This window comes from Channa argus, chromosome 3, assembly GCF_033026475.1.
Source record: "Channa argus isolate prfri chromosome 3, Channa argus male v1.0, whole genome shotgun sequence".
NCBI classification, from domain to species: domain Eukaryota; kingdom Metazoa; phylum Chordata; class Actinopteri; order Anabantiformes; family Channidae; genus Channa; species Channa argus.
The window spans coordinates 25,669,531-25,741,619 of NC_090199.1; the positions used below are offsets into that span (position 1 = coordinate 25,669,531).

Consider the following 72,089-nt stretch of genomic DNA (forward strand, 5'->3'; position numbering starts at 1 on the left):
GTTTTAGGATATTAAAAATATTAGCTACAATTTGTCAGTTTCATGCAATATAAAATAATTTAACAAAGATTTAACATCTGTTTGAACTTTAAATATACCAATTACGTATACCAACAAATCTAAGCAATTAAAAAAAAGAAAATGATGCATCTGCTCATCATTATCATATCTGTCCATCAGATCTTTATTCTGACCCATGTGTACTCTCTCATCCTGGTATTCTAAGAGGAGCAGCAGCTTACTCTGGAGCTCTGAGAGGATGGATCTGCTTCACCTGCCTTCAAAGCTCCCTGCAGTCCTTCAATATATGGGCGTATTGCTGCTGGTGGATGCTCCCTAACAGAAACAGGCCAGGACATGCACTGAATTAACAACTGCTCCTTCACCACCTCAGATAAGCCTCCTACTCAGTAATAGAAAATGGCAAACAAAGCTGGTGAATATTTGCATCAGAAGAGGCAGTGGGGCTGTCCAGAAAAAGATTCTTGGAGAGTCTGACATCAGGAAAATCTCACCAAATAACCAAGTATAACACTCATACATAATGTACATAATACACATTTCTACATCATCCAGAACAATTCCAAACAAAGTACATGTCAGTCTTGTTGGTAGTCTAGTTTCCGCAGGGGCCTTAAAAGGCAACCGGACTAGCTGAAGATTCCTAAAGTTGCCTGTGGATAGTATCTTCAGACTTGGAAGCCTTGCATTTGATTGGTGTATAAGGAAATCTTAACAAAGGATCATCTGACATTTTTAACTTCTACCTCTAAATAGTGTGTGCAATAGTGTGGCTTACTGTAATTGCTCGTTTTGCATTTTACCCTCTGGTGGCCAAATCATTAAGTGCATCCTAAAACAGATGAAGATGGTCGTTGGTTGGCAGTGTTCTCGAATATAGAAGGTTCCTTTATTATTTTATTTATGGTTAAAATAATGTCAAAAAAATCAGTTTTTACTCTCAAAAATCTCTGATGTTGTCACTGAATTCAAGGATCTTTACAGAACTGCAGTACTATTAATACAGACTTTATGAAGCTGTGCGACTCCAAAATTGAAATCTTTGAAATTGGCACCGCAATCAAACAAATTTTTGTTTTTTAAGGAAAGCTCTGAGCCTCCTTTCAAACTTTAACAAATTTTTTGGCGAAGACATTAAAAACTGTTGTTCTATACTATTCGAGAATGTTGTGCAAATAAATCTCTGACAACCACTAGGAAATCAGGGTTAATAACCCTAATCAAACCAGGTAAGGATAAAAAATATTTTAGAGAATTATGCAAACAGTGCAGTTTTACCAAAGCTGAAAAAATGTGACCGACGTTTCAGTGATTTACCATGACCTACGCTTGCACCATCTTCAGGCTCAAACTCAATATTGCATGTTGTTAACTGTATTTAATAATTACATTATTTTCTTATTAGTAAATCCTGGCCTCCCTATTGAAATTTCAGTGTCTTGCCCTTGGGCACTTCAACATGTAGGAATTGATTGATAAAATATTATATGCATAAAGGATAACAATGAATATGACTTTGCTCATGTAGGACCAACTAGAGAACACCGATCGTGTCAGTTCACTGAAAATACAGTAAAAGTACAGAGCTGGTGTTGTGTACTATGTCACTGCTACTTATTTATGTATTTCTTTTCAAGTCACATTACCGTAGAAGAAAAAGTTAAACAGTTTATTAAGTGAACAGAAATGGTGCTGGCAATTTGTTTCCCCTAGTTCATTTTTTAAATTGAAATACCTTTTTTTAAATGCAGCTTTTTTCCAGTTCCAGTTTGCACGAGACTTCCTGGCTGAGAGACAAACAGGATTTGAAACAGGCCCTGATGTCTTGGTGTTTCTTTGGCTGAATGAGCAAAGGATGTGTGCGTGGAGAGTGGATGAGCAGTAAAACAATCCTAAAACACTGACGTTGCTTTTAATGATGGGAGTTGAGTATAACAAAGCAACAGCAGGTATCATCATTCAGTCATTCCCACATAAAATCCCTGATGAAACAACAATGCATTTTAGAGCTTATTATTACAAGGCATGCTTCAAGAGCACAGAGGATGACCAAGAAGGATTTGATAATTCAATAATCAATTTTTGTCTTTCGCAAATTGTTTTAAAAATAAAGAAAATTATATTGTTGCAACCAAAAGGAAACAATTACTTAGAAGTTAAAAACACCAGTTTTTAACCTGTCATAGAAAAACAAACAAACAAAACAAACAAAAACAATATATTGTGTTCCCAGTACTGCAGTGGTGAAATTACAGTACTTCTGCCAAATTTTCTGAACATGCAGGTCCAGCGGAGGTCAATGTTATTCTAAAAAGCATTCAAAGTAAAAATGTTTCCACAATAATAAGCTTTAGGTAAATCAGTGTCGCACATACACCGATCAGCCATAACATTGATTCCACCTGATGGTTTTAATATAAAAATATTGTTTTTAGAAAAATATTATGAACTAATAAATGCTGATGTATTATTATGGGTTAACCACCCACCGGCTTTACCAACACTGATCTTTGACCCTAACGTACACGTTTTACAATAATTACCATAATCAGTATGGTTTAAAATAATTTTTTTCTTTTTTGTGTACTTGAACACTGGGTATTCTGTTACTGATTTTTTTTTTATTACTGTATATTTTATAATTACTGTATATATTCCTAGCGCTCAACTTTTTCAACATTTTATGTTAAAGCCATATTTCAAAATGGATCAAATTCATTATTTTCCTCAAAATTCTACAAACAATACCCCATAACGACAACGTAAAAGAAGTATTGACGGCCTTTGCCATGACAGTCAAAATTGTCCATCCTGTTTCAAATGATCATTCTTGTGATGTTTCTACAACTTGACTCCACCTGTGGGAAATTCAGTTGATTGGACATGATTTGGAAAAGCACACACCTGTCTATATAAGGTCCCACAGTTTACAGTGCATGTCAGAGCACAAACAAAGCCTGGAATTCTAAGGAATTGTCTGTAGACCTCAGAGAAACAATTGTATGAAGGCACAGATCTGGGGTAGTGTACAGAACAATTTTTGCGGGATTGAATGTCCCAATGAGCACAGTGGCCTCCATTATCCATAAAAGTCAGAAGTTTGGAACCACCGGGACTCTTCCTAGAGTGGGCCTGTGGGCCAAACTGAGTAATCGAGAGAGAAAGGCTTTAGTCAGGGAGGTTACCAAGAAAATGATGATCACTCTGAAAGAGCTCCAGCCTTTCTCTGTGGAGGGAGGAAGAACAACCGCAGCACTCCACCAATCAGGTCTGTATGGTAGAGTGGCCAGACAGAAACCACTCCTCAGTTAAGGGCACACAACCTGCCTGAAGGACTCTCAGACCATGAGAAACAAAATTCTCTGCTTTGATGAAACGAATATTAATAATTTTTGGCCTAAATGCCAAGTGTCATGTCTGGAGGAAACCAGGCACGACCCACCACCTGGCCAATACCATCCCTACAGTAAAGCATGGTGGTGGCAGCATCATGCTGTGGGGAAGTTTTTCAGCGGCAGGAACTGGGAGAATAGTCAGGATTAAGGGAAAGATGAATGCTTCAATGTACAGACTTGAACCTGATCGAACATCTCTGAGATCTGAAAATGGCTGTGCACCGATGCTCCCCATCCGTCCTGATGGAGAAGTACTGCAAAGAACGGGAGACACTGCCAAAAAATAGGTGCCAAGCATGTAGCTCAAAAAGACTTAAGGCTGTAATTGGTAATTGGCTAAAGGTGCGTCAACAAAGTGTTAAGCAAATACTTGTACATGATATTTCTTTGGTTTTCTATTTTTAATACATTTGCAAAGGTTTCAAACAAACTTCTTTCACATTGTCATTATGGGGTATGGTTTGAGGAAAATAATGAATTAATCCATTTTGAAATAAACCTGTAATGTAACAAAATGTGGAGAAAGTAAAGCACTGGGAATACTTTCTGGATTCACTGTATTTCTACCACTTCTGAGCAAAGTGCATCACATTTTGCTGTGTAGCTGCAGACTGCTTAGTGTGGCCATGCTGGCCCTTGTCCTCCATGAGATTTTTAAGACCACCAGTGGTAATGTTGTGGCTGATCGAAGTTTGTGATCATGGTGATTTATTTTAGGTTAGTTGACCTCCTGAACTCATAAAAGAGGCTGTCAACCAATGACTGGATCAGTTTGAATGATGATGTAATATACCATTAAATATACCAATCAAACGCTTAAAAACACATGCACATAGCCAACAGTTCAACAGACTGTATTCCTGCACTTACTGGACTATCTGTGCCTATATTCAGTCACTACCATTATTTGTTTTCTATACTTGGAAATTTGTAGTAATAATGCACTTAGTGTGAGGGACTGTTCAATCTAAGCATAAAAGGCCTTTCTGCTGACTGTTCCTAAAGCTCAGACAGAACTGTACAGCTTTGGATAATCTGAGAAGCTTGCAGTAGAACTAATTCTCAAAATCCTCAAACAACTGTATACTGTAACCTACCCACCTTTTGAGAACTGTTACCCCCTCACCAAATACTGGGATTCTTGATCTCAGTGGACATAATACTAAATAGGAAAAAGCTAACCAGTAATAGACCAGTGATTGACAGCCAGAGCACTATGCACAGGAGACTGTGCATAGTTCTTCAACAGTGTTTCGACAGTAGATGGAGAAAGCAAGTGCTGACTAACCAGTAGGAGAAAAGTTAGCAAATTACACTATTACACTTCCATACAATCATACCAAATGTCTGTGCAAAATGAAAACAAATTGAATTTGTAAAGTCTCTACCTCATCCAAACTATTGTTTATTATAGCTGTATAATGCACACACATCAGCATTCTGCTACTAGATATATAAAATGGCAAAAACCACTCCAGGCTAGATTTGTGACATTTCTTTAAATTACTTTTCCCTCTAAATTTTGGTTTTGTAAACAGAAACATCCAAATAACTTCTAACAACCTATAGAATAAAAAGCATTAGTGAACTGCAGTGTTTCTTACCACAAGGCCAAAGCAAACAAAAACTTAACATGGCCACTTAGTTGAAACAAATGACTATGAATGGATAAATTCAAGTGAGTGTGCGTGTGTATGTGGACAAGACCCACTACGCTCACAAATCACTACTGCTTTATCTTTACAGTTGTTCATGTAAATGTTTCATTATTTTTACTTCCTTGTCTTTACATTCCTTCCTCGTTCAGTTAGTGTAGTAATTCATCAGTTAAATAAATAAATAAATACATGAATGAACATAATAAACTAAATGAAATACATTCAAGTACATCAGTTGCTCAAGAAAAGAATGCAAGCAGGTTTTGGTTTTAAAGCTTGCACCGCTCTACTTTCTGGTTGTTGGCTGACTGGTTTGTGGGCTTCAGTACGTGCACAGCATATAGTCAGTCATCACATGCACCTCAACCATCTCTGCCACGTTACCTGCACAAAAGCACAAACTGGCTCGAATTTCTTTTGCTATCAAGTGAGCCATCATGGAGCTCCCAGGTAATCTCGCCTCTTTAACTGTTCATTCTGAACCCAGTGACATCTGTGGGCTCAGTGGTAACCATATTTTTCTGATCTTAAAACACACAGGCAGCTTTTAACACTTCAGAGCGTATGGTCCACTCATAGTGCTGTGAGGGTGCGGAATAGCTGAGTGAGGCAAAAGACAGAAGCTGTGAGTGCGGTGCACTGCTTGGCCAGGAGCTTGGTGCTCAGATCCTGGCAGCTGCGCTTGCTGCTGGCTCGCTCTGCTGCCAGAGAGAAATCCCTGAATGAACGGGCCACATCTGCCAGACCTGCAACTGCCTCTGCGTTTCTTCGGTCACACCTGTCGCAACCAGAGAACCAAAGGCATATGCCAGCCAACTCCACCAGGGTACGGAAACTATCTGCCAGGGAGTGAAGCATTTCCTCAGGGCTCTGTCCAGTCCCCACCACCTTCTGGCAGCCTGTCATCAGGCGCCGTGCCTCTATCTGGAGCACTCGCTTGTTCTCTGTAAAGTGAGCAGGACAGGTGTCCCTTGGGTGACGTCCGCCGTGATATGCAGCAGAACGGTCAGGTCCGTTAATTTCCAGAATCGAAAGGAGCTGGTCCACATCTACACGAAGTACTTGGAAACCTGTTGGCGGTTCTGGGTACTGCTGCTGACCTAGTCGACTGATGGTGTCCTTGTGTGTTTGAGACAGTAAACAGTCTGAGGCATCGGACAGTGGCGAGAGAAGAGGGCTGAGCTCAGAGGTAGAAGATGAAAAAAGTATAGAGTGTGGGAAGGAAGGAGAGTGGGTAGTGGAGGTGCAGAGAAAGGAAGGAACAGGCGGCGAGGTCATGTGAGGGAGACCTGTTCCAGAAGTCTGAGTTACACCGCCACTCTGTGTACGACAAGAAAACTCATAGATTGTCAGCTCATCGTCAAAGCTAACCCCTCTGCTAAAGCAGTTAGTATAGACTGCTGGGCAACCACAAGCATCAAGTGGTACTTGAACACCCTCTATAACAGACTCACATCCAGATGCCAATACAGAACTGCAGCCAAACTCAGACTTTAAGGGTGGGGTAGTCCTAACATCGGCAGCAGTATTTGTCTGGGATGGATCACAAATGGTAAACACCCTGCAGCCTGAAGAAAGGGTTTTTGGCGAGTCTGAAATGTGCTCTGAGGATCTACAAAGACCCAACAAAGGCCTGTCGCTGCTGATCTGTCCTACTCTCTGTGACTGAAGTTGGGGTCCATTTAGATTCTGAGTGGTCACCACTATCGGTGTGGGAGTGGAAGGTGACTGGCTGCTCATATTATAGCCTGGAATATCTTCACCTGGGGTTGCGACCCTCTTTGATTCTGGAGCATCTTTTATGGGCCCAGGAGAGTCCATCTTCAGGCCCAAAGTATCTCTTTGGAGATTGTTTAGTATAGAGGTTGGAGGCTCGGTTATTGGTCCTGGTGTGTTGTTGACAGGTCCACTCAAGTATTGAAATTGATTTTGCTGTTTAGGTTTAGGTACGGTCAGTATCGGCAATGAAGAGTGAAACTCCTCAATTTCTGACACTAATAGAAAACTCTTTGCTGAGGTCGTCTCCACAGAAATCTCCCCATCCACCTCAGACCCTGTAACTGTTGTATCAGAGTCATCTGACTCCACTGATTCGGCAGCTGTGCCCATTTCAAAATCTACAGTTTGTGTGACATCGTGAACATCTGTAACTTTGATGGTGATATCAACATCCCTGCTACTGTGCTCAGAGGTACCCTGGGCTACATTAAGCACAACAGCTTGGTTGGGGGTTTCCTGGCAGCGTGACAAATACAGGGGCAAGTTTTGAATCTTCTCCCTAATTGTTGAGGCGGATAATCGACCCATGATGCTAGGGGAACAAGGCTGGAAGAGGAAATGAGTTGGAGAGGGGGGATATGTGGAGAGGTCTCGTAAAGCTTTTGCTGAGCTAGGACCAGTGCAGCTGTCCTTCGCTTCAACGCGTGACATCGAAGAATCATCTTTGGGTTTTTCTCCATTTTGATTTGATCTAGAAACATTTTCAAGTGTAACCTCACTTTGCAATCTAGCACCTGAATTAAATGCTGGGGATGTGACACTCGCTGCAGTTCCCAGCTTTGCTGTGATTGAGTTTATAGCATGGGTATAATTACAATTAACAGAATGAATTCTTGGATAAACTTCAGTATTGGTTGCAGACTTAATAATCATTTGTGAGTCATCTTTGCCTTCTGTTTCTGGCTTTGAAGCCAAAATCCAATCATCTTTCTTGTCACTTGAACTAGAATTTAAAGAATTACTCCCCTCATCATCCTCAAAAACATTGTCTGAATTAGTGCTGTCAGTAACTTCATCACTAACAGTCATAGTAGAACTACCAACACAGATTGCTTCTTCATCATCAACACTGGCTGGGACTTCTAAATGGAATTGTGCTTTGTTGGTGTGATTTTGTTTATCAGAATTAGATAGAGACCTTCTAGTTGAGATTCCGGTGTTCACGCTGCTTTCTTCCTTCCTCTCCAAACAGTCACTTTGTGATTTTAGAGGAACTGCCATTGGAGGCAGAGGGGATGGAGGTGGAGCGAGCGGTGGTGAGAATGAGTTTGACATGTCCCGCAAACCTTCAAGCATTTGTTCTTCTGCATACAAGTTTTTTGCTTGGTCAACTGGATACAATTCCAAAAGGCTGCTGCTACATTTTTTAATTAAATTAATCATCAAACAGGCAGTAGGCAGTGTGCCTGCTTCTGGCTTCTGTTCAGCACCAATGAGTGATTTCTTTGTACTGCCCTCTCTCATCTCTTCTGTCGTCTCCTCTTGTGTGTCTCCTCCTTTACCTTCTTCATTAGCACCATCTGGGATAAACATGTGACTAGTAAAGGGCCCAGACAAATCTGTTATAACCTCTTTCTCTTTCTGTTCATTCTGCTTACCCATCTCCTCCTCTTGTCTGTCAGCACTCTCTTTCCCATCTGGCCCTACCCGGCAGCGAATAATGGTGATAGCAGGAGGGGGAGCTTTCACCAAATCTGTGACCGATTTAGATTCCATTGTGTCAGGTTCCATCTCCATTTCTTGCTTCTTGGTTCGGGAGGAAGCTTGTAGGTCTCGCATTTGCTCATGAGACCCCAAACATGAAGGGGAGCCCAGTCCATGAGAGAGGGATTTTGACAGGATGGGTTTAGACTCAAGCTGAGCTGGTTCCCCTTCAGAGTGCGTAAGAGAGGAGACAGTAGGGCTGAGATTCTGGGTTTGTGCTGAGGGCTCTGGATCTAGAATTAGCATATGGGCATCAATGGTTTGTGCCAAAAAGTTTTTATGAAGGTTATTGTAAAGCAGGTCCTGCTTTGATTCTACATCTGGTTCTGGATATGACACCATAGATGTGTAATCTGTTTCCATGAAGGAACGTCGCTTACGAGATCTTTTTCTAAGCTGGAACAATGTTTCTCTGCCTCCTCCTTCTGCTTCTCTTTGTCTTTGGTCATCTGCTTTTCCGTCTTTGTCTCCACCTGTGATAGAAACTCTGATGTCACTTAGGCTGAGTGCGCTGAGGAAATCCAGTTTCATTTCAGTACAAACATCTACAAGAAAATAATAACTTTTATCAGAGTTGACATGTTTAAATATGTTCAAATTTCTCTGTTAATGAAAAGTAATATATGTTTCATTCCCAACCTCTTCCTTCTATTGTTTGTCGTTAATCATTAATAGTTCTTTTAGAATATCTCTATTATGCTATTATACAGATTGTTCAAGAAGTAACATATAAAACCCAATGATAAAATATTGCCCCAAACTTCGTTGAACAAAAATAATTATGTGCTCTGTCCTAATTAATAATCTGTTTACTGCTTTTTCCTCTGGCAGCTGTAGTAGGTTATGGAAATACAATATCAGTTATAAGGAATCAGATCTCAAACAAGGAACCTTAACAAAATTAGGGCGGGTCTGGTGCATTGATAATTTAATGAAAATTTGATCAAAGGTGAAAATTGTAATATTTTGTTTTGTGGCTGTCACATAGTTTATATATCGATCAAATTTGTGCAGATTTTCAGATTTAAAGTCTAACACCATGTTTGTATTGTTTTATATTTCTCCTTTTTTTGTTAATATTAATAGATTTACTTTTATAGTGTAGGAAAGTCTACGAAAATAGTTATATTAATATATAGAGATGGGGACTGTTTAGGAAACTTTTATTGTACCCATGTTGTGAATACAGAAATACTAATAATACTGTGGTGATTGAAAGTACAAGCACAAAAAACAAAGTAAAGTTCTTATACAAAATTCTTATACTTTTCCCCACTGGACTAATGAAAAGGTTGTAATATTTACAGTGTAATGAAGGGGACATGGTTACACTGAACTTTATAAGCTGAATTCTCATTGTAAATAAACCACATCTGACATCACTGTTAGCTGTAGTCAGAAGTGTGGTTACTTCTTTAATGGCACATATTTAGAACTGCTTTGTAATGCAATGATTTTTCTCCTCAGCCACTAGATGGCAGCAAAAGCAGAATTCACAGCCTGTGTTTTTATCTGAAGGCCTAAAAATGGCAAATGATCAGCCAAACAATGAAAACAAATCACCTCTTGGAATGGCTCCTGAGGCTGGGTCTTCAGGTGAGGTGAAGCGATCTCTGGCATCAAAGAACTCTTCATCAGAGCTGCTATCTCCAAAGCCAGGTGGTGGCTGGAGGATGGGGTTTGGGTCCAGATCTTCTAGTTTATCATCTTCTTCCACTTCCTTCCCATCTTTACCCTCATCAGGATGCAGTGGTCGGGGAAGGCTGCGAGTGCTGTCAGGGGTGATGTTGGAGCACAGGTTGTAGTAGCAGCGTGCATCACTTTGGTCGAAGTTAAACACAAATTCTTTGTAGGAGGAGGGGGAGGAAGGGGATAATGGATGTTCTTTAAAACCACCATCACCACTTACAATTCTACCATCACGTGCTTTTCTCCCAGACCCATCCATTTGTTTCAACATCTTTCTCCTCCTCCTCCGCAGCTGTTCTTCCTCATCCTCCTCTTCCTCACTGGCCTCAGGTGGGCTAGGCAGGAAATCTACAAGGCGGGAGAGGTCAGCAAAACAGAGGGAGCTGTCATCAGGACAGGCTTTATCTGAACATTTCTGGACACAATAGATGCTCCGAGATTTGGGGACAGTTGCTAGGAGTTGAGGATCTGTTCCATTGTCTGATCTTTTGTAGCCCCCTCCTCCACTGTCGGGATGTGTTAAGTGGATGACGGGATGGGAATGAGCTGGTGGAGGTCCAAGGAGGTGAGGCTGAATGTCCCTTTGAGGATATGGGTGAAGCTGAATGGGAGAGTGGGTTTGCAGGTGGGTTTGAGAGAGAGATATGGGTTGGATAGAGGAAGAACATGACAGTAAATCATCCTCCTCCATAGCATCAAGAGAGTCACTGGAGGGGCTGGAGAGGACACGAGAGTCAGTATGACATGAATCCGATGCTTCTGATACAGTCGGCTTTTCCTCTGCTGCTTGCCTGTCTTGTCTAATACTAGTCCTTTCTTGACGAACAGAACCCCCTTGTTCCCTGGAGTCCATTATCTTGATCTGTATTTGTCCACCATCTTGCATTCTCGCTGTCTCCTCCTTGTTCTCTGCATCTTTATTCTTACCCTCTTTATTTATACCAGTGTCAGTGTCCTTTTCTTCTCTTTTATCCTCACAAGGAATTTTTTCCTTTTCTTTGCCATCTTTGCTTCTCTTTCGTTCTCTGTCCTTTCTTTTTCTTCCCTCTGAATCAGATGAGGATCTGACTGGAAGGCAGTGCCTCTCATGGTGAGACACCATGGTGACCAGTGGTTCCATGTCCAGATCTGAGGAGCTGTCTGAGTCGCTGCCACACCGGGACACATAACCTGTCGACATAAAAAAAAAATAAAAAAGTAAAAATGACTAGAATTTTAAACCCACTGCTGTACAGTGTACAGTGGGTTACTGTACAAGTGCGTTTTCTTTGTACCTTCCTCAGCAGAAATTCTGTGCTTTTTGGAGTCATCTGTCCAGGGAAAAACGTTGAGGCTGGGATCAACAAAAACTCGACAGTATCCCGCTATCAGACAGGACATATCTTTGGCGGCCACTGATTCCAATAGTAATGTGATTGGCTTGATAGGAAAAGAAGAGATCAGATGGAACAAGGAAAGAGAGGGGTCTTGTTTCAGCAGTGAAAGCATACGTTGTATACAGTATAATAGGGTCCCAATACTGATAAAAAAGCAACCCTTAACATGTTGAAGTCTGCACTCTATATACATATTTAATAAACATAAAAAACACAATCATGGGTCATGTTATGTTGACTGCAAATTATCAGAACTTTTTAATATTTTTAGACAGCTGTTGATTTTGTTTGGTTCCAGACAACCAAAGAGGGAAAATGTCAAACTTTAAAGTTTGACATTTTAACACATTTTAAAGTTTTTGACAATCATAATACCACAGTGTTAAAGTGTTTGTAATGCTGATTCAGTTACTTTCAAGAGCTTTATAACTAGGTGTTCTGTATTTTGGTTACTTCCTTTATGTTAGATGTGTGTGTGTGTGTAGTCCTGGTCTTACCTTAATGTCCTGCAGGTATATTTTGACCAGGCTGACTTTCTCGGATTCTGGCAGCAGCTCGATGCGTGTGATGCTGGTGAACTCCGTGAGGGTGGACAGGATGCTCAGTTTGTAGTTGACTACCTGGCTCACTCCATAGCCTGCCCCGACCAACAGGGTCACTGATGACTCCCTGTCCTGCAGCTGAGGATGGGTGAGCAGAGGAAGGGTTGGAGCAGAGAGGAGATGAAGAGAGGCGTACAGAAGGGAGGCCAAAATGTTCAACCAAATGTCAAGAGAAAGACCGATTCAGGCACAACATAGGTAAAAAACCCTACCATCATGGTGGCACTGAAGGACTTCCCACCAAATGATTTGAGGTCGCTCAGCTCCTCCAGGTAGTTAATCCGTGCCTGATCGACTGACAGGCCCTTCTGCCTGGGATCATGCTGTGATTGGCTCTTCTTCATGTGGTAACTGATGGCCTTCCTCAGATCCTTCTCTCGCATATTCCTTAACAAGGTGGATGACACAAAATTCTCTATTCCCCACATCTTCCTGAAGCAGACAAAGACACAAATTTAGTAGGTCTGCTTGTTATGCATCAGTACAGAGAATGTCCTGAGTGTGTCAGAGATGTAAATGTGATTTCATGACAGTGCATGCATGTGTGTGTGTACATAAAGAACAAAAAGAACAGAAACTTCCAAAACAAAAATTATTTCTCATTAGAGACAGTAAAATAAATTCAAAATTTTGCAGTTTATTACTGTTGCCCAACTTGTGTGACAGTGAGAATGGAACCTCTCACTGGCTTCTGTGTACAATCTATTGCATGCATGTGTATTTACAAGAAAAAGCAGTTGCCTATTGCTTCTACTATATATTGGGAAAGTGTTTTATGGTTGCAGTAAGATTACCTAATAGACCTTATTCCTTTAACTCCCTAGTAAATTGTTAGATCTGGAATATGTAATTGTTGGTAAGCCTCAGTTTGGTTGGACCTTCATAGATTGTCAATACTTTGATACCACCAGAGCTAAAAAGGTCTTTTTTGGAATATAAATATGGATGATGACATTGCTAAAACTGTTTTCTTTCTGTTTCTTTTCTACATTTCAGGCAGAGTCACCTTCATGTTACCAGTGACCTGTATACAAAATAACAAAAATACACAGTAAAGTTATTGGCGAATTACAGTTTCTTTATGTTCTCCCAGCATAAAAACCCACTTTACACTAAGGTATTGCTAGTGCTAGATTAAGGTATTACAATATTATTTACAATGACTATGTATGTCTTACGTGATTGTCTTCAGGTTGGTCTTTGGTGACTGTCCACAACTTGCCAACCTCTCCTGGATGTGCAGGGCAGCAAGTCGCAGGGCAGTGTTACACCTCATCTCTACAGCAAAGCGCTCCTGCAGCACATCATTTACTCCCTAACATGAATATAAGTTTGGTTAAGAACTTGGTAATGGATTACTTGGATTACTAATTTATAAGTAGAATAAGTACTAAGTAAAATAAGTAAAAAAAAATAATAATGTAATACACCTGTCAGTAAGCAGTGGAGGATTCATTTAAGTCAGTGACTCACTAGTGACATGTCAGCTGAGCAGTGGTGGAGGAAGTACTCAAAAACTGTACTTAAGTAAAAGTAGAAATAAACAATAATGTACTCTAGTTAAAGTAGCCGCTGAAATATCAACTTAAGAAAAATAAGTACACAATTTATATTTTACTTAAGTATTAAAGTATTAAAGCTGCTTCATGTTTTGGTGGACATTACCTAATTAATGGTAACAAACGTAAACGACAGCTTATAGCTGATTAACTATATGATCCGATACTTTTCTCAGTTTTATTTCTAAACTACTCATGTCGAGTGAGAGGAAGAAGGAGGCAACACCAAGTTCAAGTTCCGGAAGCCAAAAAGTAAAATTACTGCATATCAGCTCACTTTGAGTATTGCTGATATGTCAAATAAGTCTTTTAAATAAGACCATGGGAGGAGAAACAGACACTATGTTTGTCTCTCTAGTGATTTGTTTTCACAAAGAAAATGGAAAAAGTGTTTTATTATGAAATGTGTAAAGTGACGTGATTGTAATGTGTAACTATTTGCTTTTATATGTAGTGTAGTAAAAGTGAAATTAACCATAATTACATATACTTAAGTACAGATACGTGAAAAATTTACTTAAGTAAGTGGGGTTTGTTTTTGCACAATTAGTCTGATAATTCACATAGAGAAGATATGCTTTATCTGTAGCGATAAACAAACAAGTTTTAGTGAAGATGAAGTTTTGGAAATGAGGAAAAATAAGTTTCCCTTCTACTGTCACTCACTCTACAGAATCTGAGCAGGTAAAACGTATTTAGAAATTTATAATAATGTAATGAAAGGTGATAGGTGAAATGAAAATTGGTAAAATCTTAAACTAAAGACTAGTAGAGTAGTAGTATCTACTGTACCTGCAGGTAAAGATACTCAAAGGCTGTAGGATCCTCAAGGAGCAGAGTTTGGAGGCTTTTGGGCATGAAACAAACACGGAAGAGACACCTGTAGTCATGGGCCTCTTTCTTCTGTACCACCTGGAGATTCGCACATGCATATAACTGAATACTGGTAAAATCCCTCAAGTAATCTCAGATATAACCCATTTTTCAAATGCAGCTGTGGTTTGAAGTCTATTTGTGAGGAGAATGTGAAATTTCTATATGGTGTGCGTGTGTGTGTTTGCACTGAAAATACCTGTTGTATCCTTTCTTCATCATGTAACAGCAATAGTTTGCTGATGCTGTGCTGCTGCTCCAGGATCAGGGAGAAGTGTTCAATACGGCTCAAAGAAAGCTTTTCTTTCACAGTCATCACAATGTCCTGATATGCAAAAAAAAAAACATTTTATAACATCAGAAAGTGCAAGTTTGACGCTACATCACATGAATTCCCCTTCAACTTCTGGCTCCCGACTCTTACTGTCAAAATGTTTAGATCAACAAACAGGGGGACATGAAAAGTAGCTTCAGTTTTTTATTAGTTTTGAAAAGTAGAAATTGTTTCCATTTCAGAAGCATCGAAACTGTCTGTTGGTAAAGATTCTCAGTCATCCAGGTTTGGTTATCCAAAGTTTGAATCATGTCAACTGGACTTCTTTCGTCTTGGTTAGAAACATTTTCCTACTTATCCAAGCAGCTGAAGACTGACTGGAGGCTGAAGAAGAAGTTCTTCTGTGTTTTTGTTTAACTAATATTAAAATCATTTTATCAATGCTTTTATCATTATATGACACTAGCTGCAATAGCGTATTTAGCATAACAGTTATGACCACTTTGGTTAGGAAAAGCTATCCATCACCCCTATGGTATTGATAATCTATAAATGAAAAGACAACACCAATACAAAATAGCTGGAAGAACCCTTTAGTTTTTGGCCTGTACTGTTTTACAAATTACTTGATATTTGTCTTTCTTGATACCAGTCACGGTGTAGTAAAAAATGAATATTTGAATGAGGACATATGAAACAGATCATCCTAACTTATACTGAGCACATATTCTGTATTACATGTAACAGACTTAAAAATATATATAATATATATATATATATAAAAGGGCAAAAATAAAAACATTCTAATAATCAGTCAGATTGCCTTGCACACTTTTTGCCCTGCATTGGTTTTGAGAGCTAATAAAACTGCTGGTTCGTCCTCTGTGAATCAAATGTCTCCCATGTAATGTCCGACTCCCGTCAGGAGATGGAGCTTGATGTAATTTTTTAGACAACACAGGCTGGTAAAATAGGATGGCTGTCCCTCCAAAGAGTCCTCTTAGCAGAATCCAATGTTTGAATTGGTGACATGATGTAGTGCCTAAAAATATAAATAATATGTTAGCAGTGAGTTGCGTTAACGTTAGAAATGTTAGTAAACTTGTCACTTTAACTTTAGTTACTCAAAGCAACACAAATAACACCACAGGCCTGATTTGGTAACTTTAATAAATATTAGCAAAAAGCTAAAACAGAAAAGCCATAATAGTAGTAAATTGTACTTACATGATGCTTGTTTGCAGGGTTTAGTTGCTTAATTTTGCTTGGTATCCTGAAGTTCGTTTTTAGCATTCCCTTCAATATGAGGCTCAAAACCTTTATACTCCCCCCCCCCCACAGCAAAAGAAGCAGCTGGAAAAGGTAACGGTTAATTCGTTGCAGCAGAGTGATTACTGTTTTGTTTCCATCGGTGCACAGATACACAGAGACACTGTTCCCCAAGTGCGGCGGTTCATCTCCAGGAAAAACTTGTTGTAGTCTGTGAGCCCACGGCAATTTGCCAGGACAGCGGAAAATGACGTAAAACATCATTTTGCGCTGTCCTGGCGGACAGGTGCAGGGGAATGAATGGAGAGTTCTCTGTATAGAAATCATGGAGGGATCTGAATGTCTCTTCATTCATAAATACTATCTGACTTATTTTTGGTCAACCCCCATTGAAAATTGGTGCAGTTTCCCTTTAAGCTACAGTAGGAATGTATGTTAGTATGGTGGACTGCATTTCATTTTACCTTTACTGTGGTGCTGGGTTCAAATTTGAAGGCCTTGGTCTGCCCATTCTCCAAATAAACCTTTAGAACATTCGGCAGGAAGAGCAGTGAGTTGCCCTGCAAACCACAGGTTTCAGGTGAAAATGTGAGAATTACACACAAGCAGAGAATAGGTAACAAAATGATAAGGCATATGATAGATACGGCATATGGTAAAATATTTGAAGCCTGACATGCAGCATTCTTTACATCATATCCTCCTTATAGCCTGTTTCTTTCTGGCAGGCAGTTGGTGACTCATCTTTCCCTGCCTTTCTCTTTTCATATGATTGTTTAAAGTGGGTTTTTTTGTATTGACATTGTACTGTAATGCAACATTGATGTTTGTGTGCTCTAAAGTTCAAATGAAGTGCTTTCAAATTTTAGACAACCCCTCCCTTGTCATGCTCTCATCTTCCATTTCTCTGTTTTTTTTAACGATGGCTAATACAACCTACCCATCCACACATCTTGTGCTCTCACTCTCTCTCTTTATGTCTACTGTATATCCTTTGCTCTCTCTCTCTGTAATCTGGTGCTTATTGTCCTGTAATCACAGGCATTAGGACTGGAGTATGAGGCAGATATCGATCTGTGTTTTCTCTGTGATTAGCAATGGCCACTCCAGCCTCTGTGGTTTTCATTATCCAGCTAATTTCACATCCGCTGGCAGGATAGTGGATAGAGCCATGATCGTTACGAAACAGGCTTATACAAGATAAACTGCATACACTACGGAATAACACTGACCAATTATAAACCACCTCTCTGATTCACATTAAAAGTAAACTTAGGGATAGAAATTCCCATTTCCGTTTTTTTGTGGTATGACAAAATGTAAAAGTAACTAACAACAACAACAACAATTTAAATGTAAAATGCAAATATTTATTTGGTTGACCTCCTGTCCACACAATAATTTACTCATCCTCTTAATTTTCAAGGTTTTGATTTATGAATCAAACCTCTGCCTTTTTGATCAGATCTTGATTAATTCAAATCCTAATAAAATGGCAGAGAAAAAGTAAACAAAGGTGTTTGTGGAGTTATTTACCATCTGAATGTATTGTTAGCTTTAATAAGCAAATATATACTTTAAACAAATGATATACTTTTGACACTACACAGTAGACTGGTGTTCATTCATTGTTACTGAGCTGAATTACTGGACAACTTAAATGTGTTGACACCTATTTACAGTAATAAATGTTTCATGATTTTGAATGACTTTTCAAAACCTGACCTTCCCTTTACATAAAAACCCTCGTCTCGATGGACTCTAACACAATAAATATTCTTTCATCTGAGGCGCACATCATGGCGATAAATTACAATTAAGCACTTTCTGAGCATAACCTCTTTTGTGGCTCTTCATAATGAACATAAGTTCATTGCAATAGTTGAGCATTACAAAGGATTTTTAGCATTAAGAAAATACAGAAGAACAGTACGTCGTCACACTCACCTGAGAGTGTCCATTGACTTCCACCTCCTCAGCAAAGTGAACTTTCACAGGGTTGGACCTGAGCTTGGCCCTTTTCTCTGGTGTGATGAATGATGACTTTGGGCCCTGGAACGTGTACAAGTCAGTAAAAATAATAACATAAAAATGTCATATTTGTATTTTCTTTTTTTTTTTATCAGCACTTATAGTAATGCAAATATATATTCAGTAGGTGAGGTGGTACATATGAAGAGACAGTCATTGTTTCTAAAAACTAAGTTGAAAACATGAAAGTTGTTTTAGAATGAAAATTTACCATAACATAGATTTTAGTTTTAGCTATTCCTTATCTTATGGTACAAATATATCTACATTATCTTAATGCACTATATTTGCGTTAAGGTTTATTGTTTAATTAAAGGAAGTTTAGGTTAGCCAATATGAAAATAACCTGTGTGCTTACTGGAGTGTGGATAGCTGCCATTAATTGGTTCCACTTCCTGTTCATTTATTTTGTAGGGATTCCCCCACTTCCTGTTCCCAGTTGATTCTACCAGCTTTACCACATATCATATTACATGTCATTCTTATTGACCCCTTATCCCCTGCCCATTTAGACTCAGCTCTCCCCTCAGTTCCCTGTCAGATGTTCGTGTTTTCTCCTTGATGGAACACTCCGCCTTCAGGTTTGACTGTTGTGTTATCTGGACTACTGACTCTTGTATCAGGACTCTGTTGCCTCTTTACCTTTTGATCTGAGGTTTATTAGTCGTGTTCCTCATCTAGTTCTGTTTTAGGCACAGTTAATTTGTTAATATTAGCCATTCTAGATCTGTCTTGGATATCCACACTCATGGTTATTTTTCATATCTGTTCCTTACCTGTTCTGTTTAGCACCAACGTTTAACTTACTGATTTAAAGTTCTCTTATTTTTACCACATTCCCTCTCACGGTGCTAACTCTGAGGTCCATTCTCATACACAATCCCTGACAATAGCATCAAATATTGCAGGGGGGCAGAAAGTCAACTGATTATGATATGTGCATCAATACTATCTCATTGTTTGTACAACACAATCTAAATCCATATGGACAATTTGCAGTACTATTAATGGATTTATTTTTAGGAGATGTCCATTATCCATTTATGTTTACCTTAAATAAAGGCCACTTGGGAAAAAATATAGGCACATTATTGCCCTTATACCTCACTTCCAGCTGAAGCTAACAAACTGAAGCACCTGAACAGACTGTGAAACGGTCTTCCTGCTCATATGTCTCTCTGATTATATATATATATATATATATATATATATATATATATATATATATATATATATATATATATATATATATATATATATATATATATATATATATATATATATATATATATATAAAATAATCACTTAATCTCTTAACCATATCTACACCTGACAGATTAATTTTTTTGTGGGAACTGCTACTAATCCCTAAAGCTGTATAATGATTTTTTACCGAAGCTGTGATGTACGAATCAGATGCTAAAGGCGCCTTCATCAGCACAACTGCTGAGAAGCAGCCATTTATTTACTAATCTACTTCCCTTAGTGCCAACACATCTCAACTTCATGGATAAAGATTGAGGTGAATGAGACACACACACACACACACAGTATAGATTAAACAGTGCAAGAAGTATCAGGGGTGTGACATATTGTCACTGTTAACAGTGATGTAGTGGTGGGGCCTTGGTGACAGGATTGTTGTTAGTGATGCCCTCTCCCTAGGCCTCATTGCCATGCTGATTAATGGGTTTGTATTTTAAAATCAGCATTTTAAAATCCTGTGTGTATGCAGGCACAATGCACGTGTATTATGTGGTCATTTTATATGTTCATATACTACAGAGGCTTCTGTGTGTTTTTGTATGTGTGTCTAAAGTGCTGCTGGAAGAGATCCAACCATTATACAGCTAAGTGTCCATCAGTGTAACTTTGTAAGTGTGTGTGTGTGTGTGTGTGCGCATTACATACAATAGACTCACCAGCATTAATCTAAGAACCGTCATTGTCAACGTATCCTTACACTCCCTGAAAAAATAAAAAAATGAAAATGATGTGCATAACTTCATTTTAGACACTATCCGGTCGTGCATCTACCAATGATGATGTATGTGTGTGCATGTGGGCAGCTCTTTGTGCAGACCTGATTATTTCAGCAGCTTGCTCTGGGGTCAGGTCATCGACAGAGACATTATTGATCTTCACAAGCTGGTCGCCAGGGACGAGCAGACCATCTGCAGGACCACCTGCAAACACAAAATGCCCTTGTGTTGTCATGCCTGAGAGTGTTCAATGGGCCTGTATTCATACTCCAACCAGGGCTGATGACAGGCAGTAGCTTGTATACTAGTCATCACCCTTTCATCTCAGACTGATGAATAATTTTTTGCACTGCTCTCCAAAGCAAGGCCTGAAATGTGATCATTGAAGAGTCAATGTATACAGTATAGCTTACATCTCTGTACCTTATCAAGAATGTCTACAGTCTCCCTGAATCCATGCCATTCATTGTGTTATATAAGAACTGACCTGAGTGGTGTCTTGGGCAATGGTTTTGTGTGTGTTTATTTTAGGAAACCAACTGCAAAATACCAATGTTTTAATTTGTTTTGAACTATTTCACTAAACACTGCATTTCCCATCTGTGCTCGAAATGACATAACTTTTATTTTGGAATACAACAGTATTTTCATTATTAGACAGATTAGATTTCTTGTCTTAATATGCCTCGGTGATTAGTTTCTTTCTCTGCTTGGAGTAATATCCCTTTAATGAAGCATAACTAAAACACATGCTGTGATAATCAACTTGAAACACACCAAAAATAAAATAATTTGACAACTTGGTGAAAATAAAAATGTACAGATGTAATGGGGCTGAAATTGCCCTAATGATAATTTTCCTGTAGCTTACATGTTTGTTGTGCATAAAAAAACATTTAGCTTAAAAAGTCTTCCATAGACACAGAACAGTAACTTTAATAATTAATAAAATATGTTAACACTGTTGTACCATATGTAATTGTGCATTGCCCTCCCTCACAAATATTGCAGAATTATGAATTTGTATAAGGGAAAGGAATTGCATGTTTGTCAGAGAAGAAGAGTATCTGAAAGCCATGATGTTAGGCAAAAAAGACCCACCACAGACTGGCTGCACTAAGGTTACATGTGGATATCAGGAGCCAAAGCCTAGCTCCAGTTTAAAGCTGTCATGAACAGCAGTGCACTACATCAATGATGTCCACTGAATTCAATTACTATGTCCGAATCACATCTACATAAAACCAAACCGTTACTTAGCTGAATTACTGCACAAAACAAATTAAATTAAATAAAAAACATTTTGTGCAGCACCTCACCTGGAATTTTGCACCTAGGGGAGTGCCTGTGTTGAAAGATCCTTACAAGTACATCACCATGTTAAATCCTACTAAAATAATTCTGGATCTTTAAACATATAAATATAGTTAATTTTTGAAGCTGAACTACTCAAACATTGACTAATACAACCTTACCACAGTGGTCCTCAAAGTGTGGGGCACGCCCCACTAGTGGCGAATAAACACATGATAGGTGGGGTGCTGAACAGAAGGAACTGTGTCTTGTTTTCAGCCAATCTTCATTAATGCTATGCTTTATTAACAATAAAGTTCATGTACTCAAAACAAAATGACCTCACACAAACAAAGGGGTCATACATGTAAATTAAAACAACATCAGTTAGGGGACCAGAAGGGAAAAATGGAACCAGTCCCAAAGTAGCAATTAATTGTCGGCGTGTTAATTGCAACAGAACAATATAAACATTTTCACACAGAGAGGCAGCAGTGTAGGTAGCGGGCATAACATCAATGGATAGATTTGTGACATGGACCACAAAAAAATCCAAAACAAAAAACTGACATTTCAGTTCCAGCAGACAAACAAAAGACAGGCAGTCACTAATCAACCAAAAAACGAGCTGAAAAGAAAATATGATGAGACCTATCTTGCTCTTGGATTCACCGTGGGGATGGTGGGGGCAGAGTAGAGACCCATGTGTATTTTGTGTCTTGCATGGTAAAATCTGCATAAGTGAACAGTAAAGCACAAATGGCCTCATTTAAAGTTGCATACAAAATTGTCCAGTGCAAAAAACCGCCCCCCAAAAAACACACAATTGCTAGCAGCTCATTCTACCCGCTGCTATAGACATGATGTCAGTTATGCTGCATGAGGAAAGTGAAAAATTGAAAGCTATCCCCCTGTAAAATGACAGTTGCAAAATGTATTTACAACTCATCGAAAGGCTCAAAGATACACGTTTTGCATTACAAGTGGACGAGGCTACTGACAGCAATAATGTCTGTTCATTTCATACTTCTCTTTTGTAAATTCTAAATCACTGAGCTCTGATTTGCTGTTTTGCAAGTACGCTCAAACCAGAGCCACAGGTGATGTGGCAACCCCTCAAGTCAACCCCTCAAAGCACGACTGTTCTCTGCACTTTGTGAGGAGATGGGAGCTGACCATTCAGCTGTGCTTCACAGCGAGTCAAGGTGGCTCTCTCAAGGCAAGTGTTGTCACAAGTCTTTGAGCCCAGAGCGGAAATTTGCATCTTTGTGGAGGAGGAGCGCAAGGATGAGGCTGCAATGATGAACAATTTCTGGCTTAAAACTGGCTTATCTCAGCGATGTATTTGGAAACATCATTTAATTAAATATTCAGCTTCAAGGCAAAGACAAGCACCTAACTCACCTGGCAGACAAGATCACTGCTTTCACAAGAAAACTCAAAATGTGGGGCAGGCACCTCGATCAAGAAAAATACCGATGTCTTGAGAATTTGAGTGAACTTGTTGAAACCAGTGTTTCTGGATCCACCATGTATGAACATGATTGCATGTATGAAGCGGCACATTTCTTCCACGAGAGGATTATTTCAAAACTGCTTCCCAAACAACATGAATGGGTTTTGGATCCATTCACTGCAGCAGCACCTGTCAATTTCAGTTTTGCTGAAGAGGACCAATCCATCGAGATGCCCTCTGACTCCCCCCCGAGGCTGAGGTTTACAGCTCAGACACTGAGTGAATTCTGGCTCGGAGTGGAGAAAGAGCATCCACTCATTGGGCAGAGGGCTGTGAGCATTCTTCTTCCCTTCGCCACATCTTATCTCTGTGAGATGGGCCTTTCAGCGGTTGCTTCACTGAAAAACTACAAATCTCAGCTCAACATTGAGCATGACTTGAGAGTGGCAGTATCAATCATGCATCCCCATTTTGAAAAGATGTGCAATGCAAAACAGGCTCATTGCAGCCACTAATGCAGTGATGAGACTCACATATTGTCTACTTCTTCTTGTTCTTGACTTGTTAATTGTTCTTGCCAAATGCATTTGCTCTTTTTTTGCCTGTTCGTAACCATATTGATGGAGGAGAGGTGGGGCTTTAACCCGCCACCCTCCAAAAATGACGGGAATGACACAAAAGGTTTGAGAACCACTGCCTTACCATGGCCATATGTACATACGTAGCCTTAATAAAACATAAGCCAACGCTCCAAGTAAAATCATTCTGATACAAGTTATATCATAATGTTTCAAACTAAACAAATAAGACATATTGTTGACACTGATAAGTCTGAAAATGCTTTTTAATAAAAGATTCGTATTGCACTTTCAAGATGTTGCAGCACATGCCAGAGACAGGGAGAGGAAAATTTGAGCCAAGGAAAAGTGGGCCCACTGGAGACATGAGTAACAGTGTGTGTGCATTTGTGTGTGTGTGTTTGTGTAGGGCAAGCTGAAGCAGATGGTGACAGAACAGACTGAGCCAGACGAGACAGAAGAAAGTGAGGTAATCTGCCTTCAGGCCTCCGGGGAATTCAGGTCGACAAACTGCACTTCAGAGTCCAGATATAAATCGTTAATAATAAATATTGCTTAATTACTTCTAAGTGATTTTTAAATGTAATTCTTTGCCAGATTTCATCAATACATCGAGAATTTAAACATATTTGTTTTTGCATGTGGTTTTCTTTATCTCTGGTTTTCCATTAGTTTTATGGTTTAAAAGTACAGTTATGGAAACTTTCGTTAGCCATTACACATTTATTGTGATAGTAATATTATCTTGCTACACAACATTATGACTATGTTCAATCAGCCAAATTTGACAAACATGAACCAACCATGTTTAGATTTTCTTGTAGTTAATAATTAAATTTCTACATTTATGAATCAAGAGAAATGCAAGTTTTTTGTTCTAAATAAAAACACCAGGCCTTTTTATCTATGATTTGTTACCATTTTGTTTTGTGCCACATTCCCAGCTTTAAGATTCAAAGACAGATTTGTGCTTTAAATCTCTAAACAGTAGAAGATACTGTATGGCTATCTTGATTCAACAGACCAGAAAATTCAGCACCTTTAGGTGCTCTTTTTGCAAAACCGCTCTTTGCTAGCCCCTCTATCATAATGCCCAGAACGGTGGAGGGCTGCAGTGATTGCTGTCCTTCTGTAAGGTACACAGGTGTGTGCATTTCCAAATCATGTCCAAACAATTTAATATACGACAGGTGTACTCCAGTCCAGGTCTAGAAATTTTATTTTCTTGTCAATACATTTACAGACATTTGGTAATTTACCTGCTGCAGTATACTAAAATAGAAACAAGCAGAGGAGGTCTGAAAACTTTCTGTATGCACTATATACAGCAATAACAGAGGAGGCCCTTTAAAGATCTGCAATACGTTATCAGTGTAATTGCAACATTGAGAAAAACAGACACGACAGAACCTTATATACCAGTAAATTAAATTAGCCCAGATGAGTTTTTCCCACTGAGTCAAGCCTCCTAACTTAAATCGCTAACAGTAGGCATATTAGGCACTTGACGAGGTTCTAGCAGACATATTAAACAGCCTTGGAGGAAGTGCTCTCTGAGAGCCTCAATTACAGGGAAAATGTCTTTTGCTTTGCTTCCTCATTATAGTGAAGCTGCTTTACACACTCATACACACACTGAAGGAGAGGGAGAGAAAGCATTCACACAGTTTCAGTGCCACAGTATGTTTCCTCAGCAATATTGTGCAAACAGCACTTGGTTTTATACACTGGCCTGAGGCCTGCAGTGGTCTGGCACAGTTATACTGTTTGCTGAGGAGACCTAATCTATGCAAAATAGGAGCTCTGTTCTTGCGACAATAGGGAAAATGAAACATTGTTCTATTCTGAAAACATACATATTTAATTTGATTTCATACAGTAAACCTGTTTCTCTGAGTTTATAGGTTAATCAAAATAATAATATATTTAGGTGGTTTAAAAATAAACTGAAATTAATTAGTAAAAATAAATTCCCAATTTTCATCTATTGTCCAGGAATACGTCTATTCATTTGATTAGAAGAAATTAGAAATATCCTGCATTGGGCATATTTTCATATTATTAATCAGTATTGTTGGTCAAAATAATGCTGATTCAATTTGGATCTACATTAAGTTCTTTGCTGTATTTGAGCAGTTTAAAGATCTGAGGATTTCTGAAACGTGGCTGACCTGTGCTCTACATAGGGTCCATAACCATAACCACCTCTCCACACATGCTTATGACAAGATAAGAAATATCTGACTTCTGGCATCTTATATATGATTTGTAGGCATTAGGGAAACACTACAACCGCACAGTTCTGCGGTTGTTTGCTGGCTTCTTATGGGGTATTCAGACCAACTGTATGTTGCAACTTGTTGCAACTCTACCAACTTGTGAATATGCCCCCAGTGTTTTTTTAATTATTGTATATCACACATAACACCAGGAGGGAGCAAGATATGCAGAAACAGCAGCTACCATATGATGATTTATCAAAGGTCAGTGCAAAACAATGAGCAGCAGCTTCTCAAGTATAGCTAGGGCTGACATTGCATTTTCTGGCAAAAGAACAAATTTTGTTTCAACTTCACTAATGATCAATAATTCTGTAAGGAATGTGTTGGTTAAAGTGTTTCTGAAACCGGTATCTGTTACTACTCAAACATTGTTTGTTCGGGAAGATGCTCTAATCTGTAACATGGTTGTACAACTATGGGCTCAGCAATACTGAAAATCTAGAAAATTCAACAGGGTGATACATCTTCACTCTAGAAGATTCTGTAAAGTTTATTCAAAATGTGTTATTCTCCCACTTAGTCTTTCATTTATATATCAATAATTTAAAATCAAAAACAAAATATTTTTTAACCTCCAGTATTTGGGGTGGTAGAGGCTGAGTAAGTAGAGTGGGTGCCGGTCAACCACAGTGTTGACATATATTGTAAGTGTCCTTGGAAAAAAAACACTGAACACCCAAAAAGGCCCAACCCCAACTGCTGAGGTTGTGCAAGCGCTCAACTGAGTTAGTCCCAAGCCTGGCAACATTGGGGATGTTTGCATCAGGACGGGGATAGAGCGTAAAAACAGGAAAATGCCAAATAAATATGCAAACCACATAATCTGCTGTGGTAACACACAGTAAACACGGAAAGTAAAAATAGTGGAAAAAAGATCCTAAAAAATGCAATGCCTCAAATAGTGTTAGACACACTTAAAGTGCTGATCGGAACAGATACCTCATACTAAAGATATCGGATCCAAAACTACTGAGTCTGCATTTCAATGGTAGAAATTACGCTACTATACGTCCTGTGTGTCTGTTAGTACAAATCCTAAAAGAGACTCCTTCTGGGTTGTTGCCTAAATGATGTCAATGATCTTGTATATAGTAAACTGATGGGGCATGAGGGTTTTACAGGTTTCCTTAGCTCCTTGTATGTTACATAATTGTTTACTGTTAGGCGGTAATGGAGTAACTGCTGCTACTCTCTATAGGCGCTCATGTGAACAGTTGCAGCTGTGTCTGTTGGGGAGGAAGCACTGACAATGCAGGTAAAAACACTGCAGAGACTAGCAATGGGAACTGGCTCTTGGCAAGGAGGATGCAATCTTTGTAAGGGGAAAGGAGCCTGCGCTGGTGTAGGGAAAATGAGATGTAGCAATATAGCAGTTGGTCTCACCTAAGCTTGCATTGTCAGCATTGAAACCAAACTCCCTGATACTCAGTAATACTTTAATCCTTCTGTTCACGAGTTGGCCAGGGTGAAGAGTGCTGCATTAGTGTTATGGCTCACAGCATTACATTTCTGTATATAGAAGAACTATTAATAAACACAATGATGCAGATATTATAATGTAGATATATAGTACCTTGATTTAAATTAATAATCAATAATATCACATCATGCAATCAAGCAGGACTATAACTGCAGATCCTACTTTGTTACGTAATTTCTATAGGTGCACTATACTGTAGATCTTTTCATACCTGGGGTGACATCTTGCACCAGGATGGGAGTCTGGCAGGACAGAGTAAGGCCATGAGAGTTGAGGTTTGGTTCCCTTTGGATCTGAACGTTCAAACGAAAGGGGTAATTCCGCTGATCAGAGCCACTTGACTCTGCCGTATTCCCAGTTTCTGCAACCCGATCTCTGGGTAAAGGCAGGTGGACAGTAATAAAAAACTGAAAATCTATTTTGACATCGTACAACATTTTAGAAAAAAACTACTGGAAATTATCTCCATATTTTTACAGAGGTCCCAAGTTCAAAATGGGGAATCTGACTGAGGAACTTAAAAAAAGATATAACAGAAGTTTACCTGCTTACAGAGTGAGATCGGCTGCCCAAGTCCCGGGAACGTCTTAGCCATCGTCCCACCACCTGTTCTACCCGGCTGGTCTTACGGGATGGGGAGCGACTTCTGTCCTGCACCTCCATTTACCTAGCAAGGAAGCAGGCGGGGTCATAAAGACTAATACATATAATGTAATTAGTTTATTGACTCCACATTAACAACAAAGTGCAATGTAACGCAATGTTCTGTGCAAAGAAAAAAAAAGTATTAATATATATATATATATATATATATATATATATATATATATATATATATATATATATATTTTTTTTTTTGGGGGGGGGGGGGCGGGGAAGGGGCTGCCAGAGACACTTTGACATGTAACCGGAACTGGGGATTGAACCACTGACCCTGTGGCCCATGGACACTGCCTTTACCAACTGAGCTACAGCCGCCCCATTTGTTTTATGCAAAATCTAACGACAGAATATAAGCTAATCTAAAAGGCTAACATGATTGCATTCAGAATGTTACATTCAATTTAAAGAACTTGAAAACTTAACAACAGACGCACACGCGTGCAAGCACATACACCCACCCACCCGGCCTGAAAATCTGGCTTCTGGGTATTAGACGTGGGCTGAGAACAACAATGATGTCACTTCAGGCTTCATGTAGCCTAAAAGGTTCTTTGTCTGAGTTATGAGCCAATCGGTTGCATTTTGTACTCAAGCCTCAATAAACATCAACATTAGTAGCTAATTTCCAATAATGATGGTGTAGCCTTTAAATGGGTCCCTGTTGTGTTTGTCGTGGGCAGGTGGTCATCATAAGTGACTGTTGACAGACCGTGGTGGTTGGTGAGATGAATGTAATGGACTTGGGTTACTTCTGGTGTCTGTGAGGTTTAGTAAGGCTAATGTATGAGTGAGTAAATGAGTCCTTGTGGAACCCTGCAATCTTTTAGGCAATGCAAAATCAGTTTACATACACATGCACACTCATATAGGTCCACAAACTTTAGCACATTTTGGCACTTAACTCTGTGGTTTTTAAATCACCTGCCTTCACTGGTCATGACTTGATTACACCAAAGTATAATTACACGGTGGGACAAAATCCATAGTATCATGCCAAAATATGTTTAAAACTATAGCAAATGATAATAAAAAGTTACAGCCAAAAAACACAACAATGAAGAAATTTGAACCCAAAAGACAGAACTCTGGAAGAATTTGAACAATTGTTGGATTTGGTTAATTCTTGCAATACATTTTTTCACAAAACAAGAAACGTGTATCTTCACTATTTTATTTTACAATATAGTTGCGCTACACAGGTATGGACTCATGGATAATATGGACAGACGGCAACAAATAACTCCTTCAGTGGGCATTTAGGCACACACACACACACACACACACACACACACACACACACACACACACACACACACACACACACACACACACACACACACACACACTCCTCCTGCAGTCCACCAGAGACAGAGGTCATTAGTTTAGGACCTACTGTAATACCCTCTTTCACATCAAAGACTGACAGATATGGCAGATATGGAGTACTGAAAGTGATAGTAAGCATTCATAGAAAAACATCTAATGATAAATGATAATGACAAAAAGTGAATGAATAAATGAAGGAAAGAAGTAATGACATGTATTTTAGCAAAACATTAATAGCTCAGTTGGTAAAGGCAGTTGTCCACGGACCACAGGGTCAGTGGTTTGATCCCCAGTCCTGGCTATATATCAAAGTGTCTCTGGGCGACACTGAACCCCTAACAGCCCATTCCCCTCCCCAGCTGTGCAGTTCCAGTCCAAGCCCGGTATAAAGTGGAGAGGGTTGCATCAAGAAGGGCAAAAAAAAAAAAAGTTAACAAAATTTTTATATATATATATGAAACTATTAATAGACAAATGTAAATAATAATAATAATAATAATAATAATGCAAAAAAATAAATGAAAGGATGCATTCAAATGGGAAAATGGTAAGTGTGTAGTCAAAGGTTGATAAGCAAAGGCACAAAGGAAGCCATGAACACATATATAGATTGCTGGGCGGAATATATAAGTAAATGATCTCAGGAGCTGGGTGGGGGTGTAGTATCTCCCTCGGACGGATGTTACTGATGATGAGCATTAGCACCATCCATTAGAAGAAACAAGAGGGTGGGGAGTGAGGGAGAGAGAAAAGAAATGGAGAGAAGAGAGTAGCGGTCCGTTAAAGGCCAGAACAAAGAAAACTAAGGTCTCCAGTGCATCATCTGGTAGGTACAATGTGACTTGACAGTGAACACAAGTGCCAAATAATAGGAGGAAAACTAAAAAGAAAACTGAAAAGTGTGATAGAGAGGAAGAGGACTTAGTGATGAAAGTGGTGAGTGACACAGCTGAGACAACAGTGTCTCCTGGGGGATCTTGAGTCATAAGCACATTATCCACCCATCTGTCTGACAATACTCCTCTCTGCCTCCCTTTCTTTTCATCCTTTCTGCCCCTTACTTCTTGCTCCTATATATCTCACTCTTCCTGTTCCCTTTACTTACAGTAGCTCAAATCTCAGGTTGCAGAGACACAACGCAGAAGTGTACTTAGGTATATTGGGGTCAGAATAATCCAACTATTTCACCAGAAGGACAATCTCATAATAGAAATGGATACAAACACAAATATAAAGCTCTAAAATTGTGGATTTCCTTTGGAGTTTCTTCCTTCAAAAAAAGTAGATAATCTTGGATGGATTACAGCCAAATGTCTCTGCATTTCAAATGTCAAACATGGGCACAAAACCCTTCATACAAATCCAATCCCTTCTAATCTCATAAAAAATTTTCTGGTAAGTGGCTTTGATTTACTATCCTGATGAAGTGGAAGCCTGGCAGTCTGATCAGTCTTGAGCATATCAATTCTTGTTTTTTGTCTCATGTGTTCTATCACACAATTCTTTGACACTAGATCATCATATGCATATGCACAGGCACCAATTCTGCGTCTGTGCACGTAATGGGTCATTTCAACACAAATGTTCCATTCCCATAATCTTCTACCTGGTTCTCCAATCCACAGCTGGAAAGTGGAAGTCAGGTGACCTGATAAAACTCTGAGTCAACCAGCAGGGCAACTGTGTATCTTGCAGTGAGCAGTCTGCTATTATGTCTCTTTATATGATGCTACCTGGATTTTGTTGTTTAGTTGACAGTAATGCAGTCTAGTGAAAGTCGGTTTGTAATATTTAACTGTTACTTGTGAAGCTCTCGTTATGCACCTCTAGCCATGGCCAGGGTTTTTTCTTACTTTTTGTTTATTATTTTATTTATGAAATCCCCAGAGCAATCTTGTTTGGCCTGATGAAGGCTTATTGGTTTTTGCGTCTATGTATGTTAGTTTGGTTAATTAGATGTTGAGTAGGGGGTTTTGTTTGAGCTTTGTAACCCATTTAATACGGTTATGGTTAAGTCTAGGAGAGGTCAATCTTGTTTGTCGATTTCGGTTCCAAATCTCGCCTCATTTATCTTATATTTTGTGTATTGTACTATTCCCCTTGTTCGCTGCCTAAACAATTACAGTAATTTCCAAATTTTTGGGATTTCACCGGTGTTACCTTGCTTTCCTTACCCTCATCTCTAGGGTTGTAACAATCATTTTATGGGGGGTATAGTATGGTACATGGGTGTCACATGTGACTGTGTGGGAATGGCCTACAGGTAAGGCTTGGAGGGCCCCTTTGCTGAATTATCCTTACGACCCAGTTTACCAAGAAATGAAGAAAATTACTTATTTCTTTTCAAATTTAAATTATCCATAATGTGAATGCACATACTGTAGAAGTAAATGGGTTTCTGCTTCTAGAATGAGTAGTACTGTCCAAAAAGGACATTAATATTATTTTCTATCTTACATGAAAGTAAACAATGTGTTTCCCAATATTATACTATTTGTGTTACTGAGAACTAAGGTGTCTGCTGTAATGTGTAAATTCTACATGCTGATCATATATATCTGTGTTACAACAGAAGTATTTAAAAAAATTCTTACTTTTAAATGTGATTTTGACTTTTTTTTAAATACCTTATTACTGCCATAGTACAATTCCCAGTGCATTCCCTTTCTTGTGTGTCCCTCTCCATCGGTTGCAACTCAGTTACATTTTAACGATGGGAGTAATCAGTTTCCCCACATTTTTGTTTCTCCATTTTTGACAGGGATGACCTAAAGAACTTCTACAGATGAAGAATTTTTATCTCTCACGGTGGCCTGCTTAAAATGTAGATTGTGTCACACACAAAGCTGAGACAGCTTGATAGTGATGCCAAGGACAGTCAGTGAATTGACATTAAACTAGTAGTATTTCAGCAAAACAGAAAAAATGAAACTAACTATAACTGTAATGTGCTGCAGAAATGCCAATAACACTTATTTTTCTGCTTATACTTTGGTGTATTGTTAGTTACCAAAAGACAAAAACAAACTTCTGCACACTGTCTTACCTATGGTGGCAGTATCTATCAATTTCTTTCGATTTTTTTCTTTCGATTATGGCTAGCTAGTGTCACTTACGCTGCAGACACACACACACACACACACACACACACACACACACACACACACACACACACACACACAGACTAATGGGGCTAATGGGCACTACTTACAGCTTATCCTCTACTGCCAATTCTTGTGTTCTGCATGTCCTACAGTCATTATTTCACATCGTCATCCATTCTCCTGCTGTTCATATTCTTGTACATGCATTTGCATTTCACACATATTTATACAGGCAGCATGGTGAGATTTAGAACTGCTGCCTCTCAACTAAAAGGCCCCTCTTTCAAATCCCTGGCTGGCTGCAGCTTTTCTATGTTTCTATAACATTTCTATAACGTTTCTATAACATGTAACATTTCTATGCATGTTAAGTTAATTAGTAACTCTAAATTGCTACTGGGGTCAGTGTGAATGGTTGTCCGTCTGTGAATGTCTCTATGTTTTGTCCCAATGACAGCTAAAATAAGCATATAAGCAGTAACAGATAATTAATCAATATTGGTAATTTGTATGTACTATTTACATAGTTAGTAATCTGTGGTGGGTGTACTTATCGAATTGTTTATCTTTACTTTTTTTGTAGTGCCATCTTGAGTTCACCATTCTGAAATAACAATATATTAATTGGTCCAATACTTTGCTTAAGGACCAAATATTTGCAAAAATAAAGACGTCCCATTACCCTTAACTTATTGTTGTGTAGGGCTGCTTGATATATTGTTTCCGCATCATTATTATGATGTACGCATGCGCAACGGCCACACCATGGGTTAGGTGATTTATAATGAAGTAAACGTAGGGTTAGGGTCAAGTGGTAGGGCCAAGATGGAAGCATCTAATGTTTGCATCCATGTTAGCCCTGTCATAGTAAACATGTCTGAATGACACCATTTCACTTAAAGCTATACTGTGTATAAATACAAACTCAGCAAAACATTCATACTTAATGCATTTCCATTCCTACAATAGCCACGTAAAAAGCAACAACAACCATGGTGCGCTGGCTACAGACAAAAACGATTGACTACCAACTTTAACAGGAAGTAATTGATATTAGACAGAAGTTGGTAATCTCGGCAGAGAATGAACCTTGAGACAAAGATTGTTTGGATTATGCAATAAAGCTGAGTGCTTAGACTTAGGGAAAGTCATTGGTCAAGGTGATAAGCTGCAAAACCAATCCAAACAGACATCTAGCCAAGGTTAAATGTCCATCTCAACAGCAGTCTGATCTTTGTTCGCAGACATATACCTTTCATTTAAAAATTATTACTTGAGGGATTTAATATTTACATTTAGGCTAATTAAAAACCAAATAAGACTGGATAAAGCTTGTAGTGTTGGCAAAATGCAACTTGCAGGTATCATATACTGAAGCTCTAAAATATTTTTTTTATTTCTATTGCTTTGTATACATCAACCCATGCATCCCCTCTATGACTGTAGTGCAGGAATGTCATCTTTGCCAGATACAAAAAAACCCGTTGCCAGTGAACATAATCCAAGCACTTAAAATACACTTATCCACTTATGTTACTGTATGTGTATTTGACAATGCAAATTTGTCTGATATACACATTTTCATTAGAAAACAGGGTCACCATAAGTATAGCATATGCTGAAGCATAACTAGCAAAGAAACACAACTTTTACATAATGGTATGAATGCACAGACACTCACACCATTGCAAAGTGCAGACAAATGGGATTACTGAGTGTGTCTGCAGGCTGTGACGGGGAGTTTATGCATCACTTCTTCTGAGCCAGATTAGACTGAGCTTCACCTCAACCTTACAGGTCTGTTTGACAGACTGACTAGAACTGTAACACAGATACCACTTCACTAGACATTTCTCTTTCGTTGCATTTATCTCACAATTTTGATCTTGGATTTGTATTTAGTGAATTAGAAAGACGGCCACACACACACACACACACACACACACACACACACACCTGCTCTCTGCCCTGTATATTAGGGCACCATGCAGGCGCCAGTTACAGTCCCGCTCTACTTTTGGTCCATCCATCGTTGTGCTGAAGACGACCGGGGTGATGCGTCTTCATGTCCTGAGGACAAGCAGAATGTCAAAATTAAGAGTTTGGGTATGCCACTTTGTACCTGAGAATGCTTTAGTGTCAATTACAGTTTCAGAATTGTTTGGCTCAATTGTTTTAGCTGAAAATAGTCAGATTGATGCAGTGTCAAGTACATACGCAGGCACAGAAAGACAGGGGCAGGATTATCAGTATTACACTCTCCTGATTAGATGCTTGAGACAATGATTTGGCTCTGAAAGGAAGCAAAAGCTATCAACGCAGTGAACAATGGAGAGGAGCTTCATTCTCCATGCACTAGTCAAACAAAAACTGAAATAAGAAAAAATTAAAACCAAGTCCCCCAGAGGAAGAAGACAAAAACAACAGGCCAAAGATGGTCTTTCCCAACCGAGCATTTGAAAGACTCTCTGATGACTGAAAAATAAGTAGAAAAAAAAAAAAACGACAGGAAACAATTGATAAATTAAAAAAAGGGAAGACACTGAGTCAAGGGAGGAAAATGGTGACAGAGATACAGACGAGGGGAATAAGAAAGCTGGACTTTATCACAGTCTGCTTGGGCCTGAAATGCTGACTGGCCTGGTCTTGCTGTTTGTGAAGTCCCACTTGCCCCTTGCTCCAAACACCATCCATATTTAATGAAGCCCTTGCAAAAGCCCTGGGAAAAGCAATGCTGGAAACACTTCTTTTCCCCCCTTCTATCCATCTCCGCCACTCAAATTCTCACCCCTCAGTACTTTTTCTCCTCCTCTAACTCCTTCCTGTTGTCTTTCTTGGGTTTTTTTGAATTGTCCTTTTTCATCAGTTGTTATTTGTAAAAAAAATTGTTTCCTAGCTTTATATTAACTCTAAACCCACTGTGAGTTCTACAGGATGTAAAGCAACCACACTATGCTAAGCTATTAGTTTAGCATTGGGCTGTCGTAGTGTTTGCTTAATTTTAGGCAGTGCAACAAGATGACTGCTTCATATTTTCTTGATATAAGAATGTTGGACAGAGTCAGCTGTGTTTTCTCAGCCATGTAGAAACAGCATGTATGTGCTCTCATTTTCTTTCCTGTACCAACTCACATTCAAAAACCACTTGACATACATTATCTTTGTGATTGCACCTATACTGTATGCAACAATGTACAGTATTTTACAATAGACCGTTTTACAGTTTCCTGGGAACTTCCTGACTCCCCTAATGCCTTGATTGATATGTGTACAGGCATAGACCAGAGAATGCGAAAGAGAGGCCCCAAACACTGCTCCACCAGCTCCCAGTCACACCTTCCTACTTACTCTTGTTCTCCAGTATCAGACTCTAAGCTGTTCTCTTCCCCTAAGACCTCAGAACCCCTACATATGGGGAGATCCTCACACCGAAACAACAGGACTGGAGGTTCCAATGTAATTTGTGTCTTTATTGCGGTTGTTCAGGTCTCAAGGTGTAGTCCTGTCCTGTAAAAGGAGGTGCTCAGTAGAAACAGAGAGGCAACTACTGACCCACACTCATTCGACTTTGTCCCAGTCTCCCGACCTAATTTGAAAGTAACGTTCCCCTAACTGCATTCATAGACTCTGGTACAGATACAGACTTTATGGATGACAACCTGGCTCGCAAGCTGGTTCTTTCTTTAGTTCCCACCACTAGACCCATTCTCAGCCGAGGCTTGGATGGACACCTGTTAAATTCTAGTGCCCTGCACACTGCCTCTGTATTCGTGACCATTGAAACCACCGTGAAAAATGGTCTTTTCAGATCTTTCAGTCCCCTCAGCAGCCACTTATTCTTGGTTCCAAATGGTTAACACGTAACAACCCACACAATGATTGACTTGAAGGGAGAATCATTAATTCGGGAGCTTCCTGTTTCAGTCTCTGTCTCAGACCAGTGGTTCCTTCATCCAGTTCCACACCTCCGGAGCCCCCTTCTGACAATATAGATCTCAGCGATATCAGAGGTTTGCCGCAACCTAAAACAAGGCAAAGATGACGGGGGACTCCAACCATGCATCATACTGTGGGCTTATCCAGAACACTGTTCGTAACTGTTATCCCCTTCCACTCATATCCTTATTTGAGCTCCTGCAAAGCACCACAGTATTTTCTGTTAGATCTTAGAAATGCCTACCATCTTGTGCCATTTAAGAGGGGTACGAGTGGAAGACAGTGTTCAACACCCGTGTCAGTCACTTTGAGTATTTGGTTATGCTCTTTGCCCATGCTGTTTTCCATGACTTCGTCAATGATGTTTTGGGAGACATGATGAACAAGCTTGTTTTGGTCTACTTAGATGACATCCTTATCTTCTACCCCTCTGAAACAGGCTGTATCAAAATCACCTGTTTGGCAAAGCTGAAAAGTGTGTCTTTTCGCCCTCGGTCTCCTTCCTGGGGTTCATCATCTTCCCAGGAAATATGGAGATGGATCCTAGTAAAGTGAGTACAGGGAGTCTCTTAAAGATCTGATAAAGAGCAAAAGATTCATCCGAACCCCATTTTCTCCCACCGTCTCACCGAGGCGGAAATAAATTACGACATAGGCAACTGCAAACTCCTAGCTGTGATACTGGCCTTAGAGGAATGAAGACACTGGTTGGAGGGAGCTGAGCATCCCTTCGTGGCCCTCACTGATTATAAAAACCTAGAATACCTCAAAACTGCCAAGAGACTCAATTCTCATCAAACTCGTTGGGCCCTCTTCTTCAACCGCTTCCAGTTCACCCTCGCCTACTGTTCAGGTCACAAGAACACCAAGGCCAACGCACTGTCCCCTGAGTTTGATCCTGTCCCCGGTTCTGAAGAACCCAATTTTATTTTCCCAAAAGGGATTTAAAAGTGACGAAGCAGAATACCTTAAAGTGATTGCTGTCCAATATGTGCCTTATACCAACTACTGTATTGTATTCCAACTATGTTTCTATGCACAAAATTAGTATTAATATTACATTAATATCATTGGGTAACACAGTATTTGAAAATTAATTATGTACTTTACTACACATTTATCATCACTTTATAATGACTGATTTTGTCATCATGTCTTCACATCTAACTTTTGACGTTCATCATAATCATTATGATCGTCATTCTATCTTCATTGTCCATTATAGTACCACAAATGTCACCACACATCTTCAGCATCTTCACGCTTACAGGGGAGGAGAGGGAAATGTAGGTTAAGTAAGTTACAGTAACTTTCTCAAAGTTAAGGTTGTCTCCTATTTCTGCAACAGAAAATACAAAACGTTTCCCAACACAGGTTTAACAATCACAGTGTTTGCACTAAACTTGCCTTCTGCAATAGGCCCTTGATCAGTGTTATTTTTACCAAATCAGTGACTGTATGAGTAAATAGTTTTTACAATTCTTACAAAGAAGACCATCTTGCCACCATATACTAAAAATTTGCCCTTTGTCCATGTTTTTGGTTTGACTGTTAGCTTTGTTGCACAAATAAGATATGACTGAATGGTGAAAGTATACCAGCCTTTTTACAAATGCATGCATCAAATAAAATTAAGTTTTACTTATATATCACATCTCTTCTCTTACCCGAAAGAATTATATTCATACTTCTAAGAGCAGAAGAGGGCATAAAATCCAATTACCAGCTTAAACCTACATATAAATATGCCTGCACACACAAACAAACCCTAATGACCGTTTCAGACAGGTCCATAATTTATTTGACACTGACAGTGTGTTGCATGTGTGATCGTTTAGTTACACATGTAGGTGATGCACAGGGCAGTTTACAGACATTTCTAAAGAATACTGGTTTTGTACACAGTGCCAAAAAGTGTGCCTGTTTACATGATATGTTACATTTCTCTCATTAGTGGAGTCTCATGTCACTGTAATTTATAATGCGTGTCGAGTCAAAGGGAGCTAACGGTTGGCTTAGATTCAGAGACCACATTTATCTTCAATCTCAATCACAATTCTGTTCTCTGTTTAGCTTGTCCCCATTTTCCCCGACCTTACTCACTGTCTCCAGCTTTTATTTTGTAGCCCTTCAGCCTAATTCCTGTCTTTGGTGTTATCAGCCCCCGATGGCTTTTACCTGTACCCTGACCTTTCCCCTTAGTTCCCTGCCAATTTCCTTGTGTTGTTATGTTGCAGGCTCCTGTGCAGCAAGCCTCCAGATCTTTTCTCTGTCCTACCTGTACCCTGTATTTGGACTCTGGTTTTGCCATTTTGATCTTAGGTGTGATTATTTATTTATCCATCTCTGTCAGCCTCGGTTTGTAGCTCTGTTTATTTATCCCCTATTAATTTGCAGTGGTGCGTCTTGATGATTTTAGTTATTTTTCTGTCTGATCCCTGTGTGTTACAAGGTAACACTGGTGCTATCATATTCATTTGTGTGTGTTTTTGTTTCTGTTACCATTTACAGTATTCTATTTTACAAATTATTTTGTGAACTGATTAATGACAATGGTTTTAGTTAATAAATCTGTAGTTGGTTAAATCTTATTAGTGAAATATCAGTCTACTAAAAGTAAGAGAGAGGAAACGGGAAGAAAGAAACCCACTTCTGTGCAATCAAATCCTAAGATTTTCTCAATGAGACACGGACACAACCACTGGCTTTGCTGTTTAGTAGGGTAAATAATCCATTGACATGTGGGCAATTAGTCTGGTTCTTGTAATTTAAGTCCATTAATGGGAGTAATGTTTTGTTTGCCGGATCATTTGATCTGTCAATATGAAATGAAGTTAAAGCTATCAATCTGAAAAAAGTCTGCAAAAAGCACTTTTCTAAATTAACCTTTTCAAACCAATTCTCTTAAGAATAAAAATGAGATTTCCGTCACAATTGGACAATAATATTACATAATAAAAATAATAATAATAATATATTTCCTAATATATCCTAAAATTCTGTCTTCATCTTAGCAAAAGTCAAAAATATAGGCGAACTTTAGTACCATTTTGACCTGGAAAGTATTGGCTGTGAGACCCCTGAATAAAACTCATGTATGTTATCAGAGAAGCAAAGATCAGCTGATTAGCTAATTGAAGTAAAATTTACTATTTTGACAATTGATCCAGTCATTTTTATAATGCCCTTTCTGAGCATGCAAACATAAAACAAGAGTTTTATTTTCTTAAATTAAGAGTTTTAGAGTGAGCAGAAGGTGTCGTCTGATCCTCAATTTAAAGTAAATCAACTATACCTGTCATAATGAGTTTCTAATCATTTGTACTGTATATTTCTTCAGATTTACAGTATTTTATAATAATATAATATAATATAATATAATATAATTAATAATTAATTACCCCCCGTATAATATAATATAATATAATATAATTAATTACATATTGACATTGGTGTTTAATTTACCAGCAACTTTACAACAGGAATGACTCAAATAAATGACAAAGCAAATATCTTTGTTTTGCAGTTCTAAGCATACCAAGCTAACTACAAAACAGAATTACTGAATGAACTACTGTTTTGTGTACATATTTCAATAGCATGTTTAGCTTTTCAGAATTCCATTATTTAGCTGCACATAACATAATGTATGGAGTTAATCTTCACTGAAGTCACTGAATCAGCAGGCAGTATCAGTTTATCATCTGTCTCCTTCCAATTAGAAGTGATTGATAGCCTCTGATGGGTCTACTGTACTAAAAGCGCTTAAAGAACTATTTCTGCTGTTGTCGGGAAACCGTTTAATCAGGAGTTTGAGACTGAAGCCAAACTTGGCTTAGAGTGTTGTCTATATGGCAAAGGAGATTAGGGTTGACCTAAAACCTTTTAGACTTCGTCTGAGCAGCTCCTCATAACAGTCTTTACTTTCTGATTCATTACGTTGGTTGTAATAAGTCAGGGAAAGTTGGATTTATGTGGCAGTACAAATTTCTTGCTCTCTGAGAAGACTCCTTACCCTCTAATTCTGCCCTCAAATCTTCAACTTTTTTAGGGGATTTACCTCGCCGAATACTCAGGTTTCAAAAGCACCCGAAGAAGAGCACAGGGGGAAGTTGAGTTTTGGGGTTAAAAGTTCAAATACATATTGTTTATTTGGTTAACACCATTGTAGTCTGCTCTACCATTAACTGTAATGCTTTGGAGCTTTGATGGTGAAGGAGCTGAGTGAGACTTGATAACACCAGGGACTAAAGCCGAGCAATGTTATTGTGCACAGTTTCACACAAAGCACTTTTATTTTTATAAATAATACAGTGCCAAAGGGTTCCTTTAAGTAGTCACACACATCATTTATATCTGAACATGTGCTTGTGTGTTTGTGCTGTACTGTATATTTGTGTGCACAGTTATGTATAAACAGAGCTTTCGCTCAGTATTAAAGTTGACAAATGTGAAGCACCAAAAAAAAATGTAGCCATGCCTAAAAATAACATCATAAATTAGTTAATCCTTTAAAAGGGGCCTCATATTATTCTTCTGTTTCCTCGTGAACGGAGTTTGCCTGTGTGGCTCTGCATGGTCCCGGGTGCAGTGGTGCATTAGAAATGCACTCTTTGATTTCTGACCGTCTAAATGGTATTAGTCTATTCATCAGTCTAAATCATCTAAAATCAGACGGTGAATACAGAAAATGACTGAGTCATTTGCTTTGAACAGAGCCCGGGAATGCCTCCCTCTGATCCAACATGAAGAGCACTAGGACCCCCGTCTTCACAATGCACTGTTAGCTTAACATCCCTTATATCAGTTTGCCTGCGCCCCTTGCTCATCATCTGACCCACTGTTGGTAGATCTAAGCAGATGTAATTGACTACGTCTGAACCGTCCCAGCTGCAGTTATTGGTGAACTCTTTAACCTTAGTGAGTAACACAAGCGTAATGGTTTTACTGATGAATGTTACGCCCTCATTTGGGGTCTGTAAGCGAACCCTATGAAGTGAAATGGATAAGTCATGCGGACTTTAGAGCACAAGTGGTAAGTTTTGTTTTTATTTATTTTTTTATTGTTTGTCTAAATACACGTTGAGACGTTATCCAGCCTAAGCGCTCTCACTTGCTAGCTAGCTTGCGGCGCACTAAAATGAAACAAATGCAACGTCTATTGATAGACAACTCTTTCTAGCACTTTATGTATGGTGGGCTGTACATTGACGAAATGTAAAGACCTTACCGAATAGCGAGTATCTCCTCCCTAATCCGCTCCTGAGCCCCCCCGGCGGGCCGTCCCGGCTGTTCTGGATGTGGAGCAACTTCAAAAAAAGCTCCGCAAAAAGCCGCACCTCCCTCCGACAATGATCAAGTCAGTTAATCCACATCACCTGGCGTGTCGGCAGCGCGCGGAGCACGGCTCGAGCTCCCCAAAAACCAAAAGGTGCGTCTGCTAAAAGTCCCGGAGCAGGTGAGCGAGAGAAACGGTCGGATGAGGCGCTCGCAGCTTAAGCGAGGATGACCCCCCTCACCCCCTCCCCCTCCCCCTGTCTCTCTCTCTCTCTCGCTCTCTCTTTCTCTCTCCCAGTCACACACGCGCGCGCCCATAAACTTTTACTTGTGATGACGAAATGACGGCGTCCTCGCTTCAGTGGATGCAAACCTGCCGTGGCCCCTGTGCTGTTCACACACGCGCATCTCTGCCCCTTATGCATATTAATAACTGCTATAGATAGATAGATACATAGATAAATGGAAAGATAGAGAGTATAGGAAAATGTCACCGCCTACTGGCATAAAGCGTTACTGCTACGCACAGCCGCCTATCGACGGTATCAGAGCTAATTGAACCTTTATAAACAGATTATCAACATATAAATGTAAAGGTTTTTATTTCTATAAAGGTTTTTAAAATTTGGATCAAAAACCATTTTGCAAATGTGCCACCATATTTTGAGCATGTACCCCTTTCTAGATCCACCCCTGCCTGTGTTGTTGTTGTTAACTCTTTGTGTTTCACAGCTTATAGGAGAAACTCAATTGTTTTAGACTGGATCAATATATTTTTATCACAAATCAGAGATTTGCAGTAACTAATTAAAGCTTTAAATTATACAACATCCTTATATTGCTTTCTCTTTGAACATCTTTATTACAGCAAAGCCTCCGTGATAGATTTTGGAACAATAATGCTATTCCACAGAGTGTCGGTACATTTTGTCTTGGAAGATTTGCTGATGGTTGAAAAGTGACAGATCAAGGAAACATTTATGCAGAGAGAAAACATAACTTATTGCACTGTTTTCATCAAGTCAACATTTTACTTTGAAAACCTATTGTCAAAATCAGCAAAAGCTGGATCCAGAATGTTTAGAACAGCAAAAACTAAATGATAAAAAAAACAAAAACTTATGTTGGTCTATGAAACCTTATTATATCTACACTCCTTCACTGTCCAATCTGCTTCAAAGTACAATACAAACCCACACAGATCAAAACACATGGTTTAATATTTGCATTACCTTTTACTTGTTTTTCCTGTTTCCACTCATTAAAACACATAGGCTCCATAAAGTGCACCTGTCTCAGCTCAGCTCCACGTGGCTAGTTATTATAAAACAACAGGAGCATATGGCAAATTTATATTTTGACCACCAAATCCAAAGTGAAACCCTCACTTTGGGTCCTTTTATTCCAGTCCCTGTTTTTTCTTCCTGTCTCAGGAAATAAACTGCAGCTTTTAAATGTCCCCCTCAGCAGCTGTTCCACTGGTTCTACACCAACAAGCCACAATAGCCTTTATACCCATCAACCCCAAATTTATTTAAACTTATTTCCCCTTATTTCTCCTTATTTATATGTTTCTTTTATTATTTTTTTTTCAAGTTATGTTGTTGGAAACCGTACTAATATGAGTGAATACAGAGTGACCTTTATTAGATATTAAGTTCAATGTGACACATACCATGACTGGGGCTGTAAGTGACACAATAGAAGAGTTGACTAGGTGGTAACTAATTTCATATTCAAACAGCCACTTTGAATTCAGTAAGATGAAATCAGTTTGTTTCTATGTCTTCAGCAGGAGATCATTCTTGGGTTGGAAGTGCATGAGGTAATTTTGGTGGTGTACTGTCGCTGTAGATCTGGCCATGCTAAATAAGACTGCAAAACACAATTGCATCGTTGCATCTGTGACATAGCTCACAAACTTACACATGAGCATAACATTGTTATAGTAGCAATAAATAACCCTGTCTTCTCTTCCAAGATCAGCAGCTAAACTCTGCCAGATAAAAAGATCCCATCCTCAACCCAATTCAAGTTTTTCATAGTCACTAATGCAGAAAACTTTTTTAAAAAGAGCCCAGGAGAACAAAAGAGAATAAAATTGACTTCTTTCTCAATCTTACCTACATTACAAGCAAAATCTTTTCCTCTCAGTGAGACCAGCAAAGGGGCCTGTTTCTATAGCTAAAGGTGTTGTACTAGAACAAAACTGTCCACACAAGGATCTCTGCCTTCAAGTTAAATCCTGCTTCACACAAGGCTCTACACTATAGTTGATGTTGTTTTTTTATAGGTTTGTACCACACCTCATTCGACTCAGTCTGTTTTGAAAAATAAAACCTAATCAAGCATATGGAACAAAGCTTGCATGTCACAAATCTATGAATGCCCATGTGAAAGATCCCAATTAAAGATCGTTTGAGTGTGTTGATGTTGAGACATTTTCATGAGTCTGTTTCAAAGTTAGATCATGTCACATTTGAGGAAGGAGAATTAACAAGATAATTTAAAAAAAATAAATTCACAAAAGTGATTTTGTGCTATTAATACCACAAATGTAGGCACGAAGTAATGTATCCAGATTGTATAGTCCATTGAAGCCTATTATGATGCTCTTATGTGTTTAAAATAGGTTAACATATAATTTCCTATCCTTGAACCTTCTTGAAATAGAAAGTTGCACTGTAGTGTAGAAAGTGGTATGTGTAAAGAACAGAACAGCAAAGAATATTTGTATTATGGACAATCAGGATAACATTATACCTGTTTTAATAATAGTTGGGAAGCTGTACAACATGTAAAACACATGCAAAGATTTGCAAATGATTTGAATATATGTTCATTATGAATTTGATTGCAGCAACACACATAAAAAAGTGACAGGGGCATGTTTACCTTTGTGCTAAATCATTTTTTCCTTACAACATTCAGTAAGCATCTAGGAAGTGTGGATCTCAATTAAATTAGGTTTATAAGTGATTTATTTCTACGGCCACATTTGTCATGTTTTTATTATTATTATTGTTACTCCAAATGCAATTACATTTAGTCATTTAGCAGATGCTTTTATCCAAAGCGACTTACAAGTGAGGTATAAGACAATATTGAATCTAAGTCAAGGAGAAAATATCAAAGCAAAGTCCTATCAGAAAAGTGTTTACATTTCATGAGATGCAAGTGCAAGAAAGACCAGAAAGGACGTTTTTTTTTTAAATTATTATTCTTTTTAGATTGAATAAATTTAAGTGCATAAGAAGAGAAGAGAGTTCTGTTTATAGCAGGTTTTATAATATGGGAGTGAGTTTGCTGAATGTGCAGAGTTTGGTAGCTCGTTCCAGTCACAAATATCCACAATATGCAACAGGTCTGGGCTGTAGGCAGGCCAGTCATCCAGACTCTTAATGTACATCATTCAGCATTAATAGTGCCTTACAGAAATTTTAATGAAGCAGCCCCTGAGGACCATAAGATTTTCAGCCTTTTCCTTGTGTAAAAAGATTTCTTTGGATTCTCAAAATTTTTAAATGCCATTATTTACAATAAACTCCTATTCTTTGTAATTTAACATAGAGAAAATGTTTATTTTTTTATGTAACATGTTACAGAGGCCAGCTGACTTCTATGTTTCAGCTTAAAGTTAAAAGATCAGTTTATGGTTCTGGCCACAAGATGTCAGTGTCGCACAAGTGTTCTGCTGCTTCTGCTTTCTGTGTTACATTTCATGAGTCTCACTTTCATCCATTAACACACACAAGCTGATCCCACATGCAGCTTTAGAATTTGTCCACCCTCCGAGCTGCCGTTATTATTAATATCGCAACCACACAGCCCACTTCCAGTCACTACTCAAGCTCTTTTTCCTATTCGGGAAGCCCACACCACCAACCATTTCTACTGTAATTTATCAGAGAGCAGGAAAGGAAACTCTTTTGTTGCTCTTGTTTCGACCCCCTGCTTTGTGGTCAGTTTGATCTCTGTCCGCGGCTGTCAGCTGGGTGGACAGAACTATTTTTGGCTGGTGTAAGGGGATTTTTTTTTTGACCTGTTGATTGTACTGAGACCAAAGCATTGTAGGGAGCTTGTTTTTCATCCATATGTAGGGATGACAAAAAGAAATTGAACAGTTGGAATTAAAATTAAACAAATTTAACACTTCAAGCAACATCAATAAAGAAAATGCGATCGTGAAAGATTGTTTGTTAAAACCATCAGGTAAAATAAAAAAGGCAGATGTAATATATTATCATGGTTCAGGCTTAATAAAAAATATTTTTTTCTGTTTATTATGGTTTCATATTTGTCACAATTCCCCATCAAGACTGTAAACCAGAAATACATTTCTTTTTATGACCGCATGTCCCAAATTTTCAAAGAAAAGTCCAACAAACTATTGTATTGACTACAGAACCGGGTGTATACACATACTCCTTGCTTCCTTTCCTCTTCTCTCTCTATATGGAGATGAAAAGATCTTTCATGTTGTTTCCTCTTGTTGCATTATTTATTGCTGTGTGGCGCTTTATTAGCTGGTTTCATCTCAGATTTCGCAGGCTGTTATTGGGGAATCCTTTGAAATGTGTTTCTGACTCCAAACAATCCTTTTCCCGCGTTCTCTCACTTGTTTCAGTCGCCTCTTCTCTCATGATAACAAAAAAACAAAAACTTGATTTTCAAAGCGAACTCAGCTCTCTTCTGAAGCCAAAATCCATTCAATACTGTCCTAAGGAAAGGATATGTTGTTCTTGTTTCATGGCTGACATGAAAGGAGAACAGAGGATCATCTTTGTCATTAGCCTTATTAGCATCATTAGCGCAGTATGGATAAACTTCAAATGATTGGCTTGGAGTTATTTGTGTTACCATAGTACTACTATGTCATGTTCTGACTTACGCACGAGGTGAATACATTTTAGAAGAGGAGATGTTCTGGATACAACCACTAGATGGAGGAGCTACTCCTGATTCAAAATGAGGCATGATGCAGGAGGAGAGGAGAAGAGCTGGAATTAATGAATAAAATTTTTTTAAACCACATAATCACACAAACAAATAATTTTATTATTTATATGGTATTTTGTCTTGTACATGTTATTCAGCCACTGCTAAACATTTGATAAAATAGCTGGATCTCAGTGATTTTGGTGCATGAGATCATCATGTTAGAGGGAAACCTGTGGCATGCAAAGAGCCTCTGCGTTTTCATCTCAACTTCACATAACAGCAGGAGGCTTCAGTGATTAACAGGGCTTCAGCCAGAGAGGAGAATCAAATGAGTTACATCACAGTTGCATAATGTCAGCAATGGAATGAAAACCAATGCTTCCAGGGCCCATTTATCAAAGTTCTCTAATTAGTTTCTGTCCAAACAAATGTTAATTTGCTTTGTCCATCTTGAATTGTCCAAAAAAGGCAGAAGATATTTTACCTGCGTCCTTAAAATGCTGGTAACACACGCATGCACGCGCGCATGCACACACACACACACAGAGACGCACGCATGCCCACACACACACACACACACACACATACATACACACACAAACACACTAGTTTAGAAAATTTGTACTGTATCTCTAAATAACCAAAGTTCTGGATGAAGAGGTTACTAAAAACTGTTTGACTCTTTTTGTTATTTAATAAATAAACATTTGACACAATTTTCTGTCAGAGAATTATCTCAGAGTAAATCAAAGGTCACAAGTACACAAAAACCTCTATTGGCTGGTTACAAGCTTAAAGCACCAGCATTACTCTGAATCAAAGGGCCCATCTCATCGAACGAGAGCTGAGATGAAGGTAAAAGAAGAAAAGAGGTCACAGATTTTGGATAGCATGCAAACAGTCAGTGATGGTGATAGTTGATACCTATGTAAACTTAATGGTTCAACGTCTTTTTTTCCCTTTCCTTCACCTTTTTCTTCCCAACATGGTGTCTTGCATCTTTATCTAGACGTTCCAACCACTCTGCCATTGATGGTGGATAAGCTCAGCAGGCCTGATTTGGTTTGAACTCGTCTTTTATTCATTCCATCTCTCCCAGTACCCACACCTCCACCATGGCCCGGTTTCTCCTGGCAGGCCTTAATCTCTCTCCCTAATCGGCTGCAGACGTGAGGCTTTGCCATTTCCCACAGTGGCTGCGCTTGGGATACGAGCAGGTTTTCAGAGTGAATGCTGAGCTACTTGGTGCAACAATGGCAAGAGCCGTCATTTTCAGGCACGTGGAGAACTCTGTGCGCAACCTTTCCTAGTTCTTTTTTGGTGTGTCTTTTCTTATTCTATATGTGCCGAGATAAGGAGAAAGCTCAGATGCTACTGTGGAGAAGCAGAGACCATGCTGCATCACACCTAAATGTCAGCTGAGGTGAGAAACCTGAGCAACCAGCTGATCTCAGCAGGCGACACAACTTGGGTCCAGCATCAAACGTACACCAGCACTTTGATTCTCCAAGGGAGTCTTTCTTAAGGTTCCTATTGCTAACCCAAATCATAATAAACACACATAAACAGCTCTGCCTTTCATTTCAGCCCTGTAAGAGAGGAATAAATAAGTACAATCCACTTCAGTGAGAGCCATTGTGCAGAGGAAGCAGCTGGAGATGGCACTGGGCCCTGGTATTGTTTTGCCAGCAGCTCTCTGATCGGTCCATGTTGCCTTGTTGGCGTCTCATGGTGAAGCCGGCAGGACACGTCACCAACATGAAAGAGACCGTCTCGAGTCTGAGGTGGTCACTATGGGTCACTTTGTTGTCAGAATTCTTTCCACATTGGATGGACGCTTCCTCAATTCTTTGACATCATTGTTCACATCAGTGATTAATGTTCCCAAGGGACCAAGAGTGTTCTAATAACATTTGATTATTTCTTCTGAATAACAAAGATCAAAAACAACTTCTTTTTAAGTGAGGATGGAAATTGCACAAGGTTTGCTTTAGACTTAGCCCTGAACATCTTGTATGGGAGATGCAGTAGAGGATTTTTGGGCCTGAATATGGAACAATATGGTTTTTATCTCTCTCCGTTTCTGTGCCCTGAGTTGGTGTATTCTTGTTAATTCTGTCTCTTCCCTCAGATGTGGTTCACGCTATTTACAAATCCAACTTTTGGAATGAGTGTCCGGCTCCCTTTCGTCTAGGATTAGATAGAAAGAGAGGGGGATGAGGCATAGAGAAGGAGCTAGAGATGGATCATAGCATGTACTCGTAGCACATATTTTACAGTGCTGCTGAGGACAAACTTGAAAGGATTAGGGGGAAAAAATACAAAATGACTAGCAAGTAATAAAAGTGCATGTTATTTTTTGTCTGCTACAAAGGGAGACCAGTGGAACTTCGTCATCAGACACTGTCAGGGAAAAGTGTGGCCAAATATGGAGAATTTACTGATGCCCAGGGCATAGCTTGGGTTTTTCACACGCAGCTTCCCAAGCAAACCTATGCCTTAACTGTTGGAAGTGGAGCATTTTCTAGAACAAAGCCGGTCTTCCACTGGACACATTGGACAGGTGGGCTGCTTAAGAGTGCTTCATATGATCTGTTACAGTACGCAGACTGGCTTAACTTGAACTGGGTGGCAGTGGCACCCGTTGGTAGAGGGGCCACCTACCGACCGTAGGATTGGAGGTTCGCGCCCCGCTCTTCCTGACCTCATGTCGAAGTGTGTCTGGGCAAGACACCGAACCCCCAACAGCCCATTCCCATCCCCAGCCAAGCGGTGCCGGTCCCAAGCCTGGTAGAAATTGAGGAGGGTTGTGTCAGGAAGGCCATCCGATGTAAAAACTGTCCAAATAAACATGTTTGACAAATGATCTGCTGTGATGAACCTGAACTCACAGAATATGTCGGAAGGACAAATAATAAATAAACTGGCTTAAATTTGAACTCAAATAAGCTAAAACCTATAAACATGTGCAATGATAATCAGACAGGAGCCCAGATTGATAATGGCAGTGATGTCACTGACACGATGCTAAAGAAGAGTGTAATACTTTTCAGTGGGCATCATCCAACACTGTATCTTATCCACTGGTTACCCTGCTGTCGGCCTACTAGAAGTAAAGTTACTAAAGCTGACACACAGTGAGTGTGTGTCAGTGGCATTGAGAGATGGACGATGTGTGTGCTGCACATGCAAGCAGGGTTAGAGCTGGCCACAATCCAGTCTATAGGTGCAACGCGCCAACATATGCTGGCCTCGTGTTTAATACATAGTCTGTCTTCAATGCACATTGTTAGACCTTTTCTCTTTCACACACAGAAAAAGAGAGACAGAAAAAGAGAAAGAGAGTGAGACAAACCCTCGTTTTCCTTTCCATCTGGTCAAGATCTAGCTGGCATGCAGACGGATACAGTACATCAGAGGCACGACTGTGAGAAAAACCCTGTTAGCACTGTGCTTTCTGTAGCATCAAATGCTGGTTGTCCGAGTGTTATCTGAACGTTTCCTTAACACTTTCAACAAGACCTGGAGCTATTTGGCATTGACTGGTAATAATTTGAACAATATTTTCATTCAAAGCAGCGTCACAAACACCACATAGGGGGCATCAGTAAGAGACGAGCCTTTACTGTGACAGTATTTGTGCGATTTGGTGCATGTCAACTCTGTCCAACCTCTTTCTTGTAAGGTTTTTAAAAATAAAAAATGCATATGATTATGTTACATTAGATTATCTTCATCAAAGAGTTCATTTATATCTGATTTATGAACCAGCGGAGTAATGGGAAACAAATGTCGTCAACAGTTTTTTCTAAATGAGTGCCACACAGCTCCGTATGAATACATTAGTCATCAACAGGAAGCTGATACTAATAGCTCCCAAGTTGTGGTTTGGAAGGACACATGTCGGGACAATTAACCAGGGGCTGAAGGAAGCGGGTTACTGGCAACACAATGCCCCAGAGCGGCATGATATATGCCTGTCTGATAAACACTTTGGTCAGAGGAAAACCAAGTGTCAACCGGATGCGCTTTTGAAGTCTTTTTGTATTGTTTTTTGCAGATAAAAGAGACAGGTGCCTTTGTTGGGGCTGAAGGAATGTGAAAAAAGAAGCTGCCATTTAGTGTCATTATATCCTCTTTCATATTGGTTCCCACTGAAAAAGGCACGTACAGTATTTACAGGAAAGGCAAAGCTCCATTACCTGCTAGTTTTATGTTACCTTGAGGTAGTGGAGGTTAAAAAGACTGGTGGCCTTTGATGAAATGGAGCAACACTTAAGCCCCAGAAACCAAGGGTCTTTGATCACTTAACCTGATCTTCTTATATTTAATAGCAAGACCCAAGGAACAAGCATGGGAACGGGCTGCACCTCCTTTGATGATCTGAACCGAGTTCACATGTGCACCTCCAGCAGAGGAAACGTCCCAGTGTAATAGTATAAGTCACAAAGCCAAGACAGGACTGTAAGGAGATTTTGTGTGTGGATAGGTGGACTGACATGCATGTGTAGTCTCCACTTTTAGCATTTTACCTTGTCTTGAGTGTTAAAGGAAGCTGTTCTGGCTGTCTGCTGCTTTCAGGACAAATATTTAATAACCTATTTTACATGCCCAGCACCAGAGATAAAGGGAAAGTTACAGTAGCTGGCATTTAACAGCTACACAGATATTTCTTAGGATTTGCTGAAGACCAATTTAGAGCCAGACTATTGAACATTCGTCAGGTAAACACAAGTCTGACTCCAAATTCAAATCTTACTGTGGCATGGAATGGTGACTTACCACTTGTAATGAGCCCATAGTTATGGTTTGGTAAGTACTACATTCTGGCAAAGTTTAGGATGTGTCTAAAATTGATAATATACATGTTACAGCCACTAGAGTGACATCTGACATGTATTTTAAAGTTGACCATTTTTTTGTATGGAGGAGGTTGGGGTGAAAAAGTGGTTCACATAACAGAGGACTGAGACAACTTGACTTTTATCTTTGACCAGATTGCACCAGCTAATGCTAAGATGACAAGCCAATAAATAAGCCTAAAGCTTTCTGGAGAAATCAACAATCAGTCAGATGTAGAAGAACTGAAAGAAAATAGCTGAAACTAAATATCCCAGTGATTTGGAATTGAAAACAGTTCCAAGAAAATGTAATGACACTGTTCACATTTTCCTGGTTTCTGCACAAACTGGTCATGAAATACAGTCTGACCTTCACCAAAGTCATAAACACTTACACTTTGGCACTGAAAAACTTTGAGCGAGTAATTATTGATGCAGACACACATTTTGAAAAGTTAGCAATTTGATCAAGACATAATTTTCTCATTTCAAAACATAACTAAGATCAGAGGTTTTCTGTCTCAGTCTGATTCTGAGAAGTGGTTCATGCTTTCATCTCATGTTGACTAGACTGATAATACTATACCAATGCACTTTACGCTGGACAGAAAAACAGACAACACCAAGACTACAGCTTGGCTACAGTTCTTACACAAACTCAAAAATAGAAACATATACTTTGTACTAAAATCTTAATTAATTGTTTAAATTTATTTTTGTCCTTAAAATCTTTAAATTCTACAAATGATTTTATTGGTCTGTAAGGCAATAAATGGTCTAACTCCCAAATACATTGTTTTCTTGTTCACAAACTACTGTCCAACAGACCTCGTCAATCTTCTGCTCTTATCTTTCCCTAGAGTAAGTATGATCTATAATATATCCTTCAATGGGCTTCCTGGAGATATACAATAGGTTGATACAGCTTTGAAAAAAAGTTAATTTTCTTCTGCTTTTGAATAGTTTTAATCTTTTTGAAGACATGTTTTCTTGTTTCTGCTTGTGTGTGATTCTAATCCTCTTTTATCTTTTTAATTTCTGTTTTAAAGTTTGTTTCACTGTGTGTCCATTTAGATTACTAATTTGTTTTCATAGAAATATACTTAATTTATCTTAATGTGGATCTAGACTTACACTATATTGCCAAAAGTATTCACTCACCTGCCTTTAGACCCATATGAACTTTAGTGACATCCCATTCTTAATCCATAAGGTTTAATATGATGTCGTCCCACCCTTTGCAGCTAGAACAGCTTCAACTCTTCTGGGAAGGCTTTCCACGAGGTTTAGGAGTGTGTTTATGAAATACATAATACACAGTGCTCGCAGTCTTCCCTCTTATTCATCGCAAAGGTTTTCTATCGGGTTGAGGACAGGACTCAGGCCAGTCAAGTTCTTCCACACCAAACTCACTCATCCATGTCTTTATGGACCTTGTTTTGTGCACCTGAATTCATTTATTTGGATGAGTGAGCGAATACTTTTGGCAATATAGTGTATCTAGACAGAACAGTACTGTCCAGGAGATATTTGTTTCTAATTGTTTTTAAATGGGGGCTTGCCCTTTAAATCAATATGAGAATTTCAGTTAATTATGATTGATTAGTAAGTTTTGGAGCATTCACATTTATTGTAGTTTTATAATGACACGTACCTGAAGCGATTGGGGAGAGTGTAGAGAAGTGTTAGTTTAAGTTGGACAGTAGCTTCAACTTTTTTGAATTTACTTAAATTCATTAGCCTGAGAAATTTCACGTTACCAGAGCACCTGACATTTTGATTTAAATGAAGTGTATTTGAAATTAGACATTCTGCCTGGGTTAATAATACCTAAATTACTTAGACGCTGATGGAGCATTTTGTGCCCGATACACGTTTAACATTTAACTGACACATGCACAACTGACTGTCTACCTTTGTGGCTTCTACTCACAGGATAATCAATATGTTGCCATAATAATACGTTCAGTATATATTTAGTATTTATACTACAGAAGACACTTCCCCACCTCATCACTTCTCTCTTGTCTTTCTCTTATCTAGTAACTGTTGCACATTATAAACATGTGCTTTACAACAAATCTGCAGCACACAAATGTGTAACAATGTGGTTTGGATGGCACACCAAATATTTTTGATTTTCACAGTAAAATGGATAAAGTGTGCAGTGAAACACCCCATCACATTCACAGATTAATATTTTACAAATCTCTATTATCAAGGCATTTCTCAAAGTAATGGCTCAAAAGTGGACTGTCTCTTCAGGCCAGTGCCAAAATTGCCAGATGGCCAGTATGGGTCTGGCAGCGGCTCTGCATTTTTTCCCACTAATACAGTATGTGTTACATCTGATTCACTGATACTGACCTACATGTCAGTGGGAGGAATAGAGGATAAATAATCCTTTTTTTCTTTATCCAACACAGAGGGGAAAAAAAAACAATCTGTGCCCAAGTTTAATGATGATGACAGTTTGTCTTTTATTTGTGCTGAAAAAACAACCCGCTGTTTAAAGTGGCCTTTGATGTAACTCAGCCTTTCTGACTTGTACCATTAAATTTTACACTGACTACAACTTGGCATAAACTTCCCTTTTCTCTCTTTTTCCTGTTAGCACTGGGCTGTGCTCAGTTTGATAAACTTCCATCAACATGCACATGCTCATCCATCCTACATCTCATACAATCAACACTGCTCAACTCCACTAGCAATTTACTTATACTAGAGAATTGGCTCCTACTTGTTGTCATTATTTTTCTGTCTGAGTTAAAAGGACGCTTATGTGTCATGGATGGCTGTTTGGGTGGGTACAAAGGATGAAAAGATTTGCCTTGAGCAAAGAGTTAGAAACATAGTCAAAAAGAGTCCGACACAGCCTTTGCCTTCTCGCAGGTTTTGCTTTTTCTTCTCTTTCACTAGCTTCTCTTACTAAGGCTGCAGTTGCGCAACCAGTGCTTTATTTTCATTCCATTCTACACGCAATGTGTCATTCATGTATGGAGGCATCAAGCCACATATCAGCCTCCAAAAGCCAAAGTTCTTGGCTTCTCTTATGACATATGGTTACTGCATGTTGTTATTATATTACACTAATTCTGGAACCGATCGGCCAATAAAATGAGAGATTATTCCTCCCAACAGCTTCTAAAAAATAAATAATTTAAAATATGAAGTACTGTAACCCATATATGTAGAGTAATTCAAAGTTAGAAATTAGGAAGTCTTATTAGACCTTTACTAGCAATGTTTTCCAGGGAACCTGGAAACCTGGAGGGAACCTGAGGCATTCCCAGAAAAACATATATAGTTGGTTTCTCTAAATAAAAAAATAAATACATAAATAAATAAATTGTATATTCTCTCCAGTGTGTGTCCCTCATTCTTTTCCAGAAATCTTCCAGTGGAAATATCCTGATCAGATACCTGATCTGCCTCAAACTGGCTCCTTTCAACGTGAAGGAGCAGCAACTCTAATCTAAGTTCCCTCTGGACGTCTGAGCCCCTTATCCCATCTTTAAGGGTGAATCCATCCACCCCATGGAGGAAATTAATTTCAGCTGCTAGTATTTGCAATTTTATTAATTTGGCCACTATCCAAAGCTTATGACCAGCTCATGAGAGTTTGGAACATACTCTGTTTTACCCTCTCTAGTGATCCACTCTCACTCCAAAGCCACAGTGAGCAATACACTGCACAGAATCATGGCCCCATTCTCCAACCATGAAGGTGCTGACTCTCATCCCAGTTGCTTCACACTTGGTTGCAAAGTACCTAAATGCATGCCACACAGTCTGCATGTCTCTAAACCAGACACTGTCCCTCTGTCCTAAGATCTTTGTCCATAAAAATCAGAAACCTGATTGGTGAGAACATCAAGATCAATAAACTGAAATATCTTGCTGAGACTGAGACTCTGAACAACAAGGCTCATACCAACAACCCTGATCTAGCAGGACCAGTGGTTAAAAGTAAAGTAAAGTAAAAGTAAGTTTATTCATATACTATAGTAATTTACAGTGCTGAGGTACTATACTTGATTTCAGATGTTCGATACACTGATATAATTTTCATCATTTTACTAATGATGAAGGAATATTCATACTAGTTGAATGTGCATTATTATTATGTTAGGTTTGGAGTTAAGTTTGTATGATGACGCATTGCATTTAGCAGAGAAAAAATAACGGATCTTACGGCATACCGGATATGGGAATTATGGGATAAAGCCTTTAATTTTTTTTCTTTGGTGAATGCAATCCGCTGCAGTATGTTTGCATCCCCTTACACTGAAATGACATATCAGGGAAGCAAACCCTAAAACATTTAGCCAGTTCAAAAGCTCTTTTATCAACACAGATGATGACGCAATGCATATAAAAACTAACTACTTTCTGATGAAAGATCAATTGTACTGGGTGAACGAGAAATTAAATATTATGTTGATTGAAGAAAGTTGTTGTTTCACTCTTACTTTTACTGTACTTTGTTTTTTAGATTTTAAAATAAGGGGATGCAAACTTTTGCACCCTTTTCCTAAGTTTACTTAGGGAAGTTCACTGCAGGTTTAAATAATAGAAAATATGTATTTAATTCCTACTAGAGTTGTGACAAAATATTCATTTAACAACAAAATCCTTTGATAGTCTCATTTAAGTATTGAAGCCTACAAAACCACGATCACCCGTGAAACTGTGACATTTTTCTCATAAAAAGAGTTTCGATTGGGGACATAAACATTTTACAATAACATATTTAAGTCTTTATTAATTCTTAGTTTACAGCAAGTCACACCCCGGTGTGACACGGCTTTGCAAGTGGCCTCCATTCTAAACTGGGCATTGATACAAAGTGCCATTGTGGGATCTTTAAAGAGTTGCCCAACATTAAAGGGAGGTAGTGGTAGCAGGTGGTGTGGTTGAGGAAGAGAATCTCCCTATGGTCTCATTCAGGCCTGAGAGAGAGTACTGAGACAGGTGGTCAACCCCTTTAATGTTCTTAGGCTTTTAATCTGTGCATGTGGCTCTGAGACAGGGCGCAGTGACCAATAACTCCTAACTGGCAGACTTGTGATATAGTTTCTGCTGCTGCTGGATGTTTCATGTGGTTCCACCCCACTTATGTTTGTAGTTGCAGGACTTTCTGCATGGCTACTTAATCCACCAGTGACATGTGAATTGCTGGTAACACGTAATGTTGTTCTTCAATTCTTTGTCACCTGTCCACAACAACTGGCCGCTGACGTAAAATCCTTTCTTTGTTCCCGTTTCTTCTCAGGTTATTCTTGGACAGGCCTAATGTTCTTAGGAAAGATGAAAGAATTGTTCTTGTAATCCTGGATATCAGAAACTATTTCAACAAGTACCAAAAAGATAAAAGCAGAACTCCGATAGCTGAGGTGCCTCCTGTGCCTCCTCAGTTTGGACATGTCTGGATTATTGACTTCTGTTGTCCTTGAGTGTGACCAAAGCCAAGTCAAAGCTGGAAGCCATAAACCAATTGTCCTGTGTTGTGGAAACAAGCAGGTGCATTGTGAGGGCCTTGAAGTACAGCAGTATCACTTCGCATAGGGGCAGCCTCTTGTTGCTGTTTCTGCGTGATGGATTGCATCATTATCCTAACGTTGTTTTTCTGTGTGCTAACAGGAGGAACTGTCAGTATGACCGTTTTGGGTTTCATGTTCCCAGGTCTCGAGTGCCACAGAGAAAACAGAAAAATGTTGTTTTGATCAAGAGTTGTTGAGGCTCATTTGTAATGGGCCCTGGGTTTGTTTGATGTTGGCAGGGTCCAGACTGGGCCTCAAGCAGTGATAAATTTGACAATAGTGGCAAGTTCCCAACAGCAAATGAATCACTTTTGTTCAGAGGACACATGGCTGATCCATTAAATGTCACTGGTGTCATCTAAGGACATGACTATCAGATAGACTGTTCATTACTGATTGAATTGACAGGTCTAGTATCAGCGATCGGTTAAACAATCTACTGTAAAATGTCCGACACCAAAAAATGCAGAACATTCGAAGAACTTTTTGGTCAACCAACAGTCCAAATGCCAACAGTTTGTGCTTGAACACAGACAGGATGTTTGTGAAAGGCACATTTAAAAAAAGAATAGAGCTGGTGTAGCTAAAGATACAATCACTTTTAAGCTTTAGTCAAGGTCCAAAAATTATCCCATAATTTCCCATTACATTTTTAATATAATTCAGTTTAATAGAATTTCTTTAAAACCCCTCCTGTTTGGTAAGTCCTGATGTCTTAGCTGTGTCCAAAATCACACCCTTCTCACTATGTAGGGTGTTGGCCATTTTGTAGTACTGTGCGAATGTTGACTGTGCGAAATTGTTCATAATATTGTGCACACAAAACTCCCACAATGAAACAAGAGTGAGATATTAATTGCCGAAACAGCCTTTAATAATGATGCAAAATAATGACAGTGGGTAAGTGTCCAAAATGTCAATTTACTCTCCAGTTTTGAGTGGACTATGTATGAAGTAGTGAGAGGAGGCGTTTCAGACACAGCCAGTCATTTCAAAAGCCCCAGTAAATATTGGTGTTTTCTTTTTAAATATGACCCCATATATCCCCTATGACATCACCATGACATCATCAAGGTTCCATTCTGAGTTTAGAGAGGACATCCAACACAGTTACATCATGAACAGTATTCCTCACAGTCAGTAAACTTCTTCACAATTTGGTAAAGTGCCCCTTTAGGTATAAACACTAAAATAACAAAATGTTTGCATTTTTCCAGCTGAACATTTCTCTGCAGGACATTACTTAAGAAGCCTCTCATAGACTCATAAAATTGGGACTGTAGCTTGATTCCAACTTTCCCCTTGTTTTCCATATCCTTCACACAAGGAAAGTGCTCTGGCTCTTTTCATTAGTGCCTGTTTGTTCATCCTTGGTAATGATCTCATAAGGGGCTTTTTAGTTAAACATGGTGCTCTGTGATTGAACGGTTTTATGTGGAGTCAAAGCACTCAGGTTTGCGCAGCGGGGTGCCACTTCAGATCACTCAGCACAAATCCCCATGGAGCTCTGGGGAAAAAAAAAAAACATCGATTGCTTCTCAGCCTCTCTCTCTCCATTTTCCCTCTTCTACCCCCAATTTTTTCCCTCTTGCAAAATAATCCACTTTAACCGTCCCACTCCATTGCCTCTCTCATTCCCCTGAAACTAGTGATTAAGCGCTTAACCAGTTTACATAAAATAGAGATGTGTTTGAAATGCAAACAAATGAACACCTGGGATTTTGGAGATTGCATATATTGTTGTGTTGTTCTGGCAATATTTCCCTCTAATTTACTTCATCACTATGTAAATATAAAGTGTTGTAGACAAGGATAATTGTATTTTCCCATGTTAGCCAACAAATTATTGATATTCACCATAAAGTTTGTTATAAATTATGAGCAGAAAAATAGGATGAATTGTTTGGTCTTTTTAAAGGTCTCATGGTGGTGCAGGATAAATTAAGGCGTGACAATATGTATCATCATGTTTGAAAGTATTGCTTGCAGTGTGCATTTGCATGTGCTAATTATATACAACTCATTGTATTAAATATATTCTATAGTATAGTCCCTTTGTATATTTTTTTTCACAACCACTAATCTCAGTCTTATTAGCAGCAACGTTTTATTATTGAATGCATTTAGTCGCTGATGAGACTTTAAATTGCCCGTAGGTGTGAACGTGAGTGTGAATAGTTGTCTGTCTGTGTATGACTCTCTATTTTGGCCCTGAGATAAAGTGGAGATGTGTCCCGGGTGTACCCTGCCTCTAACCCATTTGCAGCGCGAATAGCCTTCAGGCCCCCGCGACCCTGCACAGGATGAGAGGTTACAGACTAAATGGACGAAGTAGCTGATTAATCAAAATTTACATAATGTCGATTTACTAATGCAACATTATAACTGCATACATATATTTGCTGATCACCAAGAACATTTACACCAACTGGTGTGTTTACTGTTGTGATTGAGAGGGGTCTGCATTGGAAAAATGTTATGCTGGTCATGATTGACAGGTGTCCAGAAACACAGTGCTTTGCAACTACCATAAAAACGTAGGACTGCAGGATCAGTTACTCACTATGAATGGCACCTTTCAGATCAGACGGGTAATTAATTTATAATACAAAATTTTAAAATACAAATTAATCGGAAAACCTCCTGCATAATAACAGCTAATTCCACATCTTCTCATTGTCCCCCTTCCCGCAAACACACTCGCACCGACACATACAAACACACATACATACAGAAGGTTCAGATAGTTTCTTCTGGGTCTATAAGAATGCCTGAGCCTGTGACATCACTTCCTCTCACACATGCAGGCCCTGATGGGAAATTGTACCACCATGACATCATGTAATGGTTCCAACATGTGGTGCTACGACTCGTATCCAACCGCCAGTAGATGCTGGAATGCAAACTCAACTGCAACAAACTGGATTTCACTATTCACCTTAACCCGTGGTGGTCCCTATCCTAACTGAGCTCCGCTTCATTTGGACTGAAGTTTCATGTTTTAACCAGACATGGCTTTGAAATTAAGCCTTTCCAGCCTACTTCCCATATTCCCAAATAACAACGGTCCACAAGCAGATTACAGTCCAATTCCACCTTAACTTTTAAGGCAAAGCTGCACACGAATCCCTTTTTTAATGATGTCACAGTGACCTTCGCTCCCTCGCTCTCTGCTGTTATTATCATATTGCTCAGAGTCTTAGTCCAATAACTCAATATGACTCGTCTAACTCTTTCATCCTGCCTAAGGAACTTCACACATCTTGTATCCATCATCTGTCCCTCCCACATACGATCCACTCCTCCTCTGTTCTCACGTTAATCTGCCCGTTCCTCCCTCACACATTTCCACTCTGTTCCACTATTTTACTCACGTGAGGACCCCCACCCCATTCTCTGCTTTTACTGACATGGCACACCAGCAACCAGAGGCGCTCTGTGCCAGCAGGCAAGGCAGACAACTGCTTGGGCCCTCAGGCCAGTAGGGGGCCCCCGAGGGCTGACAAAAGTTAAACTATGCACAGCACTGACTGTGTGCAAAGTTTGCAACGACACTACCAGTCGCAGACCTCCCTCAGAGGACCCCGACTGTCACTCAGCTGCAAGTAGCGCATGATTCAGTGTAAACAAACAGGTCTAATGAAACAAGGAAAATCCAGCTGTTGAAAATGAAGAGAAGTTAAAAATGTGTGTTAGTGAAAAAGAAGAAAAAGCAAGATAATGGTAAGTGGAGCAGTGGAGATAATAACGATTAAATATAATAAACTAAATAGCGTTTGCTAAATGCTGCTGGTGTAGCTGTAATAGGGTGAAGAGAGTTAAATAACAGAACTTTATTTTATTTACAGCCTAATGTGTCCAGCTTAGCTGGAGTCAGCAGAGGTCAACTTGTTAGCTTAGCTAGCAGGGTGCTTTTTCTGTATGTAACTGATGAAAGCTGTGTCCGCCTAAGTTCACTGACAACCTATGAATGCTAAGTTATGAAATTTAGATGCAAAGAAATGTGCGAGTGTGCTACAAATCACTATGGTTTATTGCTGTAAGTTATTGTGCAGTCTGGTGAGGTGGGGTATTTTATTGTATTTCCACATCCTAAGTGTAGCATTTATGCATTTATGATGCATACATTTTTGCCTCGGGCCCCGACAGACTCTAGGATCGCCACTGCCAGCAACCATTGAGAACAGCCTGCATTTTTCTTGGCACAGCTTCTGGGTTCTAATATTGCCACTTCATATTAAGTGTACTAGATGACTGTGGAAAGGGGGCTTCCTTCTCATAAGGCTGCAGAAAAAGATCAGAGGATGTGGGAGGAGATGTCCACTAATCCATCTACTTATGATTCTTGCCGTTTTGTTCCACTAAGTTAAACCACCAGTCACGGAAAATGACTTGTGAAAGCTATTTACTGTACACGACACATTTTTGGTAGCATCTGTGGATAAAATATTTTCAGGCAGTTGACTCACTCTCACAGTCCGAAAAACAAAAAAATAAAACAAAAACAAAAGATAATGGAGGAACTGTTCCAAAGCTTCTCAATTTTTGGCCATGTTAAACTGTTTATAAGTTGAACTCTCCCCTCTTGTAGTTGACTCACACACACATTCTGTCAAAGAGGGTAATAGTTCTGCCACTTGTAATGAACTTCAGAGAAAGCAACCCCGCAAATATATAAGCGGGTGTTTGTGTATGTGTGGGTGTGTGTAAGCTGCTGTGCAAATGGGGGGGGGGGCCTTTGATGTAGCGCTGCTCGAATCCTCTAGTAGTTAGCCGTTCCCAGGCTGCCTGAGCCTGTCCTTTTCTCTTTCAAGGGCAGGACAGAGAAGACAGAGAAAGAGACAGGAAAATAACAGAGCGAGGCAGGCGTTCTCTGCTTTACTGTCTTTGCTTGAAGTCATGCAAAGAAAACAAGCCATACAGGACAATTCATTCATAGAGTGAAATGTGAGGGTGCATTCATACACTGTGACAACATATTAGAGCCACATTAAGGGAAGAAAAAGGGGAGGAAGATTTGCTGCATTTCAGGAAATAAAATGGAAAGGTCCAGCATAAATTTGACATTTCAGAAGTAGAACTTTTGAAAATAAATTAGCTTCAGCTTCAGAGCTTATGCATTTACAAAATACCTTGTGCAGATGAACTTACTGTACTTTTTCCTCAATGTGGCTGTATTCCTCTGTGGTACACTGATTGACATGTCATTTGCCAAATAGACATTTGTCAGCTAAAAACATCTTTACAAGTACAGTAGGAACCCAGGAACCTTTTAGTGTAACCGTTTTTCAATTTGGTAGTTTATATGTTATGTTGTATGTCTCCCTGATTACATGAATGGTAAAACTATCGATAAAGTACTTTTGATGTTTGTTTTGACCTAATGGGTTAAATTGTGATTTACACAGTCAATGATTTTATATCAGCACATTTGTATCTGTAATTCTGACTGTGGCCAGTGCTCCAAGATCACAGCACACAATGCTGATCCCAGGGGGCTTGTTTTACAGTCATATATAAATTACTTCCTTTGAGGTCAAAGGTCACATATTTTTTCCTTCTCACATCTTTCTTGCTGTCTGTCTAAAACAGCACCTTTGTAAAGATCCGAACTGCTTTCTCCTTTGTCTGGGGTGTGCTTTTAACAAACGAGATAAAGCTTGTTTTACTGTGTTTGTGTGTGTGTGTGTGTGTGAGAATGTGTGTGTGTGTCTATGAGTGCGTATGTGTGTATGTGTGCGTGCGTGCGTGTGTTTGTGTGTGTCTGTGTGCAATTGAAGCAACCTGCAGGTAAAGGAACATCCAGTAACCTACACTATCTCCAGCCTTCAAAAACCCCTTTATGTTGCTCCGCCAGATGTGGAGAATAGCAGCGAGAAAAGGTGGCAAAAAGCCAGAAGGAACTGTGTCAAGAAGCTTCTTAAGCAGGTCATTGAGTGTTTTCCCTTTTTTTGTGTGGGTTTTCTTCGTCTGTCTTGAAACAATTTCACTATTGCTAAAATGTTTGTCAATGCACTTGCATGTGAAGAGACGGGACGATTGATGAGAGAAGGGCCATCAGCATCCAAATCACCTAGTTGCCAAATATTTTTCTGTTTGCATCCAACACATTCATATCATATTTTACATCACTTAACACACGATCTTCTTATCTGCAGTCTGTAGTAGAACGTTCTCATTTCTTCATAGAAGCAGCTCTCTGACTCAATTCACCCTCTAGAGGTGGACATGTGGAACATCAGCACACAGAAAGGAGATTCTTTCCCCTCCCCTTACATTAACATTCTCACTTTTTCCCCCCCACCACCATATTTTAGTTGGGGGATTTGGACAAGGTGATATCAGATCGCATCTTATCTTAGAGGCAACACATCTCAGAGATAAAAGGCACATTTATACAGCAGATGGGCCAACACACTCCACCATCGAGTCAGAGACATGATAGAGAGATGCAGCCTCAGAAGGGGAACACATTAAGGCTAAACGAAGGTGTTAGTTCAGCCTGAATGCTGCTGTCTATCAGTTGTTCATATTTCAAAACTTGTAATTTTAAAGGTAGGAATGTTTCCTGCAAAGCTTTTCACCCTGAAGGATGAAGCTCTCTCAAGGAGAGGGTTCCCTCAGGGATCCTCAATATCTGTTATCTCACACATACCACAACACTTACACATGTTCAAACACATGTGTATACTGATGCATGCATACACACCTCACTTATCTTTGTATGGAGCATCTGCTATACTCTTCACCCCTCCACCTGAGCATGAGTAATCTTCCTTCTATTGATCCCCTATTAAGATGCCACAACTTTTCCCCAGAACAGATGTCAGGCAAGCATCACACAGATTGATGTTTTTAATAAAAATGCAATAAGGAGAACAAAGTGGAGGAGGAGGAGGGGGCGGAGGAAGAAAGGACACTCTTCTCATGGAGGAGAAACCTGGAGCTAGGTGCGTTAATGCATATGTGTGTGTGTTTGTGTCTTACTTGGCAGCCTTTTGCACAAGTTTCGCCTCTACTGAAGTGGTTGGCAAGAAACTTTTTTTAAAAGCGCATTTGAAGAATCTCAGATGTTACAAGACGAAACACCCACATGTGTTTGTGTGTGCGTGCATGCATTCCTGTGAGTGAGCTCAGATTGACTTGACTTTCACTTCAATCACATCTTTGTAGGTCTGCTTGTGGATCCTATAAGCAAAGCGCAGGGGGAAAGGTTGCATAGCACAGCTTCAATGGTTTCTTTGGCTGAGCCATAAGGGATCCATAGCACCAGCAACCTGACTGGCAGGCAGATGGTTGAGGATGAAATGATAAAATATCAGATCACAATCTGTCAAAAATTCAAAAATGCACCGGTCAATAATCCATGTTTTTACCCGAGCACCTAAAGAAGTGAGTTTGTGTTTGAGAGACACCAGACAAAGAGAAAGAGAAACAAAGACAGATCAACTGAGTGAAAGAAAGCAAGGGAAGAGATGCTGCCTTGATAGAGCAGCAGATGGACGACGGTACATAGAAAGTGTTTTAAAAGAAACACTGAGCAAAAAGAGTGTTTACCCTCTGAACGCTTAGAAATCTAAGAAAAGAAATCTAAGAAGAGAGGGACGCACATTTATGATGGTGAACGTCCCAACTGCCAGCACAAACCCAGCTCCACTCTCCTCCTTTGTTGCTGATGTATTTACCCGTCTGACAAATACATGTATCGGCCCATCGATGAATTGAGAAAGCTGTGCGTATGAATAATAAATCTATGGCAGCTGTACATTTTTAATTGATTCTTCCCAAGTACAAACAGCATGGAGATTGTGAGGCTTCACACGCTCCCTCCGGGAGTCAGTTTGTTTTTCTTTTATCCACTAATGTATTTATTACTATTGAAGCTGCAAGCAAAGAGGGAAAAGGGATGTGATTAATATTTGACAAGGGGAGGTTGTGACGTGAAATATGTCAGCGAGGTCTCCTGACAGTCGGCTTTATTCTGCTGCGCTGCTTTCACTTGTCCTTTCAAGAGATGCTGTTCTGTGACCTCTGCCTTGTTCAGAAATTTGATTTGCATTCATTTTTTATGATGGCTGGTCACTTGAGATGCTCCATCAAGCAGATACGTAGATAATCTTTGATACCTACGGGTTTCTAATATACCCACCACTGTTCATTGTTCCTCCCTCATCACAGATCAGTCCACATTTCATACTCCTGTCCATCAAATGTTAAAGGTTGACTTCATCATGTTTCAACTTGCTCACTATGGTTCTAGTTTGAGTACATGTATTTAAATGCTTTTAAAAGCCTTACCTGTATTAAAGTTTTTATCATCAGGAGTTCAGATGATGTCATCTAGAGGAGCAGGTTGACAAAGACTTTAACTTCTGTAGTACAAGCAACGAGAGGACATTGAAGTCACCTTTCAGTATTTGCATTTTTTGTATATTAATCTTTAGTAGAGACATACAAGTGTAAATTGAGCAGTTTATGCGTGTTTCTCGTCTATTTCTGTCTGTTTCTGTTCATTGTATTGTGAAGTACTGTACTTAAAACCTAAAGTACATGTACATAAGGGGGATAACAAAAAAAAAATAAAGACAGGGTCATTTGAGGCTGTTAAGCTCCTTACACGCCATAAAAGACAACGCTTGAATGGATTAAACAGATAGAGCTGCTGCCTCACAGCTAGAAGGTGCCTGTTTTTTACCTGGCAGCTGAGGCCTTTCACTGTGGAGTTTGCATGTGGTCTCTGTGCTTGAGTGTGTTTTCTCTGGTTCTCTAATTTCCTCCCATAGTCCACAGACAAACATGTTAGGTTAAGGGACTCTCGATGAAAAAAAGCCTTTTGGCTAATTCTGGTACATTTGCTAAAATGCTTATTAATCTACACAGTCCCTATTAAATAAAAGAATAAGACATAAGAAAGAATCGGTGATTCTGAATGTGAGTGCAAATGGTTGTCTGTCTGTGAAAGTCTCTCACCCGCCTCTCACCCTGTCACAGCTGGGATAGGCTCTAGCACCCCTGCGACCCTGAACAGGATAAGAGTTACAGATAATGGGATGAATGGAACATTGACAACAATTATTGCGGTTAAATAGCATGTCCTGAGAACTAAGGCAAAGTTTGGCACTTTTAAAATGTTGGACATTCAGCATATCACTTTAGCATTTTGAATTGAAAGACAGGATAAATGTATTTTAAGTAAAGCAAGTTTGATTGTAAATTAGTCACATTTTAACTACGGGGTAGATGATTTCCAGACAAATACTTTCTCACGTCCAGGTGGTTATTTATTAATAATGTCTCTTCCTAATATTAATGGATATTGATTCACCCACTGTGTGTTTATCAGCTTCATTTATGTGCAGTTGATTGTCTCCATATTGCTGAACAGATGGTCGCTTCAATTAATGTAGTAATTACCTTCTGAAGGTTTGTGTCAAATCTAGTCAACTCACTATGTTTGTCCCAGCACTGTGACACATCAGACTCAGATAACAGTGTCAAGGTCAGTTCTCACCTTCCTGTAATAATTTTAAAAACATCCTCTCCTCCTGTCGACATATTATTATTGCGGATCAGTCAACCCACTTTAGGTGAAGGATGTCTTGGGTTAGTAATCAACCTACTCTCAGTGAAGAGTAAGTAAAGAAGTCGTTCTTTGTTCTAATCCACAAGGACCCCTGCTCTGATAGTTTTTCAACTAGCCCTGCACTACCCTCAACTGATTACCTGGACCAGGTGTGTTCAGTCAGTGGGAAGCTGGAACATGCATCTTGACTGAGGGTGAAGAGCAGGAAGACAAAGTGACTTGGTATCTTTCTAATTCCGATTGACTGAACACAGCTAGTCCAAGCAATCAGCAGTAAGCAGTAATCCAGTCCTAGGCTGTCATGTCATCAGATGGTTCTGCCTGCTTCGTTGTTGTTAATGTGTCCAAATAGTGCTGCTTGGCAAGTCAGTTTACTTTATCCTTGTTAGGACGTCCTTCCGTCTGCCCTTCTCTGTCAAATTTGAACAAGAATTGAACTTTTTAGCAAAAAAAACCCAAAAAACTAATAAAAACAAAAGGGATGCAGGTAAAATACACGACTGGCACAGACAGCATAGAAGACAAGATGGCACCCAAGTCCCAGCCATTAACACAGTGTGCGGTGACTTCACATTCTTATTATTGCAGAAAGAAAGTGGCAAAGGTTTATGATACTCACACATTTTGTTCAGAAAGACAATCTTCACAAGTGATCACCAATTTACCAAGCTATGAACAACATTAAACCAAGGTCTCCGTTAACACCACTAAGCTTCTACTCGAACTTGAAAATTTAATATGTCTCACTTTTCTACAAAAAGACTTTTCTTTAGCCACAGAGGAAAATTTTACTGCTTTCTTTTTATTCCAGGAGGTTGGAACCGGAAGTGCACAAGTGCCAACGAATTTTTGGTTTTAGGACTCATTCCTTTGGCAGGAATATAGACTGTGATTATCGATCTGTTTTACATCCTGCAGTTTACACCAACTGTGAACACACAGCCCTACTTTTTCCTTTTTCAGAATGTCAGAGGGGTCTGACATCTGAACCAATCCACCATTCTGCTTTCAACGAACTTCTATTAACACATAAACTGAGGGGCTATTCAGCATTATATTTCATTATTTTAATGCATGACACATTTCTGAGTGTCTAAGGACAGAGGGTGTTATTGGGGAGCTGACTCCACTGAATCAAAGTTCACCTTGACATTTTATGACAGAAATTTTTAGTTGATTTGATTTTGTAATACCACCAACGGGCCGCGGACCACTGCTTGAAAACCCCTCGTCCTACAGTAAGTGGCCACATGTGTTACATGGGGCTTGTACACAGTCGTCATTTTATCCACCACTTCCCTCATCGTCATAGGAAAAACTGAATCCACACAGCAGACTAGACTTGACGTTTTTAAAACGGAGTACCAGCTGCACTCAATGCTTCATCCATGTCAGTTTCACTGGGTTATTGGCGCTACACATGAGGCTTTTCCCCTGTTAAATTTAGATTCTTTTCTATGCATGTCTCAAGCTCTTTCAGATAGACTGAATGCTACACATGTGCTTCAAACTGTGAAGGGCAAACTCAGCGTTTCAGAGTTGTTATTTGGACCATTCCACCCTTACTGTACACCTGTTGGATCAGCTCTTGCTTTTGTCTGGCTGTTGAGTTTAGAAATCAGCAATCTTTCACCAGAATCATAAACCACTTCTATAAAATGATATTTTACTTTGAGACCTCTCTGCGAAATGGTGCTAAATGCCATATTAGTAAAAAAAATTAGCCAGTAATCGAATTACAAAAAAAAAAAAAAAACACAACTCAATAATTCTGGAGCCTTTAGTTCCCTTTAGGGTATGGGGCCCAAATCCATTCCTCACTTCCCCTACCTATTAATCCAGCCTTATCAGCATGGCTACATACCAATGACATTAAGTTGGGAAGAATGTGTTTTGTGATTTGGATGAACCCTTTCACTTCTCCCACAAATGCCCTGAAACATTTCCCTGCTACTTTAACACTGAGACAGTGATTACTACAACGAGCATGGAGGACAATATAAGCAAGAAGGACAGGCCCTGGGCCACGGTGATAAGAACAGATAATCAATATTATATAATTTAACACTCGTTGTTTGATTTTGCTCGGTAATGTTATCGTCATTCACAGGCAACGCAGGAAAATGCCATCAAAGAATGACATTTCCTTCAGCACATGTCCTTGGACCGGTGCTTACTTTTGATAGATAGACATTGTGAAAGACCTTTTTTTTTTTTACACATTTCCACATCGATGATGAACAGTTACAGCATTAATGGATTTTCTGCCACTGGCACCGGGCAAAAGTATGATGAGCATAATGTGATACAGATAGTTTAATGGTAATGTTCTGCTCTTGGAACTGTGTTTATTGACCTTGCTATAAAAAAGCTATACAGTTTGTCTCGACATTTCCCGTCTGTTTACCACAACTAGTGGGTAGTCCAATTACTGTATATTATCATCATTTTATTCATTTGCTAAAAAACAAAAGGCTGCTGCTATGCTGAACTTCTAGAACACTGATGCAGCTAAAGTCCAGACAGCAGCAGCAGCAGTTCTGCAGGTTTTCAACAGTCTGTGTATTGTCAGTGAGCTGGTTACAAAACATATCTGTCTAGCAGTCTGATTGTTGCACAGATGTGGAGCTGACTGTCTTCCAGTTCCTCTGATGTGACTCTAGACTTTCTCGATTCCATGTCTGTCTGTCTGTGCTGGCTGATGATTGAGGCTTTTGAGGGTTGGATCTTATTTGTGGAACTCAGACTAAACAAGCTGGCCGAAGTGAGCCAAGCCAAACTGACATCCAAAGAACTGGAGTGTATACAGCAGTAGGGGACGGGGTCCAAGCTTTCTTTGAGCTGCCGTAATCAGTGACACAGAGATGGAGCCAGTGCAGATGTGAGATGTAACTCTTGCGCCATGAACAAAAGGTTTGCGAAATTTATATCTAAACTTGCCACTGTGTTCTTATTTGTAACATTGTTGGATAAACCCTGGGTGTTTCAAGAGGGATGTCTTGCCTCAGTATCAGGTGGCAGTTCAAAGGCAATGCAGGGGTCATGGGATGGAAGAGGCAGGAGGCAGGAGGGGATTTGGTTAGGACAGGGCTCCTGTTGTCCCCAGCTGTCCTGTCCATGTCCCCTCTGACTAAAGGGCAGCCCCAGGTTAGAAGGCCACTGAGAACAAAGGAAAGACAGAAATGAAGGGGTTCAAGTAAAGGGTATAGACCGGAGGAGTCTGAAGGATGGGTGGGGTGTGCATATACAAGTGTCTATGTGCATATTATGCGACAGCTCACTCTGTCGTCTGCTCCCCTCCCATGTTCTCACACTCACAGGGACAGCTTGACCAGACGTCCCTTTGGCCTCTGATATATTTATATGCTCGGAGCAGTCTCAGCTCAGAGAGGGAGACCCACGAGATGCACCTGAGCAAATATTAACATCCTCCATAAGGAGCCTTTGATGTGCGGGGGCCAAAGCCTGGGGTCGGCACCCCTCAGCAGGCTTGGCTCAGAACGAAGGGTCTGCAGAGTCAATAGAGGAGTGGGAAGATATTGAGGAGCAGACGGGTCAGACTCCCAGCCAAATGTGAAGGCCACACGACACATTTTAGGGTCAGGGAAATGCATTTAAATTATGAGGGTGACTAATTTAGAGGTGCGACTCAGACAGAAAACCAAAGACAGTGACCTAGTAAAACACACTGAAATCTCCAAACAGAAAAAGAGAGATACTGTTTTAATGTACAGAGTGTCGTGAGTTTATTTTAATACAGACTATAGTTTGTGCACAAAATTCTTTCTCTCAACTCTCCCTGAACAACTGTCGAAAGTTCATAAAACTCAACAGTGCACACACACAAAAAAAAATCCACAACTTATTTGAAAGAGGAAAAAAAAGATTAACTTCCAGAGACTTAAGTGTCTTCGCTGCTAAATCCCTTTTCAAACGTTGGGAAGAGACTTGAGGGAAATAAATATATAAAGTCATCCAAGAACCAGGCTAAGTGGTTTATCTCCTTTCATCTTGCCACCGCTATATGAGGACTAATCCCGCCTTGTGTCTTTAGTGTGGAGCTGGGCCCCTCTGAACTACATTAAATAGAATAGATTAGCTCCTCTAAAAAGTCACGAGGTGGCATTTCAGAATCTGCCTTGTTTTTTGGTGCCACAGATAGAGGATGGCATGAGTCAGTATCTGTGCTCGGCTTTGTCTTTGAGAGAGTAGCTGACATGTGAACTCTCACCAAAGCCATGGAGTCTTTTTGGAGGATTGCTGAAGATAAGACAGCATTGATTGTCTTTTGGTTACCGGGTCCATTTGAAGTTGGAAAAACACTTTTCTTGCTCGTGTTTGTGTGAGAGATATGTATTTTAGGGATGTTTGTAGCTGTGCGAAGCTGGAGTGCAGAACTGATAAAACCATGTGAACCATTCAATAAGCCATCGTGTGCGGCGGCATTGTTCTCCGTCTCTTCATCACACTGTCCATTCCTGCACACGAACAGGACAGTTGACTGCAGGAAGTGGAGTGTGGGTGTGTAATGCAATTAAATGACTCCTTCATCTTGTTTGATCTGCTTCATTTCATTTGGTCTTACTAATTTAGAAGGAAAATCAGATAAGGCGAAACCAATCACGTGTTTTCAGATCAAAAGTGATGGATGACAATGTTTCCACTATGTTTCTTCTTCATCTCCTCACTCCGACTTCTGAGGGCAGCGGTGATTAGATCATCTCTAGCTCTCTACACAATGAGCTATTGTGGGGAGAGGCAGGCATAAATTGGGCTTGTCAAAGGGATCTAGTTAAGGCTGGATCAAAGGCTTTACTGAATACCACTACCTCTCATTCTAAGAAGTCTTGTTTATATCTGCTAATTTCTCCTCTCTTCCCAAACAAGTAGAAGTTTATGGGTAAGAAGATGCCCTGATAGAAGGGAAATCAGCAGGAGAAAGAAGGACATGAGTGAGGAGCTGCAAACTACAGTAGAAGTACCCCATTATATTTAAGACATCGTATAGTAAGTGTACTGTATGTACATTGTATGCCTGAGTTGTCCAATACAGCTAAGGCGGCATGCAGGAGGTTCTCCAGATGCACTGAGTTTGGGGGGAGTATTAATAAGACCACAGCTATGCCAAATATGCCCAAAGCAAACAAAAGGAGCTAAAAGATGAAGGCCGCACACAGAGGGCTCCTGAATCAAAGGAAAAGGCAGAGAGGGAAAAGAAAGGTAGACACCAATCCTGCTAATATTTATCTAATCTCATGTCAGATCAAGGCCAGGAACATGGATTTGAGCACATAGCGAAGGTTGTGACCATTCCAGGGAAAATCATGAGGTTTTGATTTGTTGAAGGATGGGCTGGGTTATTGTTTCCCATGTCTGATTGATTTGGATGGAGCATTTACTAGCATGTCAAAATGAAGGCAGTGTGATGTTGTTTATGGACATTCATAAATCCTCCTCTTGCTCCAGCTCAGCTCGTCTGTGGTACAGCACAGCACATGTGCCCAACAGTGTTTAACCTCAAGGTTTCGGAGTTACAAAGCATTAGTAGAAGTTCATGGTTTTAAATTAGAAACC

General features: G+C 39.5%; 1 protein-coding gene across 3 annotated transcripts; it reads right to left on the reverse strand.

The window, feature by feature from the left end:
- Nucleotides 1–1,750: 1,750 nt before the first annotated feature.
- LOC137124307 (uncharacterized) lies at nt 1,751–41,828 on the reverse strand. 3 transcript variants are annotated; one of them, XM_067499164.1, is made up of 16 exons: nt 41,561–41,828; nt 34,351–34,464; nt 27,846–27,968; nt 27,513–27,676; nt 20,314–20,416; nt 20,153–20,198; nt 18,147–18,251; nt 16,664–16,759; nt 14,856–14,981; nt 14,576–14,695; nt 13,403–13,539; nt 12,437–12,656; nt 12,120–12,302; nt 11,521–11,665; nt 10,121–11,416; nt 1,751–9,030 (listed from the first exon to the last, which is right to left on the reverse strand). In XM_067499164.1, the coding sequence occupies exons 3-16, from the start codon at nt 27,962–27,964 to the stop codon at nt 5,648–5,650; spliced, it is 6,243 nt and encodes a 2,080-aa protein (XP_067355265.1). In that variant the 5' UTR covers nt 27,965–27,968; nt 34,351–34,464; nt 41,561–41,828; the 3' UTR covers nt 1,751–5,647. The 3 variants fall into 3 exon arrangements, with proteins under 3 accessions (XP_067355265.1, XP_067355263.1, XP_067355264.1); XM_067499162.1 differs by having other exon boundaries at nt 1,751–9,102; XM_067499163.1 differs by lacking the exon at nt 34,351–34,464 and having other exon boundaries at nt 1,751–9,102.
- Nucleotides 41,829–72,089: the final 30,261 nt, after the last annotated feature.

Excerpts from the sequence above, each read along its gene's own strand:
- LOC137124307 (XM_067499163.1), bottom strand. The coding sequence starts at position 27,964 with ATGGAGGTGCAGGACAGAAGTCGCTCCCCATCCCGTAAGACCAGCCGG. Across the intron at positions 20,199-20,313 it reads CAAGCTGCTGAAATAATCAG|GGAGTGTAAGGATACGTTGA; the intron begins GTCTGCACAAAG and ends TTATTTTTTCAG. Across the intron at positions 11,666-12,119 it reads TATACCTGCAGGACATTAAG|CCAATCACATTACTATTGGA; the intron begins GTAAGACCAGGA and ends TTTCCTATCAAG.